We start from the raw sequence: 72,089 nt of genomic DNA, 5'->3' as shown, positions 1-72,089 counted from the left end.
TAAATATCAGACAATGTCGAGTTTAGACGGTGTTGGATATTTTGTTGAGAAATATATTTCTTTGTATAAACACCATGTGCGTGTTTATGTATACGTGTTTGCGGCAATACGTGAAATTGAGAATACGTATCAAGCTATGGTAATTGCTAATGCTTTCAAATACTATCAGGCGTATATAAGCTCGTTGCATGAAATATGACATTTCACTATTGCCTGAGTGTTTATTAAACAATAGAAAGTTTTGTTTTATTAAACCAAAGATTTATCATTTCGCAATATATCATCTATTTTTTTGTTGTTGTTATTCTTCCATTAAAATAATGCATGAAACTACATTGGAGATATAGGTTGACGAAGATGAGGTGAAATGGTTTAATTTGTGTTTTCGTTTAATTTTTGTAGAGAGAAATTTGAAACATAATTTAAATTCGTTTATATAATTCATTTTATTTATAACTGTTTGTTCATCAAAAATATCTATTAGTCGAAAAGCTAAGACATCAATTGATTGAAATTGGATTTTACAGTAGACGTTTCCTATAAAATAAAAAGAATGAACTGAAACTTGAAATCCCATGTTGCTTTAAAAATGAATTTCTTTCAATGCTTTCAACTACTATTTTGTAATTCATCTTTTTTGCAATCGAAATGGATGTAATTAGTATGTTAAAAGCAATATCAATTTCCAAATTTCCTCTTTAAAATTACTGCGAATACACTCCTCCCATTACTTAGTAACTTTATGAGATTGTTGTCTCAAAGATCAAAGATCTGCAATCAACACTTACTTTATAAAGGAAAAACGACATTTAGACAACAAGGTTCTTGACCTGCTAGCGAAACATAAACAGGCTGTTGGTAAAACTAGTTTTTGAGTTCTCTACTCATCGCATTTTTTCGAGATCACATGCATAACAAAATTTACATCGGAGAATATACAACAACATCAATCAAGTAAAAGGATTGAATATAAAAATATGAAGATGTAGTATGACTTCTATAGGTAACAGTACGGCCTTAAACAATGAGCAAACCTAATACCGTATAGTAAGCAACATACTGCCCCGACATAACAAAGTATAAAACAATTCAAAGAAGAAAAAGAAAAACCTGATTGATGTTCACCACAATAAACAAATAAAAAGGCAGCAACCAACAAAAACCACTGAAACACATGCTCCAGATTTGGGACATGCACATACATGTAGCGGGGTTTGATGTACACCACAATAAACAAACAAAAAGGCAGCAACCAACAACAACCACTGAAATATGTGCTCCAGATTTGGGACATGCACATACATGTGGCGGGGTTTAATGTTCACCACAATAAACAAATAAAAAGGCAGCAACCAACGACAACCACTGAAATATGTGCTCTAGATTTGGGACATGCACATACATGTGGAGGGGTTTGATGTTCACCACAATAAACAAATAAAAAGGCAGCAACCAACGACAACAACTGGAATATGTGCTCTAGATTTGGGACATGCATATACATGTGGCGGGGTTTGATGTTCACCACAATAAACAAATAAAAGGCAGCAACCAACGACAACCACTGAAATATGTGCTCCAGATTTGGGACATGCACATACATGTGGCGGGGTTTGATGTTCAGCACAATAAACAAATAAAAAGGCAGAAACCAACAACAACCACTGAAATATGTGCTCCAGATTTGGGACATGCATATACATGTGGCGGGGTTTGATACTCACCACAATAAACAAACAAAAAGACAGCAACCATACATGTGGCGGGGTTTAACCTGTGACAGTGGTGTTGCAGCACAATTCAAAAGAAAAATGCAGTTGTAGAATACTTGATTTATCAAATCGACACAAAGCACAAATAGATAACTATTAAACAAAATGACTAAAGACATAACCGATCTAAGAGTACTTAATGTTACTGACAGCTAGTCCAAAACGAGTTACAAGTGATGAATAAATAATGTTACCCAGACTAAAATATAACCGTTTCCAATCCAAAGAATTTAGTTTATTCTAGACGTCATAAATATACCATGTGATATGCCAAAAATAGAAGTATAGACAGGAACGTAAGTGATGAAAACTGTATATGAATATATGCAGTATTTAGTCACGTTTTAATTTATTGATAACAAAATCAATGTTAGTATCGAAAGAAGATTTTGTTACAGTGTTGGGTGTATAACCTTTTATAATATTTTTATTCAAAGGATCGAAAGCTTTTCAACATCACCGTAAAATTGAGAATGTGATATTCCGTATATAATAAGTTTTCTACAGTCAAACTTAATTTTTGTATCTATGAAAGAATTAAGTAAAAGTTTATAGAATTTTGTGGTAACGAAATCCTTGACTTAGTAACTTACCTGTGCAGTGAACTATTTAAATCATGCGTCTGATTAACCTTCATCAGGAACGCTCAAAGCCGAATATTTCAAAACCAAGAATGTACCTGAACCGAAATATTTGAGGAGATATATGACCAAAATGGACAAAAAAATAATAGATAAATTCATCTAAGGTCAAGTTTGCCTGAGGGAGTTGAAACATTATCTTCTTAATAATTTCTAGATTAGTAAACGGACATTTTCAAACTGCAAATAACCGAAAAAACGGAACTATTTAACAGCAGCAGCACACTTACAACCTTTTTTTAATAAGACGATAACGTCAAAAAGAAAGATTTGAAGTACAATGTGTGTACTTGTTTGCTTAAAATAATTGTTTCCATTCAAAACTTGTTGTTAAATGCCATTTTTTAAAATCAGATTTCCGCTTGAAGAATCTTACTTCTACAATAAATACCTAAACCTCTGATCAAATGTTCGAACAATTTTTATCTATGTATTCCTTTTATTGATGTTTGTGAGGAATGGAAATATAGCTAATCGAAGTGACAATATTAGAGGCATAATTAGAAGCTTTTGAAGTCAAATTTCTAGGTTATATACGGTGGAAAGTTGAGCAATTAGATCTTTCTGCAAAAAATTATTTAATGAACTAAAAAATCATCGTCAATTATCACGCGATTTACGTTGAAGTCTTTGGATGTAATGTAGTAATGACGAAAAATGATGAAAAAGCAGGAATGGAATTTATGTTTATCATTGAATAAAAATTAATAAAATTTGATGATGACTTTTAGTAATACCAAATCGCATAATTATGTTGACAACCACATATCATTCAAAAATTTTTACTGGTAATTTAACAAGTAACATCAACTCAAAAAAAATATAAGTATACGATGACCATTTGGCACAAATACTATCTGAAATTTAACTTACGAACACAAAATCGTGTGGTATTTTCATGATTATATTTTTGTCATTTTTTTATTTATTTGCAGTGGTGAGTTAAAACTAAAATATCAATCGCAGTTTCAAAGTGCTACAAAATATAAAATGCTCTATATTAAGGTTTTCCCAAACAAATGTTGTTTGGTGACTAACAGTGACTTTTGAATAATCATCCTTGTGCTTCGTAGGGTTATCATATACCAGGTATTATATCATAAAGTGTGTTGAATGTTAAAAAAATCAAAAATACTAGTATTTGCTTTATAAGTTCTCTAATCAGTAAAACATAAAGTATTTGCTTTATAAGTTCTCTAATCAGTAAAGCATAAAGTATTTGCTTTATAAGTTCTCTAATCAGTAAAGCATAACGTATTTGCTTTATAAGTTTTCTAATCAGTAAAGCATAAAGTATTTGCTTTATAAGTTCTCTAATCAGTAAAGCATAAAGTATTTGCTTTATAAGTTCTCTAATCAGTAAAGCATAAAGTATTAGTATGGAACGCCATCACTGCCTTATAAGAAGAAACCACAATGACATGATGTCAATGTTGCTTACATTATGTCAAATCACTATTACATGATATGAATACTTCATTACGTGATGTGGTTCCTTCTTTACATGATGTGGTTACTTCTTTACATGATGTGAATTCTTCGTTACGTGATGTGGTTACTTCTTTACATGATATGAAAACTTCATTACGTGATGTGGTTACTTCTTTACGTGATATGAAAACTTCATTACGTGATGTGGTTACTTCTTTACGTGATATGAAAACTTCATTACGTGATGTGGTTACTTCTATACATGATGTGAAAACTTCATTACGCGATGTGGTTACGTCTTTACATGAAATGAACATTTCATTACATGATGCGAAACTTTCCGTACGTGATGTTAAAAAGTCATTATGTCGTATTTCTATAGCATTGGGCAAAAAGATATACATTGTAATGTCAAATGGGTATTACATGTCAAGAAACACACATGACGTTATGTGAAACTTCATTATGACAAAACATCTTTATAAGAACACGGAACCTCTCGGACGTTATTACACATGCATTTTATAGAAAGAAAAGACATAAGGGTATCCGAAAGGAAAAGTAGGCATAAGGGTTTAAATCAAATTCTTGAAAGAATAGGGAAGATCGCCTTGGGGAGCACATTCTGACCACAGGGACTCGGTTAGCAGATTAAAATTTTGTTTATCAATGTTTTTAATTTTGTTCATATTTTCTGTCTGTTAAGTGAATTGTATTACATTATTAACATACTTAACTGAAAATTAAGTCAATTCTTTCCTTAACAATTTTTAGAGTAATTCTTTCCATAACAAATGAGTATAAATTCTTTCCTTAACACATAATTCTTTCAATAAAAAATGCCTGAAGGCGTCATAGCAAAAAATTTTAAAAACTTTCAAGATGTCATAATTATTTGGACAATGAATAGTTGCAATGTCAGATTATATCCTCCTACCCCTCTCCTACTAATATGAAATGATTGTCCCCAAACTATCAGTGTTTTTTTTTTCATGAAGGAATGTGACTTTCTGAAAATTAGGAGATGTAGTATTATTGCCAATGAGACAACTATCCACTAAAGCTCAGATGGAGTGGATATAAGGAATTATAGTATGGTCTATAACAATGAGAAAAATCCATACCGTGTAGTTGTAACAGTAAATTTGGTCCGGTAGTAAAATTTGTCCGCCAGACTTTTTTTCCTAGTTAATCAAGTCCATGACCATTATTTTACTAGGAATGTATGTCCCAGGACAAATTTTCCTAAGACTTGTTTTTTTAGTAATTTTTATTATATTATAAAAATTAATGAAAATAAAAAAAAAACATATTTTCTTAGTTAAGATGGGAAAGTTTTATTTTGTTCCCTACATGGACGTTTTTACCTAGGAATATTAATTACATGGACATGATTTCCTAGGAAAATTAGTCTGGGGACATGAATTTTATTAAGATATTAATGCACAACTCTTTAACAATATTAAAACATAAAAATTGAATTTCCATTGTTTACATATAAATAATTTGTTTCATTAGAATTTTCCTTTTTAATAAAACACATAAACGTTTTTAACTCGGCATATTCATGACTTGGACAAGATTTCCTAGGAAAATTAGTCTGGGGACATAAATTCTATTAAAACAATTGATACACAAATCTAAAACAATATTAAAACATAACATTTATATTTCCCTTTTAAAATAAAGGGCATGGACGTTTTTCCTAGGAATATTTATGACATGGACATGATTTCCTAGGAAAATTAGTCTGGGGACATACATTTTATCAAAACTATAAATACACAACTCTTAAACAATTAAACATAACATTTAAATTTCCATTGTTTAAATGTAAATGATTTGATTCATTAATATTTTTTCCTATAAAAAAAGGACATGGACGTTTTTACCTAGGAATATTAATGACATGGACTTGAATTCCTAGGAAAATTTGTCTGGGGACATAAATTACTAACATCGGACTAAAATTACTAGTAAATTCTGTAACCATGGACTTTTTATACTAGTAATAGATGTCCGCCCGGACATATTTTACCAGGACAAATTTATCTCTTACACAGTCGGCTATTTAAGTCCCTGAAAAGAAAATTATGAAACAATTCAATTGAGAAAACTAATGGCATAATTTATAACAAAATAATTTACGAAAAACAAACATGATAGGCATGAACAGTTCTGACTTGGGACAGGTACATAAAGAATGTGGCGGGGTTAATATGTTTGTGAGCGGTCAACTCTCCCCTACCCTTGTACAGTGGTGTAACACAACATAAAAACAAACTATATATAAAAATCAGTTGAAAAGGGCATAACTCATCAGATCGATACAAAGCGGAAAACATCTAACAAAAACACAGACCGGACGTGGCAGGGTATTTATACATCCCTAACAAAAATAAGACACAAAGTACAGCCCTTAGAAAAATCGCAGTTACCGACAGTTAATTTGAAGCCAATAACAATTAATAAAAAAATCATGTATCTAAGACAAAATAATCAATCATTCAGTACAGATCCAACATCCAATGGATTTAGTGCAACGACGTTATTAACAGTCAGAGATAAACATGACCTTGTGCAATGAGAAAAATATAGGTATCGACAGATAGTATTACCGTGAAAGTGCATATGTGTATAACAATAATATTTAGTATGGTTTTAATAATACTGATAATAAAATCAATATTTCTTACAATAAAAACAATATTCAAAGATCTAATTACAGTGTGTTAAATCGGGTAACATTTTAGAATAAGTCTATTTGAATGATTGATAAGTTAACCCGATCGTATCTAAATTTCCAGACTCGGTAAAACAACATCACCGTTAAATTTAGGATGTGCTTTTCCGTTTGAAATAAGTTTTCTAAATGTATAGCCAAACTTGCAAACCAATTCTTTGTAACTTTAGAAGAATTTAAAGGTTTAAAGTAATTTGTGGAAACGAAATCCCTGACTTATTAATTTACCAGTAGTACATAAATTACGCTCATGGGAATCCAAAACGTCACTACAGACACGGGCATAGCATCGCCGTCCAAAAGAGGGAAAATTAACAATAGGCAGAGAAAAAAATCATCCCTTTTATCGTAATTTTTTGTGTAAAATTTCTGGTTTCTAGATACGTTGCTTTCGCCAAGATTTTTTTTTTTTACCTGAATGAAACGAAAGATGAGTAAGGGTGTCGTTGAACGGAAAATTAATACATGCTTCTGATAAAATAATCATTTAGGAAGGACATCTGTGCCTCTGTAAGGTATATAGTCACATAGAAATATTTTTAATTATTTCTATTTAAAGAAGGGTAGGCTGTTGAAAATGGTGACTTAGATCCCTTTAGATTTTTTAGTATACGGATATGAATTATAGTAAACTGCACATTGCTAGAAAACAATAACATATTGAAGCCAACGTTAAATACGTTACTAATGTAATACAAATAGACCGGAAACACGTAAAACAATTGAGAAAAAAACAACATTGATAAACCAAATTTTAATCTGCAAACCGAGTCCCTGTGGTCGGCATTTGCTCCCAAAGGCGGTCTTCCCTATGCCTATTCTTTCGCGAATTTGATTTACACTCGCCATGCCTACGTTTACATTTTGTAATGTGGTTTTGACATGATGTAAGCAACATTTGCATCATGTCATAGTAGTTTCTTCTTATGAGGCAGTGATGGCGTTCTATACGAATATCTGAAGGCCAATGGTATATAAGAACCAAAACAGTTGAAGAGCTATATGACCCATTTTGGGGTTTGTTTTTTTTTATGTTGCATGCTCTTCGGATGGTACAGAATGCAAGGTTTTACATACTCAAGACAGTCACACATTTCTGGGTTTGCATTAAATTATTTTGACAATTACATCGTAGTTGCATGGAACGGTATAACTTTAAATAAAACATCATGCAAATAAATATTGTGTCGATCAAATTTAGAAATACTTTGTAGATGTTCATTTTGGGGCTTTTTTTATGTTGCATGCTCTTCGGATGGTACAGAATGAAAGGTCTTACATAATTAAGACAGTCACACATTTCTGGGTTTGCATTGAATTATTGTGACACTAACACCGTAGTTGCATGGAACAGTATACCTTTAAATAAAACATCATGCAAATAAAAAATATGAGATGAGCTTTAAAAAGGATAGGTCCAAATTTTAAGGGTCAAAGCTTCATAATTGACATGTTTCATTATATTTAAGTTAAAAATTTGGTCTGCCTTCCAGAGAAATCAGTAATTCACAAGACACGCAAAAATTTGCGTGACGACGATTACTTGGAATAAAACGGAATTTAAGTGTATGTGCTTTATCCATCACTAATTTTTAACCATCATAAGTGAAAAATATGTAGACAGATAACGAACGAACACGACTTTAACCCCGATTTCAACTATCGACTTAAATTGTATTTACTCGTATCATCATTTATAGTAGTCATTGCTGTAAACATATACTAGAACACACCGCGACATCGCGAGTCAGTGACTGAATTAAAGTACCTACGCCTTATTTTTAGCCTGGATTTTTAGTATTCGTATTGTCATTTGATATAGTCATGCTGATTATGAGATGCACAGCTTTTCTGCTTTCAAAATCTTTCTGTTGGACCCATCGACCCGGAACTTGTTAGTTATTGGTAATATTAATTATGTGGAAAACAAAAGGGCCTGGAATGGTGTAATTTTTAATCAACACCGTTGTCCTATATTAGTTATATATAAAGTTGAATTCTTTGCTTCGTCGTTTTTACGTCATGCCGGCTAACAAATTGGACCTCGTTATTTTAGTAGTATAGATATATTTGATACTCCGTTGATACATTTAGAAAATCGTGTTCCATTCCATCAAGCAAAGTTTACCCTTTCTGGGTTTGGCTCTTCATTTAAGGTCACTTTTGAATTATATAGCTACAAATTTTTAATGCACTCCTAGCTTTAAATTTTGAGATTTTATATCGGTCCTATTGAAAGAAGTTCAAGAAAAGCTCCTCGGACGTACCACATTTATTTTTTTCTTTTGAACTTGGTGTTTACTCACTAAAAAAAGGCATTATATGTGATAAAGCATCATACATTCGCAAATTGTTAGATACTTTTCTCTGTATTTAAAATGCTCATGCGAATGCTGCCGAATGTTGATACATAAAATAGAAAGTTGACAATAGGAAAACGAAATCTATATCTTTTGTTCTCAACCAACCGTATCCTTAATATAAAAGTCAATGGGATAGATACGATAAATTTAGTCACCACACTTTGAATTATTCAGTAAAAGGCCATAATCTATAAAGTGGAACTTTAAGATCATCATAATAATACAAGCTTTGTCTCATTAATATTGAGAAGCCTGTGCAAACGTAAAAATTAATGTTACTATAAAAACGGCATTTAGAGCTTTTTCATAGATGGAATGCTTTAACTTTTGATGTAAGCGCATATAACTCTGTGATATTAAATGTGACTCTTTAAAGCTATACAAAATACAAGGGGTTATGTTTCTTTCACCTCAGTTTTATTCTAATAATAGTCCTGGGTTCCACTATTATTTACCAGACTATTTAATGATAATTAGCATTTGCACATTGAGTTTGGTTGTATCCGTTTTATATTTTTTATTTATAAAATTAATTTTTGTCTTTGAAATGTTTCCATCTATTGTGAAAACTTTGTCATTTGTCAATACGCAAATCTTTTTTTAATACTTGATTGATTGTCTGTAAGGGAGCTACCATTTGATTTTTATAGGGGGGGCTAGGATGAAATTTAAAAAAAAAGGCAGGACATGAGTTTTGAGGAAAAAAAAAAGGCAGGATGAGCAACTTGGCAAAAAAAAGGCAGGATGACAATTTATGTAAAGAAAGTCAGGATAAACTATTAAAAAAAAAGGCAGGACCGAATAGAGAAAAAATAAAAAGGCAGGACAGAGATTACAACTAAAAAAATTCAGGACAAAATTTTTCATCCTAGCCCCCAAAAAAATCAAATTGTAGCTCCCTAAGTTTGAAAGTTTACGAAATAGAGAAAGTAGCTCATTTTCTCGATGGCTTATAGTACATGTATATTTTTATCAAAGAATTTGAATAACAAGAAAATATGCTGGTGATATTTTCAAATAAATATGTTACATTTTCCTGGTATTTTGATTTTAATGCTCTTCAACTTTTACCAAATTTGGCTTTCTAACTGTTTTGATTTGAGCGCTACTGATGAGGCTTATATATGTAGACGAAATGCGTGCGTGTCTGGCATGCCAATTTTTAGGCTTGATATTTACATATACTTCAGTTTTAGAAAGAATCGGTTTCTTTAGGATGCAAATTTGATTATATAATATTCATTGTTATATAAACAAATTAAACATGTTTGTTACAAAAACATACGTATATATATTATAATATATAACAACCTACGAGAATAGCGTTGCTTTTTTTTTTTGCTAAGATGGTAAATGGTACATGGTATTTTTTTATGTTATTATTATGAAAGCCCTGTAAAGTAGAGTTGCGTGACTTTAATAATATTAACCAACGCGTTAAATCATAACAGTTTCAAACGGGACATTCTGTTAAAAGAAGGTTAGGAGATATTAAGGATTGCAGTACAAACCCGCGTAAAAAAAAGTAGGCAGACAACAGATTGGTAAATGTATATTGTCCATCCCTTAGACGATACCAAGTTATTATTATTTCTTAATATTAGTATATAAATTATGAAAGTTCAACTTGGGCCAAATGTGCAAGCTTAGACTAAATACAGCATCGTCTGGACAAAGGATAGACAAAAATGAAACACATACATTGAAAAATGAAAGATCACACAAAACAACACAAAAATAAAGCTTACCTAAACTAACGTCCATGAAAAGTCATATACGTTTATAGAGGATTCACAGATGCCACTTGCTTAACCTTAAGACATTACTGATTTTATAAAAAGAATAACGTATGTGGCATATAAATTCTTTTCAGCAAGAGTAACACGACGGATGTTGTTATTAGAATAGGAAATAAGATACTTTCCTGGACACCCTGAGTTCACTCGCAATACTGTAAAGTTTGTCTAGATTGATAGTTATTTTTTGTGCAGCGATTTGTAAACCTTTTGTTTTTGTTGTTGTTTCCCCGACTTCGACTCATCGTTGGATTTTAACTAGCCAAGAGCAACATGACGGGTGACACAACTATACCTGCGTTTAACCTGAGTTTCCGGTTGGATTCTTGTTGTAAAATCGTTAGTTGTCTTATTGGTGCTTTGTGGAATTAAGGTTAATTTTGTTAAGTTTTCTGTTTATCAACTTTTGGGTTATAGTTTGTCATTTGTTTTGTCATTTAGTTATCTGCATTTCGTCGACTTGCTGTTTTTTGGTAAATTCTCCTCTTTATTTTACAGTTGGCTTTTTCTGTCCTTCATCGACTTCTGGTTTTAGTTGCCCCTCTTGTTATTTCTTCCAACTTATTTATTCGGCCTTCCAATGTGTTAAAAAACTATTATATACAGAAACACTAAGGATATTTTGCCTTTATGACTTACTGCAGTTTCATTATTCTATTATCTTCCTCATCCAAAGCCGATTCCTTTACCGAATTTGGCTCTTCTATAGGTCCTCTTTTGATCAGCTCTCTAACGATTGTATTAGATTTTTAGAATTTCAAATATTATGACCTCGAGCATTACTGAATTAATTGTCTAAATGCGCATCTGGTGAAGTAACAATGGTACCGTTTATGTCGTTTTCTACATTCATATTCTGTAAATCAAATTTACATAACATGTATAAATTAAGGCGACTTCAGGTTACCAATTTTCAAATCTCGAAAATCGAATAGGAAGAGACAAACCAAGGTTGCAAGCAAAATCCAAAGGAATCACATGAACTCCAGATAAAGCGAGACCAGATTCGTCAACATAGTAAGCGTCTCTAACCCGGGCATAGATGGCCGTTGTCAGATTTGAAATAATGTTTTAGAACTTTAGATTTTTAATGTTCCTCACTTTGTCATTGATTTGGCTTTACAACTGGTTTGATTCGACCTACAATGATGAGTCTTATGTAGACGAAACACGCGTCTGGCGTACCACAACAGACATGTTTGTTGAGTTTTTACACGAAAAATCATTTGAGTCAGGTGACTTTTCTGTTTACCAATTTGTTTTAAAGACCGCAGTTATATGATTGTTTAAACCAGGAATATGAGTAAACAGGTCACTATCGTTAAGGTCGTTGTCTTTGTATATATTGACATTTTATTCCCTTTCAGGCGTGTTTGTTTGCACTGTGAATAAAAGGAAATGCGTAATAGGACAAACATCACCGAGACAATAACAAAACTACATAGTTTATCGAAAATGAACATTTAATGTCATCATAAAATTTGTCATTATGACTTTATTTTCCACTATAAAGATGATGTTCTCTGACTAAATAATTAAAAATTTGGTGACTATATGTTGAACGCATCTATCCCATCGAACTTGAGATAAAGGATACAACAAATACAGTTAAGTCTGCCTCATATATTGACTTACACCTAGAAATCGTCTTGTATGTCCTATTATGATTTCCTTGATAGAGGGTTGCTGCTCACAAGGAAGCTATTTAACCAAAAGTTCCAAATGGTGAAGTTGAAATCATCCCTTCGTAAATTTTACGGACCCCATCACGAGTTGGTTGACCGTTATATCCGTTTCACAGATGATCGCGGATATGTTCCAAATGTCGTAACTACAATCCCGTCCCTTTTTCCCCGAATGTGACCTACCGAATTAGACTATTTACCGGGTTTTGTACTAACATGAGCAACACGACGGGTGGCACATGTGGAGCAGGATCTGCTTACCCTTCCGGAGCACCTGAGATCACCCTCAGTTTTTGGTTGGGTTCGTGTTGCTTAGTCTTTAGTTTTCTATGTTGTGTTTTGTGTACTGTTGTTTGTCTGTTTGTCTTTTTCTTTTTAGCCATGGCGTTGTCAGTTTATTTTCGACTTATGAGTTTGAATGTCCCTTTGGTATCTTTCGCCTCTCTTTGTAGATAGTTTGTCGGTTTGTCATTTTACTGTTGGCTGTCAACATATGGTATGCAATTCTCCTCTTGGTATTGTCTCTTTTTTTTCTCTTTGTAAGGTCGGAAAGTTTTTTTCTGATATCAAGCTAAACGCCCAAAATAAAAAAATTAAACTTTCTGATGAAGCCTTTCTATTCCTTGTAAAAAATGCTGGAATGTCTGACAAACTGGGATCTGTATAGGGATATTTGTAGTGTTTTCATTTGGATTGCTTAGTGATAGGCTTATGTCCACATTTTTTTTTCATTTAAACATATAAAAAATATCAAACCAACTATGATAAGGGGAAAACAGTAAACAAATTTATATATATAAAACAAACAACGCACGAAACCTATTTGAGCAGTTCAGATGTACGATGTACGGAACATCAAAATCAGACGTATACGATTAACGAACACAATATGAAAGCTTTTAGCAAAAAAGAATTTCCGTTCAAATCGGATGTAATATCATATATTCTGGATACTGCTTCTAATACACTATCCGTTGTATTGCTCAGTTGCAAACTCTGTGTTAGTTCCAGCTCCGACCTTACACTACATTTGAAGGAGGAAAGTGTTTTCGGAACGCTGGTGCTGGTGCTGATATGATATCATTACTTCGGTTTTATTGTGTTTATTAACAGTATAAAGAATGTTTAAACACACCAAAAATATCAGGCTTATGATTCAATAAGACAGAAGCGCGTTTCTTCTATATGGGTTCATCAGTGGTGCCCAAATCAAAATCGTTGCAAAGACTTGAATTATGAAGTTGAAGCGAAATACGGACGGTTGAAATTATCACTTCTAAAGCTATTCAGCTCTTAGCTTGAATTGGTTGCTCGTTGCATCATCTTGATTTCTCAATTTGATATGGACCTATTCATCGAAAATGTCGTTTGCAACCTAAATGACATTATCACCGTTTATTTTCAAATTCCTGGCTGTGACGTTAGTTGTGCGTATCAGAAGATTCCTACCATGTGGTCTGATTTCATCTTGGTCTTTGGAGGGGTTCTTGTTTTCTGTGTTGTGTTTAGTGAACATGTTAGTCCATTTGTCGTTTTTCTTTTTGGCCACAGTGGTGTCGGTTTTTATTGGACTTATAGTTTTTTGATTGCTCCTCAATATCTTCTCTGTTTTTTGTGCGAATTTTATTTCTGGTTAGGCCCTTTTGATTTTTAGACCTTTTTTAGCTCACCTGGTCGAAAGGCCAAGTGAGCTTTTCTAATCACTTGGCGTCCGTCGTCCGTCGTCTGTCGTCCGTTAACTTTTACAAAAACTTCTCCTCTGAAACTACTGGGCCAATTTTTACCAAACTTGGCCACAATCATCATTAGGGTATCTAGTTTAAAATATGACCGATGACCTCGCCAGCCAACCAAGATGGCCGACATGGATAAAAATAGAACATAGGGTAAATGCAAGTTTTGTTTATTATTTTGAAAATCTGACGAGGCAAAAATGTCCAAAATATTAAGCTCTACCTATTGTTTATATACGTCAAAACTGTCAGACGACTTCTAATAGGATTATTGCCCTTAAAAAATGAATTTTACCATTTAAAATTTTGCCTATTATCTCAAAAATGGTAATAGATAAACAGAAACTTTAAATATAAAAAATGATAAGCAAGACAAGATCCACAAATAAACCATAATGACTGAAATCTTCAGTCGACTCGTTACTGGAGTTATTACCCTTTAATGATAGTTTTTTCGACATTTTTTTATTATCTTGAAATCTAAAATAGATAAATAGAAACTTTAAAAAGGAAAATTATCAGCAGGATAAGATCTACAAATACATGTATGTCAATATGACTGAAATTCTCAGTTACCTCTTTAAAATATTCCCCTTTAATGAAGGTTTTTACTAAAAAGTGGCCATTCTTGAAGATGCAGGTGAGCGACACAAGGCTCATTAGAGCCTTTAGTCTTTATTTGCGCCCCTTTTTATTTTTAACCAATCAAACGTTTTACTTTCCAGTAACTGTAATCATTTCACACGTTTTACTAGCATTGAGTCAGTTTGGCTGCTTTTGGACTATCAGTTCCCGAGGTTTCATCCGCCAAGTTGTCAGTTCTTCGGTATTGACGTGATTTAAACGATACATTCCATCTGTAAAGTTTCCTTTCCTATGGTAACCTCTCATTGATTGCGCTCAAGAAGCTTAGGGCAAAAAGTTAAAGATATTAATTCTAGTTGGTCACCCAAAAGGTCATAACGCGGTACAGCTAGAATAGTTTTACGTAGATTTTTTGTTTGCAAACTAAGAACACATAAAAATATATGCCAGTTTCACGACAACTTTACAATTTCTGCGACCTGATCGTAATGAAAAGTTGTTTTCGAACGCAATACTTTAATACGGACAGTTCTGTGGTATATTAAACTGTGGTCGTTTAAAGCTGCATTTTTTCGCGTTCGTTATTATGTGTTTTATTGTATATTTAGCATGTTCGAAAATGGGTCCACTATCAGACTGTTCAAGGCACGAATATCTTGATAGTTTGTATTTGTCTTTTGAATCGATATTTAAGAGATTTATTACCTTTAGCACAGCATTGTGTAATACATGGCGAAAACCTTGGTGTTATTTTCAATTTAGGCGCTTTCAAGTGTTGTACAAATTAGAGAAGAAAAAGATAAGTTTACTCATGACAAATATATCCTCTGAAGAGCTGCTGATTTATTATCATTTCAAGTGTATATAACATAGTTTGTGAAGAAAAATCAAAATGTTATGCTGCAGGTGACAACGCAAATCTTTAGATTCTTCATACCTGTAATATCACTTGATATAAGCATTAAAACACTTGACTTCCTCACCTTCGAGGATTAAATTATTATGCTGTGTTCTTGTTTGAAGTCATAAAAAGAGATTTGGCTTTTTAAAATGGATGACTTTAATCTTTTATACTTTAACAAAATACATTTGTCGCAATTTATGTCGCAAGAAAAGGTCGTACTGCACAAGTGCAATTTAGATTATTTTAATAATAGCACGAAAATACTCGTCTATATTGGAATGGATCGGCGACAAAATGCAAAAAAAAAAACACTTGACTTTAAAATTGATTTAGAAAAAATTCAATGCGTGTATAAAATCGGAACTGAAAGGGAAAAGTTGAGAAGTTGCTATCTTGAAGTACATTTTGAATTGCATTAAAAATACCAGCAGTGTATATCATATGTGTCATCACCGAAAATATTTTACATCAATTCCAGAAAAGATTTGTGATTGATATATCATGGCGTCAGAATTATTGTTTTGATTCCCTTTTGGAACTCCATCATGAGAAAAAATTCAAAAACCTAGGTCTTGGTTCGCTCTATCATCTAATAAAAATTAGTGGAAAGGCTTATGCAGTCCCTTTCTTTGATATTCAATAAATAAATACATATTTGCGTGGGACTTAGAATGATTTACATAATCTTATAATATGAAATAAACGCTTTGTCAAATCACGTTATTTATCATAAGAAAAATTGATTTTCCTATCAAAGTAGAATCAATCATTTCGGATTGTGATTATATCTTTGTCATACGACTAATACATAAATCAATTGACACAAATATTGGGGTGATCCTTTGAAGCTATCAATATCAGGAGAGGCTATAAAGATTTAAATTTGATATATTAAAATTTAGGACATAATAAAAATCTCTCTTTGTAAACACTTCTACCAAATCAAACTTGAAGATCATCCTCCTATATAATCAAGGAGGTTACAAATCAACACCATTAATATAACATGTATAACTCTGAAACTTAAAACCTATCGTTTTGTGGTTTTACAAATTATGGTGGCAGGTCTCAATTTTAATGAATAGAAATAGAAATAAAATATACCCGATCAAATCTCAGACACTGAATCTAGTAAGAATCATGATAATAAAATTAAACTGCACTTTATTACGTAACCTTAAAAAAGTTATATCTTATTTATTTAAAGACACAACACAAAAGACGAACACATGAGAAAAGGATCTGTCGTATTTTCAAAATCTTTACATTGATTTTTATTTCAATATAATAACATAAGCTTCAGGGAAGTATGAAAATAGAGAACATTGCAAATGAAAGAAATATGTATGGCCAACTTTCCTGTATTTATTTCAGTTACAGTGTAAAAATATAAATGTTTCAAAATCTTACTGGAAACGAATAAAATGAGATGTTGGGTATACGTCAATGAGACAGTAACCCAAAGACAAAAATTTCAAAAATACATATAGGTTTTAGCTATAAAACCAGGATTTATCCACCATTTTCTACATAAGGAAATGCCTGTACCAAGTCAGGAACATGACAGTTATTTTCTATTCGTCTTCTATCCCGAAGACAATGTAAAGCCTTACTTATAGCCGTCAAATTTGGGTTTTGCTAAGAATGTTCTTTTTATACATTTTGGGGATAAATAATCAAAGTTTGCAAAATTCTGTCATAAAACAGCAGTTTTTGTCTATCTTAAGAGCCGTTTAAAAATTAATATTGCTTAGAAATAGATCATAATGTAGCAAAGAACCTCAAAGTATAAACATGGAACTCTGATGCTGTGAATTTAAGTAAAGATTGGAATATTTTTTAAAAATTGCTCTCATGTGAAAAAAAAATCAATGGAAAAAAGTAAAATCACAAAAATACTGAACTCCGAGGAAAATTCAAAAAGGAAAGTCCCCAATCAAATGGCAAAATCAAAAAAAGAAACACATCAAACGAATGGATAACAACTGTCATATTCCTGACTTTGTACAGGCATTTTCTTATGTAGAAAATGGTGGATTGAACCTGGTTTTAAAGCTAGCTAAACCTCTCACTTGTATGACAGTCGCATCAAATTCCATTATATTGACAACGATGTGTGAACAAAACAAACAAAAACAATACGTAAAAATCCAACTGGTCCTTACTCCTGTAATTCTCTGTTGATAATTTAGAAGCTATTGACGGTTCCAAATCCATCAGACAAAAGTTTACCTTATAGATGGATTTGGCTTTTCTTTGTATACCTTTTTTGTCCTATTGCTTCTAATGTTATCAGGTACTTTTACGTTCTTGGCTATCCATTTTTGAGTTTAGACGTTCCTGGTTATCCGTAATTCCATGATTGCACTTCGGCCGCATCAAATTTATTTAGTGTTTATTTACATTTCCAAGACCTGTTTCGATACTGCTGCTGATGAACAGCTAGTCCCCGAGGCTGTAGTTTGTGCATCGATACTTATATGATTTATAACATACTTTTTCTTGAATTCTACATTGATAATTAAGAAATTATCAATTAACTAACGTTACAATTCCCTCATGCAAAGTTGACCTTAGATGAATATGGCTATTCTTTTCACATTCCTTTTAGTCATGTATAGCTTGTTAAGTTTTATATCAGTAACCATCATTTTGCTTTGACATGATTACGCAGCAATATTTTTCATATAAGTTCAAGTCTCAATGCAAAGTTTAAATTCTTGGTATAAAAAATTAAATGTTTTGGTGAAAAGCTTTCAAAAATTGTAAATTTCTACTGAAATTTGATAGTTAATTTTAACACGATCAAAAGTATATTTATAAACAAGGACACACATGCGTATTATGATACCATCATGCAAAAGCTAGTTATTGTTAAACTAACTTATATAAAGTACATATGTCAATGATTACATAACTCAGAGGGGGAAAAGGTGATTAAATGTCTCCAATCCTCATTAAGTTTTTCTTCATTCTATAGCGTTTCATTGAAATACTTGACTATCAACATGACACCAGTTATTTATAGTTACATTTCACAAGAATAGTGTAAAAACCTTTTAAACGGAAAACAGTAGCTCTATTATTCAATTTGTTTTCGTTCTGTTCAAAATTTACAATATTAGAACTAAATCCATATTAGATGTGATATACTTCCTTATTCACTTTAAAAGATGGTTCCGATGATCAGACGATTTCTTAAGTTATAAGCCTGGTATCTGTGTTGAGTTTTTACAACCACTTGGTCGATCCCACTAACGGAGGACCTTTTGTCTCCGAATGTATCCAAAGACCGGTAGTATGGGTTCCTGTGCTGACATGAAATGTCAGAGGAATGATCGTTTCCTGTTAATAAAATGTAACAAAAAATCATTCAAAATACTATGGATTTTTACCCCTAGGCATAGATGACCTTAGTCCGATTTGGCATAACTTTTGAAATTTTCGGATTGCAATCAATGTGCGTCCGGTTACAACTGTTTTGATTCGAGCGCCATTGTTGAGTCTTATGCAGACGAAACGCGCGTCTGGTGTATTAGATAACAAGTCTGGTATATTTGATGGTTTTCCTTTTTAATACTTACTTGTCTCTCATAAATCTGATCGTTTTGATTTCTTGAGCGGCAGTATTCAACCACCGGTTGTGAATATCTCAGCTAGCTTCCTGTAGTAGCGAAAACATTTGAAACCTGCTTTCAAAATTATGTGTAATAATTATTTCCTTGTTCAAATGAGTGACCATCTCCATGGTAACTCGACTTTGTGTAGGTTTGTTATTTGTGGGTTCTAGTTTCATGACATATTGTCTTAATAGATTTTTATGTGCAAATAAAACTTGCTTAAGTCCACTTCATTATATACCTGTACTAATTCAGGCTACCTTGACCATGAGTTGTTCGTTGGTGTTTATTTATTTGTACAACTATTTTTGGACGAGTCAGGTGTTGATGGTTGTTTTTGTTAGTTGTACTGTCCAATATTTTGGGGGATTCCTGATATTCTTTTGGTGTAGTAAACAAATATATACTTATATGCCTTCAATACTGAGCTATATGTCATATCTGTGTATTTTTGTCAATATTTTCAAAGCAAGATATAAATTCATTGGTGCTGCCTAATAATCATGAAAACAATTAGGTATAAATTACATTACTTACATTTAATATGCAAACACGACAGTTGTAAGTAAATGTGTCTGTATTGCCTTTATTCGTATCTATATGTCCCCTGTGAGAAACGAATAACTAATAAGAAAAATGGAAAGGGTATGTTTTATACTAGTTATTCATAAAATGATGACGAGTGTGATAACGGGGTATTGTAGAGAAATATGTCACCAGTATTAGCTATTGGTAACTTCATGATTTGCAATTAAAAGAGGTAACTGTTTTCAAATTGTAAGTTTAAATGTGGTATTGTAAAAGAGGGGCAGAAGATACATGGCGAAAAAAGAAAAACAACGAAAAGATTAACAACAGTTTACAAAACACAACATAGGAAAATAAAAACTGAGCAACACGAACCCAACAAATATCGGAAGTAATCTCAGGTGCTCCGGATATTTAAAAAAAGAGACAAATTAAGATAACAAACAAAAACTGAGGGAATCGTATGACCTTCCAAAAGGTGCCAAACCGGGTGCGCATTGACAGGGTAAGTGTCGTCTGCTATGCATGCATCTCCCGCCATGCAAATTAACACTCAGTCAAAATCGGGAATAGGACACAAACGGTTATAGATCTGACGACTTTACTGGCATCTAAAGATCTACAAGTTTGAGCTTTCTAAAAAGCTGTGGACTGCTTCGCTCTATCCTAATTTAAGGTAATATGTATGCATGTGGTTGTTGATTTAGTATTGGAAATGTGGTATTTTTAAACATTTACAAATACACGACTCTGGAGGTGTGCCTCTATGGATGTGTGCCTAGATTGGCAGAAGTTATAAAATACAGATAATGCATTTTTGTAAACATTGTATAGGAACATTGTTCAGTAAAACAAATCGTGCATATTGCAGATTAACAAAACAAATAAACACGTATTAATAATTCATATTTCAATATTGAATTTCAGTGTGCAATATATGCATAATAAAACGAAAATGAATTAATGACAGTTGATCGGAACTGAAATACACATAGTTAATTTTCCGGCATTTGATGTCTTATCCTGAGACGAGAAAAGTCTGTAATTCTTTATCTCATTTAAGCCAATAGCTGTTGCTGTATCTGAGCCGCATCATAACGCAACCAATCAGAATCTATATGTGATAAGTAATTATTTCAAGATTGCGTGTATATCCACTGAAACTAATATCTCTGCACCGTGATGCGAAGCAACAAAAAATCGCGAAAATATGTTGCTAATGAATTCATAAACCGACACATCGTATCGGTCAACCAATTCGTGATTGTAACCAAGCAAGTGTCCGAAATGACAACATCAGTGTTGACTGGCTAGTGATCATTGTAGAATAACTACTTAGACCACTGAGCCTTCGAGGCAACACCATTTTTTTTTGAATCATGGTCATAAAATAACATATTGACTAAAGGTATAGTGGGAGGGTTGGGATCTCACAAATCATGTTTAACCCCGCCGCATTTTTGTGCCTGTCCCAAGTCAGGAGCGTCTGGCCTTTGTTAGTCTTGTATGTTTATTTTTTAATTTTATTTCATTTATATGTTTCGGAGTTTAGTGTGACGTCCATTTTCACTGAACTAGTACACAGTTTTGTTTAGGGGCTAGCTAAGCCCGCCTCCGGGTGCGGCCGGGATTTTTCTCGCTGTGTTGAAGACCCATTGGTGGCCTTGGGCTGTTTTCTGCTCTTTGGTCGGGTTGTTGTCTCTTTGACACATTCCCCATTTCCATTCTCAATTTTAGGGAGCTACCATTTGATTTTTATAGGGGGCTAGGATGAAATTTGAAAAAAAGTCAGGATAAACTAATAAAAAAGGCAGGACCGAATAGAGTGAAAAATAAAAAAGCAGGACAGAGATTACAACTTAAAAAAATGCAGGACAACATTTTCATCCTTGATCTTGATCAATGGCAAAATTGCTAGAAAATTTTTAGTATTATTCATAAACGACGTCATAACCAAACCTTTTTAATCATGTCGTATATCCGGTTTTTACGTCACGTTATCAGGTCTAAGTATGGTGTCATAATTGAATATTGTCCGTTTATTCTTCCGTTGCGGAGGAAATTCAAATTGAATGTCAAACTCGATGTTATAATAACAATATGACATTCAGTTAACCAAATTCATCACGTTTAAAATAAATGTAAATATTTTGATATAATTCTGTTCCTTGGTATATAATTGGATCCCTTGTAGTGCAATGTTTTCATATTTACTTAATTTGTCAATTAAAAGGAACATTATTTACTTTATACGAAGGATCGCCTTTTGTCCAACATTGACTTGTACAACCACTTAACTTTTAAATCGATGGCTAAACAAAAGTGGAGAAAATCTTTTAAGATACGATGACCAAGCGACACAAGTAAGATACGATTGCAGTATTTATTATTGAGAATGTTATCTATGTAAAGAACTATGCAAATAGGAAACCATTCATTAATTGAAGATATCTTCGGTCGTTTAGTTACTCTACGCGTTCTTTGTCACGGAACAAAAGAAAACTGCTCAAAGTTTATCCTCACTTAAAAGAACAGAAGAAAATATATATAAAAGATCAAACATGCAACATAAAAGCGTAGAGAAGGTCGATCTATAAATCTAATTTCAAACACCAGAACTATTCACAATGTAAAAGTTGACGCCAAAATTGTTTTCATATTTTTACATGAGTTAAAATCAATCATTGCACTTACCAATGCATGGCTGGTAACTAAAAGGGAACCATGGAGACATTTTTTTCTTTTTTTTTTCTTTTGATGTCTTCTAGACTTAATAAGTCAAATAAAATGTTAATGTCTTTGCAGGAAAAAAAATCCAATAGCTGATATCTATTGCAATTTTAATAATACTGATTCAATAGAATGTCATTTCAAAAAGCAACATGAAGCATTTAAAGTTATGCCAGCTATTTTAATAGTGCATCAAAGCGAATAGAAATTCTGCAACGAATGACTCCATGCATATGATGTAGAGATTGTTATGCAATAATTTTAATACGTTTTGAATCTATATTCGAGTTTTGAATTTCTATCAGAAATAATGAAAGCGTTGACGGGTCGTAAAGGAAATCGAGAGAGGGGAAGATCGAAGTCAGGCATATTTCCTCAGTTTTTGATTTGTTTATAATCACGTACTTCTTTAACTTATAAAAACTGAACCCCTACCCCTTTTTCTCCATACCTCAGTTCTTTTATTTTGTCTTGATCACGCAAAAAATATAAGTGAATAAAAGCTGATCCTCCCTCTTTCTCCTATTCCCCTTTTCACCCTAAGAATTCACATAATTTCACAAAAAAGTTGTCGGATGCATCCCTGGTGAAAGAGTCTCTGACAGTACAGTCCTTAAAAAGTAAGGAGACAAACAGATTGTTGAAGTCCTCTTTCAAATTCAAGGACCCCCACCCCTTCTAAAACGTTGTCAATTTCGTCACTGAAGAAAAGATCGTTTTGAAAAACTAGCAGTTCATTTGTTGACAATAATACTTGCCAACCTTATTAAAACAAATATTATTAGTCAAGGATTGACCTATAGCTGTCTAAATGTTTGCACTAACATATACTACTATGACCATGATCGCATTGTTTAGCTTTTATACTTTTAATTGCCATATATTTGAAGAACATACAAAGTTAAATACACTTCAAGTTTATCTAAATAAGTTAACCTTCTTTGTCAAGAATGCAATATCATAATGTTTACAAATAATGCTGGTCTAATTTGCATTAAATGATTATAGGTCAACTGCACACGAATGCTTGAAAAGCAGAAATAATGTGCCAGCTTTAGCTCGAATTATTTTGATATTATAAAACGCTAAGTTAAATATCCCCTTTACATCGATCGAAGTTCATATCAATAACATTCGTTTAAACGTGAAAGTGTTATCGCAGGTTGGAGCCCGGCAACTATTATAAGCCAACAAAGGGTGCCTTAAACTCAAAGGTGAAAGCCTCAACATTTCAAAGGTAAGAATACATTTATTTTCTTCAATTTTAATTTTTATTTTCATAAAGATTTATTTTTCTATGATAAATGATTTTTGAAAGGCTTGTAGTTATTAAGTAGTATAAATTTATATTATGGATTTTCTTCTATTTATTCATGCACTGTCATATTATTTTATTTTATTATATATGTAAGAACGCCGGTAAAGGGTATATCTAGCGCACGTGAATTTGATTTTAATGACAAAAATGTACTTTAATGTCATCGCCATTCGTCTTGTTTTCTAAAAAAAGGAATAAGTAATGGTGAAAGAAAAATGTAACCCTAGTCATGAATTAAAATTGTTATCATTAAAACAATTGAAACTACAAGTAGCCATTTATGAATATTAAGTTTCCACAAATTTTGTTACTATTTGGGGTACTGTGATAGACATGATTTCCTAGCGGAATCTCTCTTTATAATGCCAATGATTCTCATATAACAAGTGTTTTATTAACGAAAATAGTATTTAAGCATTCTCTCTAACAATATCTAAACTTACAAGCAATAATATAAATGTACCTGCAGCAACAGCATCTTGCGTGCTTTCCGTAACAGCATTCCTGAGAATACATGAAAACTGATTTTTTTTTAATTTGCTGTTGCCTTTTGTGAGATATCAGTTTATATAAATTAGAGCTTCATTATTTATTTCTCGCGTAAATGAATTCCTGGATCTATCTTTTTTTTCTCATAATAATGCCAAGGATTACCAAAGTCGTCTTGATTGTTGTTGTGGATAGGGAAATAAACAAAATAAAAAAACAATGCACAGATAAAAATAGATTACAAAAAAACTTCAGTTTAAAACTGAATACCAAGACTAGTCTAATATGATAAAGAAAAAACTAAGAGTTGATAGGATATATTCAACATCTCGTTATCTATTTTACTTTATGAGTACACAAAACCCTTGGTTTTAAATGATTAGTCGGTTTTTCAATGTAAAACCATCTAAATTTTATATTTCTTTAAAAAATATATGCGATAAGGAACAGGTAAGAAGAATGAAAAACAAGAACTAAAAAGTTTGTTGACACAGTATATTCTAAATGTTTTCTTACATATTAACGGACCCGAAAACAGCATTAAATTCACTATTAATTCGAATGGGTTTAAGTTGGGTTTAACAGTTATCATATAAAATGTCCTTTGAATTTATTCAGAGAAAATCTTGTTAAAAACTTGAACAATCTTATGATAGCATGAAAACATTTCTTTTTCGAAAAGTTTGAATGAAAAATTCGTTTTATTAAAAATCTCAATTCAAAAGTTGATTCAAATTGCACCACACGTATGTATGTAAATACATCATCAATGCCTACGTCAACTTATTAGAAATAACCAGTTGTATCAATGAGGTTCTTGATGAGATTTACAGAATAGAGAATAATGAGTGAAAAGTCCAGAATAAAGGGACAAAATCATAAAGAATAGAGAAACAAACATAGGCAAAAAATAAATAGAAGAGAATACTGGGGTGCTGGAATATTAAGAATAGATAAAAAGGGTCAAAATAAATATAGAATAGAAAATATGGTCGAAAAGGCTAAAGGACCCCCATCCAGACCCTCATCAATGGTATGTAGTATTAAAAGAAAATTCTGAGCACGTCATATTTGTCAACAGATTTGTAATATGTAATGTAGATCAAAATGATTTATGAAATAATGCATTTCGGGTCTTTTCAAAGTGTTGCATGTAATTTTCGTCTTTTCATCGTTTTTCTTTTCTTTTTTTGACAGTGTTGTCAGTTTATCTTCGACTAACGAGTTTTTGAATGTCTCCTGGTGTCGTCAACCTCTTTCCTAATACGATGGCATTACACTATATACAATTCCAGAAAGATGTTATGTATGAGGGTCTAGATTGGGTTTACAGAATAAAGAATAATGGGCAAAAAGTGCAGAATAAAGTACAAAAAAAATAATAGAGAAAAATAGGAATGAAAACATTAAGAATAAAGAAAAATACGGTATTAAAATATAAAAAATAGAGAAGAATGGACAAAAAAATAAAGAATAAAAGAAAATTGTCTAAAAGCTAAAAAATAAAGAACTGAAGGGCCCCATTCCAGACCTTCATCAATAGTATGAAATATTTATATAAAATTTTGAGCACATCATATTTATCTATTAATCGTACTGAACATTATGAAAAATTTGCCACTGGACAAAGCAACCAACAATCAATCAGTCATATGTCACTAGATTTGTGATAAACAACATACTGCAAAATCATTTATGAAATAATGCATTTCGGGTCTATTTCGGTGTTGCATTTACTTTTCGTCTTTTCGTCGTTTTTCGTTTTTCGTCACGGTGCTGTGCTGTCAGTTTTTCTTTGACTTCAGTTTGAATATCTCCTTCTTATCTTCCATCTCTTTTTACAAAGATGGCAACAAACTATATATATTTGCCTCAGGCAAAGTTGACCTTTGGTGGATTTGGCTAATATTGTATGTATGTCCTTTTAGGTCATATAGCTCTTCATTTATTTCGGTTCTTATATCCTTGGCTTTCAAATTTTCGGCTCGGTGCGTTCCTGATGAAGGTAAACCTAGAAAAGCGCTTTTGACACTTCGGACACATGACATCTATAAGGTATTGTTTTCATTTTTATAGATCGTTCTGATCAGAGAGCTGAATAAGACAGGATGACTACAAAATTTTGAATTATAAACATACACGGAGTTGTTTTTAATAGAAACGATAACTCCATTTGTTTTTACATTCCCCCTTAATTATTGAAAGAAATTTCTCACAACATTGTTCAGCATTCAGCACTGAATAAACTTTTGTCGTTATCAATACATGTAAAATTATTGAAATATCCTGCGTCTATTATTCAAATTTAAGTTAAAAAAAAGCTGAAGTGGAGAGAAATCATGACATTCCTATGTACCTGCAATAATGTGAATACAAAGATTTGGGGTAATGCTAGTATTACATTTATAGGTAGCATGGGTCCAATGTGAGGTGGATGTCCAGACAGATGTGACTTTTTATGTTTTTGTTGACTTAGATTTGATGTGGATATTCGCCTCTTCAGTTGTTCTTGTTCAATGGTAATTTGACCTGGGATTTTTAGATAAATGGAAACAGGATGGAAAGTATAAACAATAAGTTGAAAAAAGACAGAAAACGTGACGATCGAATGTATAAAGACGAACTAAAACCGTTCCTTGATACACTGCACTGAAAATTAAAAATTGACCAACACGAACCCTACGTAAAATTTAGTGTACTTAGGTGTTCCGGGAGGGTCAGCAGTTCCTGCGCCACTATTGATACCATTTGACATTCGTGTTAGAAAACTGACCATATAACTTGTGTGTTTGTCCTTCTTTGAAGACCATTAGATATTTCCTTGTTGCATAGGAAAGCTGTTGTACTGTTATTGTCTCGTGGATATGTTTACTCGATGATTCTTTTATTCATATAATGATTGCCTTGACGGGGTCGGTGCTTGTAATGAAGCTATTGAACCAAATGTTTCTTTTGGTAAAGTTGAAGTCATTCCTTCGATAGTTTTACGGACGCCATCATGATTTGTTGACCGTTATGGAATATCTACTTCACAGATGATCACGAATATGCTCCAATTGTCATAGCAACAGTCGCATTCTCTTTTCTTCGGTTATGACATCACCGAACGAGACTTATCACCGAATGTGTACTTACATTTTTTAACACGACGTGTGTCACTTTTGGAGCAGGCTTTGCTCACCCTTCTGGATAACCTGAGATTTCTCATTTTTGGAGGCTTTGTGTTGTTCTGTCGTTAGACTTGTTTGTCATTTCTTCGTTTTCCGTTTTTTGCCATGGTTGTATTGGTTTATCTTCGATTTATGAATTTTGATTGTCACAGATGTTGTGCTTTTAAAATTGCTGTTTCAAAATTTTAGAAATTATTTTAAATTAAGGAAATATATCTGCCTAGTACAAAGCTTTAATTCCTGGTCTGGCTCTTGCTATACTTTTTGTCCTTTTTAGTTTACAAGCTCTTCATTTTTTTGATATTTTTTTGAATTTTAAAATATTTTGGCCTCGAGCACCCTGAAGAAGGGGGTGGACAGGGGGTATCCTTCTCTCACCTCCCGCCCCCTCTCCTCCCACCTCCAGCTCCTATCTCCCACCTCCCACTTTTAGAATTTTTTTTCTTTCTTACCTCCCCCCCCCCCCCCCCAACCTCCCACCTCCCTCAAAAGCTGTCCACCCCCTCCTGAAGAGACCTTAATTGTCGAAATGCGGATTTGCTGCAAAACAAAAATGGTACTGTTAATGCTATATATTGATATCTTCCGTTTCTTTTTTATTCGGATTGTTTATAATACTACACCATCAAACTCTAATTTATCAAAAATTGCGACAAATAATTCCTTTTAACATTAACAGACATACCGTTTAATTTCCTGATTTTCATATGAGGTAGACATAGATTTTCAACTGCAATAATTTTTAAAACTGACTGAATAGATTCCACTTACAAAATTAGATGTCTGCTCCAATATTTCAATTAAATTTAAACTAGGCTCTGTACTTGAATTTGATTAAATTTTAATTAATACAAGTCCATGTTATTAAGATGCTTCAATTTTAACATGCTATCAAAACGTTTTAATGGATTTAAAAGAGATATTTACTTAATGCGTTTTTAACCATTTCTTTAGATCATGTTCTATAAATTTGGTGTTTGCATAGAAACAATGGCATCGCAGATTATTCTGTGTTATTTGCATTTCCATAATAAGGAAAATGTAGTTGCCGATAATATTTATATCTAATAATTGAAAAAAATTGAAAGAAATTGAAAGGTGCCAATTTTTCTCAAGTACATCTAAATGTGCAACACTCGAAGGCAATTAAACTATTTTTTGCCAATTCCAGAAAAGTAATTCATGATGGATAAAATAACATGCCATGTTAAGAGTACTTGATAATCGACTTTTTTTTTATTTTTTGGGATACTGTGTATTGAATTATATCCTTTTTTGTGTTGTTTGGCATAAGTGTAACCCTTTTAGGGATGTTGCTAATATGTACTTTAGAAAATGCATGTAGAGGCACGACAGTTGAGAATGCGGATTTTTATAAAAGAAAACTGTCCGTTTGCAAGCCGGTAATGGAACATGAATTTAAACAACTTCTCCCTTAACAGCAAAATTAAAATAACACCGTTTAAAGTTGATTTGCATGAACTATATATATATATTAACATGTCTGTTAAAGTAAGAAATAAATACAATACAAATATGACTACGCATCTTTTTCCAGAACTATGTTGCTACTGGTATTTCATGGGTTATTAAAAAATGGAGGCATCACTCCTTAGTTCATATCAATAGCTATTTTTTATTGCTTTTATTGCTGTTCTTCATCTTATAGTCACAGTAGGCATTCAACACCGAGCAAACAAAAACTCTCACCTCACTGCAAGTTTAAGACGGCCCCTAGCACCAGTTTGAGCGGAAACATACTTATTTTTGCGAAGGTACATCACTTGGAGGTAAAGCGTCAGATCTTTTTTTTTTTCACTTTATAAACTGATGACAACAACAAAACAATCTAGCAACAATAACGAAAACAACAACACAGATCGAATTCGAATGAACATACATGTTTTTGCGTATATATGTAACTTAGACGTTATGCGTTTTTCTAGTTCATTGTTTCAACAAGTTTGATTGTGTATTTGAAATTCCATTTTGCCTGGGAAATAGTAATAATTTGTAAATTAGTCATTGTTTTTAAGTTTCGACATTAAAGCAATTCCTCGCCAGGTGATTGTGGAAAGATGCGGGACATCTTTATTTGCATAACTAAAACCATTGTCGTTGGCATATTTTTATTTGTTATTATCAACTACATAACAATTATTCAGAAAAAAATGTTTTTAAAATGCAAATTGGACGTAATATTATCACGTCTTTAGTACTTTATTTGTTATGAATCAAAACTTTTATTAAAATGGGAACTCCCTCAAGAGCAAACTTTATGTCAGGTCAAATTCTCAGAAAAAATATAAGGCAGACATTTAAGAAACAGTTGCAATACTTAATATTCTTTGTCCTTGAAACGAACGATAATAGTGTCAGAATTAATTTTAAATGAAATGTTTAACTGAACTGGTACAAAGAAATAAAGATCAGATTTCGTGAGTAAGTGTTGTAGATATACAATTAATGCATGTACATTGTAGGAAATACAAAATATATAATTATGTACGAGCTTTAGAAACAGAATGGAAAGCTTTTTATCTGTTTCTTAGCGAGTACAAATTATGATATTTTGTTAATATTTTCCAACAATGCACGTATATTGTTTTTTCCTAGAATTTAAGGTGGACTCTTTATTCACGTTAAGTTTTTTTTCAGCAGTTATCTTTGAATTTTATAGAATTCGACAATGCTTTTAAACGTGTATGTCGCAAAAGAGGAACCAACAATGAACAATTACGTATATATCATAATTTAACATTACAGTTTGCTCAACATAGAAGAAGGAAACCAGTAGTCCGAGTTTGATCTGACGTCAAACGGCTGTTTTGCCAGACAAGCTGGGGCCGCGCAGCTTGTCTGGCAAAACAGCCGTTAGATGTCAGAGCAAACTCGGACTAGATACCAGAAGATTCAAATAAAACAAAAATGTATTTGAATGCATGTTATTTGTACAAAAGATTTACCTTCATCAGGAACGCCCAAAGACAAATGTTTGAAAGCCAAGGATTTATAAGAACCGAAACAATTGAAGAGCTATATGACGTAAATTAACCTAATAAAATAGCCAAATCCATCTAAGGTCAACTTTGCCTGAGTGAGTTGAAACCTTAGTTTCTTTATAATTTCAAAATTTATAAACGGACAATTTTAGAAAGGATTGTTATAAATCATGTCAGTACCGAAGTACTGACTACTGAGCTGATGATACCCTCGGGGACTGATAGTCCACCAGCAGAGGTATCGACACAGTGATGTAAAAAATGAAAACAACATGTTATATAAATTTCATGCGTCACAGTTGTTTTCCATTCGTTTTATGTGTTTGAACTTCTGATTTTGCCAATTGATAAGGGACTTTCTATTTTGAATTTTCCTTGGAGTTCGGTAATTTTGTAATTTTAATTTTTGAAGGAGCAAATTAGAGGTTCTTATCATATCTCATCATTTTCCTATTCTCATACAGACAAAGAATTGAAAAAAAAATGAATTTAAAACACGGTATTTTAAAAGAGTTTGATTATTAACATTTAAGTGCTCCAAAAATGCATATTTATGCATTAAACTTCAAACGCTTTGTCAAGAAAAACTTCCTCAAAATAGAATATTAAAGGGATGAATAATATATTTTTGATGGAATCATTAACTGACAATCAATTTTTCTGCATTTGAAATGATAAATAATCTATATGATATAACATTATATGTGTGAAATTTAAGCATAATTTGCTTTATACAATACTTTTTGAAAATTCTCTACAGAAAGTAAAATGATATAATAGATGGAAATGATAGAATTTTTTTCCTTGGCAATCATATCATAATACCTTCATAAAAAGTATATTATATTGCTCATATTTCGAATAAATGACAGCAAAATGGAAAATCCTGCCACAGTTTCATTTAGAAGATAACAGTATTGTATTTTGAAAATTTGTTGACATCAATTGTAGATTTGATGATCGCAAATTTAGTCCAACGGCGACGCGTAAGCGAAGCCAGTAGTTACAATCAAATAAAAAAATTATACCCTTCAAATGCAATATTGATTCTTATGCAACTGATAAAAGCTATCGTTAACAGATGTGAGTTTCCCCCCCCCCCCCCCCCCCCCCCCCCCCCAAAGAAACAAGTTTTAAATGGACAAATTCAGAATTGTGATGGAGATAGTTTTAAAAAAGGCCGGGGATGGGTTTGAGGTTTGAGATATAAAAATACTCGTTAAACATCGCCACATTTTCATGTATCTGTCATCAGTCAAGAACCTCGTCAATAGTTTCGTTTGTCTAACCTTAATGTTTTCTTGTTATTTTGAAAATGATTGTTTTGTTAAATGTATTCAAATGTCGAATTTTCAGTACACCTATGCTAAAATTTTAATTTTCAAAAGGAAATGCAGTTGTAAGTGTTTAAATGAAAGTTTGTGGGATTTATAATTCGGAACATCAATGATAAACACGATTTAGATCTATTTTGATAAGATTAAAATATAGTTAAGTCTGATTTTTGCGTAATTTATGTGCGTACAGTGACAGGGTAACACATTTCAAATGATTTTTTTTCTATTTTCTGATTGCCTTGCTATCTGCAAATGGAATTATTTTAGAATGTTGATAATAACTATAAATAAAAATCACAGCTTCTTTATTATTCTATGTAACATTTTTTCTACAAACTAAATTCAATCGGCGTGCATGAAGTCTCAGTGACAATGAAGTGCATATCTATCCTGTTACTGCTACTAAATCAAACGTTAAGTTGTTTCCCCTATGAATATTGAACTATTCAGTGATGATTTCAAAAGCACAAAACATCCAAAAAAGTTAACGCAGCACGTTTCTTGCATAACAGTCTAGAGAAAAGAAAATTGAAGACATTTAGTTAAAAAAATTAGTGGGTACCCTTTTGTCATGTCTATGCTGTTACCAACATATTTATTAATTACATCAATATTATACTTGTAAAAAGTGCAATTACGTGTTGGAAACCAAAATCACAACTGAAAAACATTATCACTTCATCAAAGGGAGTAGTTATTTCGCGACAGAATTCATAAATGAAGAAATTTGTCTATCCAGTTATGTCTATCCTGTTACTATGGTTACTATGGTTACAGTAACAGGATAGACAATATTTGACAGAAACGTCTTTAAAAAGTTTATATTTACATATAGTTTTACACATAATGAAATGTTTGGTTGTTTGAACTCATTTAAAGGTTATAAAGTCTTAACAAATGCAATACTGCTATCGGTAACAGGATAGACAAAAAGGGTAACAGGATAAAACTTAATATGGTGATATATCGTTAACGTACGTTCCTGTTACCAACAAAAGAAAGACAAAAGTAAACCAACATGCGAGGAAATTACTAGATGTTGGGTTTGATATTGTTAAACATTATGAATTACTAACTTAGACTTGCGTTGCTGGTGGTTATTTTTATTACCTTTGAAAACCAATTTTTATATGTATTTTTCAGTTCAACATGAAAAATTGACAAATAATCTATCATTACACAGAATGAAAAATATAGAAGTTTTTTTTCTCTTGAAAACCATCTCATTGGCTATTAAAAATAAGCTTTAAATTTTATTGAAACCTTTTCTAAATAACCCGAAATTTCTTTTCAACATGGTAACAGGAGAGACAAAATATTGCACCACCTATCAAAAAATGTTTTCAATATATTCTTGTATGACGTTATCAAGATTGCTTCTTTTTATATGTTGTTTCATAAGTACTGTTTGTTTTGATTTGTTTATGAAGAGGGTTACTTGAATTAGTAACTTTGATTCAATTTTGTTATTTCAAAATTCGACATTTTTTTGAAAATGACCCATCTATGAGATATTATTTTACCGTGTTTTTTTACCCTTAAAATGGTTGTATTCTTTAAATTTCAGTTTGAATTGAATCATACTTCTTTACATGTTATCACTTTTTTTTTTACATATGTATAAAGAAACAAGGAAATGTTCCATTGACAAATTCAGAAACCAGTGTCGCTGTGGGGTTAATTAAGGTTAGACATACGAAACTACTGACGACGTTCCTGACTGATGACAGATACATGAAAATGTGGCGATGCTTAACTAGTATTTTTATATCTCAAACCTCAACTCATCCCCGGCCTTTTTAACTATCTCCATCACAATTCTGAATTTGTCCATTTAAAACTTGTTTCTTTGGGGGAAAACTCGTATCTGTTAACGGTAGCTTTTATCAGTTGCATAAAAATCAATATTGTATTTCTTCAATTTTTTTTTATTTGATTGTAACTACTAGCTTCGCTTACGCGTAGCCATGGAACTAAATTTGTGATCATCAAACCTACAATTGATGTCAACAAATCTTCAAAATACAATGCTGTTATCTTCTAAATGAAGCTGTTGCAGGATTTTCCAATTTGTCGAAATATGAGCAATATAATATACTATTTATGAAGGTATAATGATATGATTACCAATGAGACAAATATCCATCAAAGGACGAGAAATATATATAAAAAACAAATTCTATCATTTCCATCAAATATATCATTTTACTTTCTGTAGAGAATTTTCAAAAGTATTGTGTAACGCAAATTGTGCTTAAATTTCACACATATAATGTTATATCATATAGATTATTTATCATTTCAAATCCAGAAATATTTATTGTCAGTTAATGATTCCATCAAAAATATATTATTCATCACTTTAATATTCTATTTTGAGGAAGTTTTTTTGGCGCGTTTGAAGTTTAATGCATAAATATGCATTTTTTGAGCACTAAAATGTTAATTATCAAACTATTTTAAAATACCGTGTTTTAAATTCATTTTTTTTAAGTTCTTTGTCTGTATTAGAATAGGAAAATGATGAGATATGATGAGAACCTTTAATTTGCCCCTTCAAAAATTAAAATAACAATATTACCGAACTCCAAGGAAAATTCAAAACGGAAAGTCCCTTAACAAATGGCAAAATCAAAGCTCAAACACACCAAACGAATGGAAAACAACAGTCATATTTCTGACTTTGTACAGGCATGTCCTTATGTAGAAAATGGTGGATTAAACCAGGTTTTATAGCTAGCCAAACCTCTCACTGGTATGACAGTCTCATATAATTCCATTATATTGACAACAATGTGTGATCGAGCAAAACAAACAAACACTATAGGTAAAAATGTCAAAACTGATATTCAAAAATTCTGCAGAGAACACTGTAAATATTTTAAGTCAGATCTACAAATTTAAACAAATTCATATTGATACTAAACTGTGATCTTACAGTAAAAAGTAAAATAACAAAAATACCGAACTCCAAGGAAAATTCAAAACGGAAAGTCCTTTATCAAATGGCGAAATCAAAAGCTCAAACACATCAAACGAATGGAAAACAACTGTAATATTCCTGACTTGGTACAGACATTCCCTTATGTAGAAAATGAATAAAACTTTTTTTATATACTTGAAAATGGACATATGATACTGTTTTCGGCATTAAACAGCACACGAATTTTGGAATGTAAAATGGCATAAAAAATGGCGTTTATCTTAATGCAGGCTTTTGTTCGAAATCGGTTGAAGGAAGCTTGTAAAGCAAATATAATTTGAAGTTCATGTTTATTTAATGATAACAGTTCAGATTAGTTTTAAATGTGTAAAAATAAGCACGAAAACAAAATCAAGAAATTATAATTAAATTGATAATACTCTCTTTCTGGAGAAATTGAAGATTTGAATTTTAACAGCACATATAAGAAAGAAGTGCATTTGAAAGTTATAATTTACATCCATCTTTGTAATTAAACCAACAGGTTATATGTTACCTTGATCTTTATGTCATTATGTTATCTTGCTTTTATGACATATGCCCGCTTGAGCAAAATGAATAGGGCCTGGGACACGGTAAATCATTCGGAAACTCATTCTGAGCTCAACAGTTTCGTGTGAGGTTTCATAATGTTATGCTTAGTTTTGTCGAAGACGTGCTTGTAAGACCATGATAATTTTGTCATAGATGGCCAAATTTTTTTTATGATTTTGATGATGGTATACTAAAAGCCTAAATGTCAGCTTGTATCGTGTATATATGCTGTAATTTCAATCGTTTAAGGAACCTTTATTTCCTTGAGAATAAGCTTCTCATCGAATAACTTAACTTTTGAATCTAAATTTCGACTCTCATGGTAAGGCAGCGCACAAATGACAACTTCTGTGATTGTTTCAGAATTCGCATATCTAATATACGAACAATGGAAACTAAGACCAAAATTCAAAATGACAACAATGAATGGGATTGAACGCGGGATAATGGAAAAACATACACGATTTGTTCTTTCAGACCTTCCACCCGAAGCTGATCAACTAAAAGTCCTCGAGGTACCATCCATAAGTAGCAAATTGTTTCGTTGCCGGTATACTGGAAATGATGGTTAATTTTAGTTTTATAATTTTTTTTAACTAAAACTTAAAGTTTGAAACTTGCTACTGGAAAATTGACTTTTATGGGACGATTCAGTGTTTGAATCTGCATTTTTTTGTGTTACGAGGAGTTTGTTTGTTAATTAATTTTTTTTTGGGGGGTGGGGGTCAAGAACTTTCGGTCTCAAAACATGTCTGGATCCTATCAGTAATAAAAATATGTAATAGAATTGGAGCGCAAAAATATGCCATAGAAATTATACCGACCAAGACGGATGCAACCAAAAACTAAGGAAACCAAATGCATAAAACCAAATACAAAGAGAAAACATAAAGCCGTAATATTAGTACAGTTACAAGATTGATGAAATGAAAATGTAGTCAAAACACAAATTTTATTTTTTTTGTCTTTCAGAAAACAATTAATTCATTTTCATTAAAGATGTATTTTGATGCCAAATTTTGGCAAATTATAAAAAATGAAATACTTATCAAAATTGTCTTCAACAACAATAGATGGTGCGCATTGAAATGTTAAACTAATTAAAAAATTAAGTTTTTAGTGTTTGATATATACTCTTTGATATTCATTTATATACATCTATTTATGTAAATTTCAATGACTTTCCGATTTTTACACTAGGAGAAAATCAATTACAGGGGAATTGAATATCTGAACACGTTGAATGTTTATTTGAAACGTTCATGTCATACGAAAACTGCATTAAAATACAAGAATACATTCGACATTCAAAACATTTTGTGTCAAAGTGTTGCTTTAAAATAACTTTTAAAAAGTAACTTCTGAAATGTTACTTGTACATTACAAGGCTTCGTAGAATATGATAAAGGAGGATTTGGATGGGGCGTCCCTAATTTATGTATTCTTTAAAATTTCATGAAATTGATATTACTAATATTTTTCCTGTAATTATATTATTCCTTTATTCTGTACATCCTTCATTTCTGTAATCAGTATTTCATTACTTTATTCTTTTATTTAAACAGTTTTTATTTACACTTTTGCACCCCATTATTCTCTATTTTTTCATTTTTTTGGCTTATTTTTCTCTAATCATTATATTTTTAGGCCATTATTCTGTATTCTGTAAACAGCACACAGACCCTCATAAAGTGACTTCCTTTTTCTATTATTTTTTTAGAACTGCATCATGAGAAAGTTCTACGTACGGTTAATTCCAAGAAATGTCATAGCTTCATATTTTATGCCAGCATCAATTCGTTAAATTCTAAATAGTATACAACAGATTAAACAGCGGAATGTATACCAAAAAATTTTGTATTTAGATTAAATTTGTCTTTACTCATGTGTTTTAATTTACTCAAAGTTTTTAAGTGTCGTCTTACTGCCGAAATTGTAATGAGCATAAAATTACTATCATTTTGACATTATATTTAAATTAAAATGAGTTCAAGGTAAAAAAAGTTAGGTTTTAATTACCTCTAATGGTCCCATAGATCAAAGCAACAGTTACTATTAAACCACACTTATACAAAACTATTAACATTTCTAATAACCAAACTATAGCCTTGCAACTGTTAAAAACTCCTATTTTGCATAATTTTTACATTGTGAATTTTTGTTTGGTCTAACGAAGTGAGACTTTATTTTTATACTAAAAGTATGCATTTGATGGGCGAACCCAGCGGGAAAATATTTGTTACTTAAGGTAAAGTAAACATTTCTTGATTTATGGTTGGAATCAATATAACGTTTTCAGATGAACAGTTATAATAATTTGGTTTTTATTTACGATTTTATTTAGGAGACTGAATTCTGATTGAGTTACAATCAGCTGAAATAAGTTGTCTGTTCGATTGAACATTTTATCTTTCATTTTGTTAAGGACACTAAATCCTAATTGGAGTTTGATCTTACTATATTGAATGTTAGAGCTGTCAAGATTCTGCTTGTTTCCCTAGAGATACCAAACAATGCCTTAAACATAATGAATATTTAATTCTTGGGATCAAAATAGGATACAATATCAAAATTATTAAGTTGTTATATCTTTATTTGTCCGTATTATTAAATCTTATATTTTATAAAAATCGATATATATTGAGGAAATTACTATAAACAAACACATGCAAATTTCATGTGTTTTAAAAAGACTCGTTTAAAAAATATTGGTAATGCTGGCTGATGAAAAAAAAACCAGATGATGAATTTTCTTGACGACGCAAAAAGACTTGAATACACAATTTAGAATATGACCGTTGTTTTCTAGTCTTTTCGTTGATAGATAAAGTCGAACGTTCGGTTTGTCAGTTATTGTGGAGTTCCCCTTTTTGAATTTACATTTGAGTTCGGTATTTTGTTTTCTTGCATAATTTATAATAAATAGATTTCAAATTAGAACAGAGCATCTAATAATCCAAAGAAGGAAATTCTAGAATACTGTAAATATCATTAAAAAGAAAGTTGGCTACCACAAGAGAGTAGTATAATTTAGAAACGATTTAATTATTTTATTACTGAAATCATTTTAAAAACATGACTTTAAATTTGACTACGGTAAAAACTGTCGTAGAATTTGTACTTTACGTTTAGCTTGAATTTATCTCTTTACAAATATGGCTATAAATCAGAGACAGTTTTGTTGAGCACCGACTGACGGGTATTTATTGACTACAAGCGAATGACGTTTTCAAAATTTTCTCTTCTTAATTTTCGTTATGAAAATTCCAAGAGTTCCAATTTCTTAAAATTGGAAAGGCAGGTAACTGGACATCTGTCGACAAAAGAAAATGATTGATTTTTAGTTTGTTTAGCGTCCAGTGGCAAATACTACATCAATATTCATGACGAGAACACATTATCAATAAATCTTCTTAGTAGACTACCCAAAGTGAATAGAGCTGGATGAAGGACGTAAATGTTGGACCTCCACTATAAAATGAGGGACATGGATAGGGGTAGAAATTTTGCTTTGCAACAGGCCACTTAAAATACCCTTAAAGAGTTGTTACAAGGATTATTTAATGTGCAGAGATCGTAGCACTTTCTTAAAGAGGTATCATATTGGACATCTCCATTTCGAACGGACGTGGCTGAGTATTTATACATCCCGTACAGCAAAAAAAAACATATTGTACACTGAGGATAATAAAACTTTGAATCTGAATCAAAAAGAAGTCCCTCGTTGACATTGGTTTTGCTGCCAGATGGAAGAAGTCTAGACACTATTAGGTTTACTGAGAAGGTGCACATAACGAAAATGAAAAGGCGAGAGAAAAGTAATCAAAATATAATTAAAATGTCATAAATCATATTATGCAATGTAAATGAAAGTTTCTTTTAATAATTTCCAAATATATTCCAGGAGGAGTTTCTCCTAATTGAACTTCTAAATCGCTCTATGTTGTATCCGGTTTTTACTGTCTGTTGACAGTGACGAAAACTAATATCACACACCTGGCGGATATAGCAAAACTCCCCTTTATTTATTTCATTCATTGGACATTTTTCAACTCAAATTAGTTTGCAATGTAGAAGGATTTAATCTGTTTGCATAAAAATATATTTTGTTGGTAAAAATTGTCGATTTTTTCCTACAGCTCGAGGGTAAATTCAAAAACGTCACGTTTCAATTCTAAGTAAATAAAAGAAGATTATAGCATTATCGAATACTAGAATTTCATACACGTTAGTACACATTCAACATTCAAGACATATATCTGAAAAAAAATTAACCCATAAAAAAATCCAACTCAAATATCGACCTTTGTATCAAAAATAACAATGCATAGTAGATTTAATGAAGGGTTAGATATTTAGACTGTCACCAGAAAAGTGGCATGTTGGACAGAGACCGAAATGTATCCTTGCAACAGGTCACATAAAGACTACTAAAAGAGTTGTTTTAAATATGTGTATTTAATGTTCAAGGAGATTGGCACTCTCTCCATACACGAATCATACTAGGATTTAACGTCCTTATTCAGACCTGTCGTGACAGCGTATCCATACATCCCACACATCCAAACGGACTCTTGAGAATGCATTTTTCTTCTTGATAAAAACAAAATGCAGGTGCTCGTATTTCTATACCCCAGTCGACCTTTGCCGTCTTACATCCGACGTGCGTCTGACAATTTTGATAGATAAACTAAAAAGGTAAATCAGAACGATTGGGATGTTCAAATATTTTCACTCTAAGAAAACGGATGTTCCCTTTAACACAGAACTCAAATTAAACATACATATGCCCTATTTCTACTGTATTTACAAAAAATTTGGTTGAAATTGATTTTGGTTCTAATTTGTTCTCGTTGATCTTCTATAACTTTTGATTTTATTTTTACTTTAAGACAAAGCTGCGTCCTAGCTCTTGTTCAAATTCTTCATAAACTTTAACACTCGGGTCGAAAGTTTGGAGCTAAAGATGTGTATGTACATGAACCATTCATGAACCATGTAACATTGATCAATTATCTATATAATTATATAATTATTATTGATGCGCAAAGATCAGAAACACAGTTTGGCAGTATTTGGCCACAGCTTTATTACAAACTACACAATTATAAATCCATAACTATAATTTACAAAGTACAAACTCATTAATTGACACATACATTGAAATATAAACAAAGACCACTAATGGCGAGGTCCCTAGCTTAGGACAGAAGCCTCCTTATTTTTTTGTATTTGTGTTCATGGGTTGTTGTCTCAATAACGCACCACATTCCTTTTTTAGATGCCAGTTATTTTCCATTCGTTCCATTGGTTGTTACAGTCTAACGTTTGATTTTGTCATGCAGGTTTATTGACTTCACTCCTTTTTGAATTTACCTTCGAGTTCGGTATTGCTGTTAATACTGTTTTATTCATTTTTACTTTAATACATTGAGGGTCAAGGGTTAAACTAGTATTTAGTAATAACCCCCCCTCCCTTTTTGCCAAGAATTATTGTGGGTAATTGTTTAATTATCATTTTTACTTGACGAAATGTGCAAAAAATAGTCAACCTCGACTACTGGACACTGCACCAAAATAGGTATATGTATTACTGAAAAATTATTACACCAGGGTTTTCGATATCATAAACTAGTCAAAACATTTACTAAATTTTATCATCGGTATAAGGACATCATTCGTAAATATAACTCAACATGCAGACATCTTATACGTTCGGGTATTTCACATCCAATCTTTTATGGTAATATTCTTTACAAAGCACAAAAATGTCAGTATTCACCTCAAAAGCTAACAAAACCTTTAAACAGACTTATTAAGAAGGGATATAGTTACGATACTGTTGTCAGGTCATTAAAGATTGCATATTTTGGCTTTAATATTGATTCACTTATAGGGTCTTTGCATCGGAATTAAACACATTTATTTAAAAAAAAACAGTTGTTGGCATGATACCGCTTATGTTCTTCTCATATATTTTATGATGGTATGATACTAAACCCCTAACGGGAGGGATTGTACTTGATTTTCATATGATGAAGACATAATCTTTCAATCAGTTTAATTGAGGTCTGGAGCTGGCATGTCAGTAACTGCTAGTAGTCCTTTGTTCATTTATGTATTATTGTCATTTTGTTTTTTTTCTTTTGTTTCCTATTCTGACATCGGACTCGGACTTCTCTTGAACTGAGTTTTACTATGCGTACTGTTGTACGTTTGTTTTTTCTACATTGGCTAGAGGTATAGGGGGAGGGTTGAGATCTCAAAAAACATGTTTAACCCCGCCGCATTATTGCGCCTGTCCCAAGTCAGGAGCCTCTGGCCTTTTTTAGTCTTGTATCATTTTTAATTTTAGTTTCTTGTGTATAATTTGGAGTTTAGTATGACGTCCATTATCACTGAACTAGTATACATATTTGTTTAGGGGCCAGCTGAAGGACGCCTCCGGGTGCGGTGGTTTCTCGCTGCATTGAAGACCCATTGGTGGCCTTCGGCTGTTGTCTGCTCTATGGTCGGGTTGTTGTCTCTTTGACACATTCCCCATTTCCATTCTCAATTTTATATCTATATGTAGACCTACATGTATTTAACCCTCCGTCTTTTTCATATAAATATGCATGACATATATATGTTAACACCCATAGAAACATCTTATGCTGATAGAATAAAGATTCAATCTATAAATAATCGCTTGTATGATTTTTCAGCGACGTATTAAAATATCAATACAATTACATATATCATATTGGTTTCAAGCAATTTTATTTCTTTCAGATGAATGAATAAATTGCTTTCACTTCAGCTATAAAAGTACAGTGTTAATTCAACATAAATGATCCCTTGCAAGATGTGTGTAAGTCGTGATAAAAGGTTTAAATTATATCTTATATTTATTTTTTGATATATAAAATTGTTATTAATAATATTTAAATGCATCTCAAATTATATTTACATCATCTTTTTCAGAGGATAATGTCGATATAGCTTGTGTTGGATATTTCACATATAGATGGAAAGGATGAGGGGTGATAGACCAAAAAGATCTAAATCTCCTATTTCACGGAAAAATCAACGTAAAAATATACCATCAAGAAGACCTGATCCTGGCACAGAAGATTTTATACGATTCGTTCGCGATTTTCAAGTAAATCGTCAACCAACTTTCACTGGAATTCAGCGAAGGGCTCCGCTTCCCGAAATAGGACAACCTTTGAACGCCGGGCTCAATGATTCCGGATTTTTAGATAGACTAAATGATGAATATGACGAAACTGCTTTAGAAGATGAAATTATTTATTCAAATAAAGTTTCTGTTCCAAGAAACGATCGAATAGTTAAGGAAGTGTTAACGATAACACGACAACAAACTAGAGACAATTTATATTCAACTTGTAAATCTAAGATAAACAATGATAGTTTTATACTTTCGAGACAAAAGAGTAATTTACATAGAACGTGGTCACTGCCTCAATCGAAACAACACAAATGTGCCAAGTCTTTGAAAAACAGACAGTCTCTAAAACAGTTACCTCCCCTTTTCAACGACGAATTGCCAGCTAGACCAACAGCGCCATCACCGTCGATGACGCCACCGCTGGATGATTCCGATGGAAGTGTTGAAGATCAAGTGGAGTTCCTTGATCTTTCTTGAAATCTCGTGAAATCTCGTAGTTCTTAAGTGCCAGGTCTAGTCAGTTAGAAAATATGGATACTTTAGTGTAGAAGTCACATAGTGTTCGATATGTAGAATCATGAGCATGATATTTTCTTTTAAAATGTATCAATATGTAACTATTTGACGAGTCACCTTTTTGTATATGTACGCAACAGTAAAGAAAGCAAAGTTACATGGAGTGCCATTGTACATTTATTGTAAAAATGTTGTCAGTGTAAAAGATAATTTTTAAAATTATATAATTTTAAAGGTGACATAATTATACTGACGGATGTCAGCTGCTGAAATTTAAGAAATATAAAATAAGATAACATAATCGAAAGGAAGTGAATTTTAACAGTGAAAGGAAAATATTAATAGAGTTTATGGCAAGACATGATTTTTTTTCGTACCGGAAATGTATGGAAAAAATACCAAACTGTATGAAAATGAGCTTGAAATAACAATATGTTGAACATTTTTTGTAAAAGTTACTTATAATTATTTTTATGCATTGCTTAGGAAAATGTTAGAGGGTGTACGAAATGACACATACGAACAGCAGAACGAAAATTCGTTAGAAACGTAAATTATGTATATAACAGATACATGCAATTTCTGTCAGATTTATTTAACGTATATTAAGAGTATGATACTCATCTGTATGCAAATGAAACTTGGAATATGTGTATGTATATATAGACATCAAAGTACGCTACAAATAATGCCTTGTCTTATTCGTTGTTCTCAGGGAGTGATATTTTGTTGTTAATTTTCATAATGATCTTGTACCAAAGTAAATATTAAGATTTGTAATGAAATTGTCTTTTAATTTTTTGGCCTTTATCTGTAGGTTGAAATTCATTGCAATTCCAAACTGGATACAAATTTACGCGATCGATAATCTAAGGGACTGGGTAATTAAATTGTTCCGATCTTCCATAACGAAAAATACGTCACGCCATTGGTTGCATGATACTGTTTCGGAGGTTTTTAACCAATCACAACGTTTGGTCTACGCTTTTGAAAATATTACCCACAATGTACATTCTATTCTGAAACGGTGAATTGCAAACTTGTATTAATCTAAACAAGTTGGAAAAGGATATATGATGGATGCAACTGAAAAAAAATGAAATCTCTTGAATTACATGAAAATAACCAATATATTACAGAAACGTAACTTTTATTCGACTGTTCTTCATTATGATATTTCCTAGAAAATGTCTCTCGATGACTAGGAAAATTCACCTCACAGCTAGATCAAAACGGTCCAGAGCGTCGAATTAACCGGTACTGTTTGGTTTAGTATTTGAGTTGCATATCTAAAACTGTCGAAATCTTCCTACAATTTCTATCGTTCATTGTCCGACAAAAGACTTTGATTATAGTTACTAAAATTAAGAGACAACCACAGTAAATTATCAAGACATGAGGAAGTAAAACATAAACTAATTTCCTCATACAATCCCTATCAACCGTTACCCGAAAAAGACTATGAGTGTATCAACTTAAAACAAATCAACAATCACATTACATTATCAAGACATGTGGAAGCATTCAATAAAATGTATGTAAAACTGGCGAACTCTTTCTACAATATCTATCATTCATAGTCCAGAACTTAATAGACTATGATTATATCACCTGAAAACAAAACGACACTTACATGACGTCACACCTTTGGAGGAAAATTTAGGCATTCAAATCGATAAAGTGCATAAATGTCTTAAATGAAATATGACTGAAGTTAAGTAACTTATAAATTGAATTACCTTATGTTTGGAAATATGAAATACAAGAAATATGGGAAATATTAAAGGAATAAGATAAATGTATTTAAATAGTTGCAACTGTCAAATGCACAATTGACGATGCTAACTATTCAAAAACAGAACTGTCATGAAATACTCGTAAAATGTCTAAACACAAAACATTTGAAATCTGCCGAAAACGTTGACGCTGATTGCGCAGCGATGTTGCTAATGATTCCAATCACCAACCGTGGAATTGACAATTCTAAGACATCATCCACTCAAAAGTGGCGTTACATATTGTATCACAGTAGAACATGCTTCGTCAGGCTTGTTGTTACTTTCCAATATTTCAAAAATATAACAGACGAAAAACAAAAAGAAGAGATTAGAAATGGTAAATTTTATGCAGGAAACAAATTCAACCAGATTTTTTTTAATGAGAAAAGGTGCATTTTTGCAGAAAATAAATTTAAATGTAAAACGTTAGGTTTCCAATGTGTTCCAAACAGCAGAAAAAGTAAATGCACGAACTGAGTTATGGCGTAGTTTCGCAAAAAAAAAAAAAACACATTTAAATAAACCATAACGTTCTAATTGCTTGAAACAATATTACACTGAAATTCGCTTTAAGTATCATACTCTTAAAAAAAACTTCACAGCGGGTCATTCCACGATGATTTAAATTAAAGTCTATTAATCTTAGAATGACATTCAGGAAGTAGTTAAATTGATTCATATTCAACTAAGCGTTGAGTGTACTCGATTTGAAATAGGTAACAAACCAACAAAAAAAAATGGTTGGAAATATGCGGAAAACATGAATAGAGGTACGGAACATACTGCTCACAATGAAACAATGTCTTAGTACATGCAAATTTATTCTAACAAAAACATGTAACATCTTAAAGAAATACTAATAAAAATATCTGTAACAGAGAAAAAACCTGGTCCCTTTCCCAAACATTTTTTTTCGCGCTTTTTTCACATGTCATAAAAAACTGTAGTAACGGAAGGCTATTAAGTTCACAATTTGGCAATAAATGTCATGAAAATTCGAAAATGGAATTATAGCACACATTTTAAAGGAAAAAATAGCCACAAACTTCAATTGTTCTTGTTTAGTTTCAAGATCAAGATGTCATTATGAATCCCTAACTATGTTTTTTGACTCAGAAAAAAAAATCGTATTATTTTACTATTTTTCATACAATACAATATTCAAATGGATAAATACCACTTGTTCTGACCAAAATATTCATGATTCTGTGTATCTTACTTTTCTACATAACATATTTTTTAGTAAGACAGTGCGACCAACTTTTCCTAAAAGGGCATAAATGTGGACTTACATAACTACAAACAATAATCTATATAAGTTTGGTGGTTTGGAGGGGGGATTTGAAATTGAAGCATAAAAATAGTTACCCAAAAAATTGAAAACATCTTTTGGTTTTTAGAATTTTCCTATTTCTACATAAAAAGACAAATATCTAAAATTACAAAATTGTTTTCATTGTGACATGAACCGAATTCATCATCAAAATTAGAAAGTGATTTGAACGTTTTGTCTTGCAATGCGTACGCAAACTGTGCTTGCTAAAACACATTGAATTAAAATATTTTTTTAAATGGCCGCCATATACATATTCGATTTTTACAGATCGAGGTTGAACGAGACTAAAAGAGGTACAAAGTCATAAATAAATTTATACTGAAGAGATTTTTGCGTCTCAAGTTATTTGGTCTACAGAAATATGCCTAATGGTTCGTTAGGTTATATTTAAATGAATCGCAAGAAATCTAGGTAAATCGGAAATAAGCCAAATGTACTGAATAATTGTTCTTTTTGCACTTATTGATAAGAAAAGAACGATCGTTTTATGCAAATTAAAAGGACAATTGTAGTTCAAATCATACAAAAGATAGCGTTTTAATAGAACACAAGTCGTCTAAAATTTTATTGTTCTTTCTTTTTATTTGATAACATCAAAGATTTGTCTTACTACACCGTGAAATCCTTGGTAAAATAAAACTGGAATTCAATAATTCAACTTGTTTGTGCTGAGAGCGTCAGTATTTAATAAATCTGTATCGAATTTGCCGGGTTTCAGGGTGTTTTAAGTATTGAACGAAAAAGTAAAGGCACTTCGAACAAAGAAGACAGAAGAAGAAGACACTGTAACATCTACATTTATTTCAACATACGTTCTATCAAATAAAATTGTTGGTTTTTTTTACCTTATCCTACCTAAATTATCTGTGATTCAGCAATTGGTGATTGAATTTAACCATACCAAGTATTTATATTCTTCAAACCGGCAGTGATAAGGTATGACCGGAAACGACATTGTATAATCGATTAAACAATAAAATAGGCACGGGAAAAAAACTAAATTGGAACCTTGACATTAAGGGAAGACATGCCTAACATATTCATTGCACATATTTGGTCGTAGGTAAATACACATTACAAATATCATATAAAAATATTCTTAAAATGTATAGTGGTTATCGATGAAAACCGATGATGATGCAATGACGATAGATTGATGTTTACCGTCAAGTGAAAACTAGTACATGCCTACCACGATGAAACATGTTGATTGCATATGAATATGAACCCCGCTTAGTATAAGTCAGACATGCTGAGTGGATTTTTTTCGCATCCTAGTTCACAATACGTCTCTGCACCGACTAGTTTTGTTCCTACTTCTAAAGGTTACGTGCTTAACGGAGAAGAAGCAAATACCAATTTTCAAATCTTTGATTTGATCCGCGGCTTCTTCACTCGAAGAATGAATATCGAAGACCATCGCTATATAGACACTAGTAGCCGTCTAATCCTTTTTGTATGTGTGATAATTAGTTCACCATTGAGGAATATGCAGCAGCTCTCAAGATGAGGAACATTAAAACACTACTGACCTTTGACAATTTGGTTATTTTAAAGTGTTTGTGTTTTGTTTTGTTTTGTTTGTTTTTTGTTTGTTTGTTTTTTGTTTTTTTTTTTATCTCATGCATATGCATGCAAAAAAAAATCGCGAATCCTAAGGATGACCACTTAAGGGAGCTACCATTTGATTTTTATGGGGGGGCTAGGATGAAAAATTTTGTCCTGCCTATTTATTTTTCCCTCTATTCGGTCCTGCCTTTTTATTTTTCACTCTATTTGGTCCTGCCTTTTTTTTTTTAGTTTATCCTGACTTTTTTTTTACATAAATTGTCATCCTGCCTTTTTTTTTCAAATAATCTCATCCTGCCTTTTTTTTTACTCAAAACTCCTGTCCTGCCTATTTTTTTCAAATTTCATCCTAGCCTCCCCCCCATAAAAATCAAATGGTAGCTCCCTAAATGAATGTTAACGTATGCATTCCATGAGAACAGTCTGCTTTGGCAGTTTCATTATGTATAAAGTTCAGTTTACGGAATGCATATGCAATTAATTGAATTAAATTCCTAGTAGCAATGACATAATTTGGACTACTTGTGTGGGAGTATTCCATTGAATTTAACGTCCTCATTCCGACATGACGTGGCTGCGTACTTAGACATCCTGCAAGACCAAACGGACTACTCCTCAACTGTTTGGTTCACTTCAGTACTGGAAAAACAAAGATGAGCAATAAGAACTTATACAGTTATAGAGCACATTAGTGTCAATCAAGGACACCAGTAAACCAACGCCTGTACATATTTTCATTTTGCTTGCTGTAGGTCCTGCCCTTTCCGACTTTGTTTTGAACGGAACTGTTTAGAATTACATCATTTTAAAGAAATTTGACAAAGTGACATAAATGTTTAAAAGGAACAAAAGCAATCGTGACCGTTATAAAGTAATTATATATTGTATACAGTTCTTTTGATGACGGTTATTATCTTGTAAAGAGGTGTAATGAAGATTTTATTAACCGTTATAAACAACGCCTTTGTGAATATTGATACATAAAGGCGTCTTTCAAAATCATTTTGGAATAATTTTCCAACAAATTTTGCAAGTTTAATGTGATTTTTTTCGGAACATTAGATAAATTAAAGCAAACTAGATCTGAATGCATTAGACAAATTAACCTGAAGAGGAACTTGCGATTGTATATCTATTTCTAAACGTCATTATCATAATGTTCAGCATAAGAGTATCTTCTTTCTCCTGTAATTCATCATTATGTTGTATAATATAACATTTTTTGAAATTAACATATAGTTTATTAACATCAGGTCAATTTCGGTCAGACATAATTTTAGAATTAGCACGTTTTTCTAACAAATAAATCTACAAGTATTATCTTTGATACGATCAATTTGGTAACTACATGGATTGGTTATAAAATATAATGGTATCTTTCGTATCTCAAAAGATTACGAGTGTATTAAATATTCATACGGGTAATTTGCTTTCAAGGAGAAATTCAATAGCACATTTAGTGGTTTTGTTTGTTTCTAAAATACGCATTTCGACTGAAGTTTTGGTAACGTGTGTACATATTAAATATACAACAAATAGGATGGATACAACACGATTTCTTTTAGTTATATTAATTATATGCACATCGAACTAAATAATTGTTCCTCAGACTTTTTATGCTAACAGTACAACATGAAGAGTAATGAATTTGTTTCCTTCATTTCTTCTCGAATTCATAAATCATTGAATTACCCGTCAATATTATGCAAAGGAAACAGGACAGAAGCTTTTTCTGTAATTTTTTTCACTTTTTTTTCTTTTGAAATGGATTCGGTCTCGACACATTACGGAAGCAAGTGTTATTTTCGCCAAAATTAGTTACATATAGATATCAAAATATATATAAGGATGTGGTATGACCTCCAATGATGCAATTATCAATCAACTGAAAAGGATGTAAACATCTACATGTTACCACATGGTCTTAAATAATGAATTTATTTTAACGTCCCCATTCCGATACGACTTTGTTGCGTACTTATACATCCTGCAAGACCAAACTGACTACTCCTCAACTGTTTGGTTTCACTTCAGTACTGGAAAAACAAAGATGAGCAAATTTCTATACCCCATTCAACCCTTGGGGTTCATCTAGTGGAATAAGTAAATTCCCATATCGAATATTAAGCTATAGCCAGGTAACAAAATGTGAAACAATTTCGAAAAGAAAACCAAAGGCCATATTAAAGCTTATAACATTAAAAAAAAGGGAGACAGACAGCAACTGTTAACAAATACCACTCGATTACAAGCTCATGGCTAGGGATTACAATAACAACAAATAAGACAGACAGCAACCGTTAACGAATACCACTCGATTACAAGCTCCTACGTAGGGATAACAAAAAACAACAAATAAGACAGACAGCAACAGTTAACGAATATCACTTTTGACTACAAGCCCCTCTCTAGGGATTAGGAACAAAGAAAGTTTGGGGGGGGGGGGGGGGGGGGGCATGCGTGCAAGCGCTCAATCCTACCTTTACATGGGTCATTGGTGAACCAGTACAAAAGTTATAACAGCTGTAAAATTCAGTTGATTAATCAGATCGGTGCCGACCTGGTTGTACCATTATCATTGTTGGAGATTATGGTCTTTGCAGAAGTTATACCTATTCGATTTATTGCTTAGCAACTTAGCTTAGGTAACTATATGTTGGCAATATACTGGCAAAGTTATCTTATGTAACTATATATATCTGCTGTTAAGAAATGGCAAGCTAGCTCAGATATAACTATCTGTTTGCAAGTTAACTAAAGGTAAACTATTTGTTTGCAATATAATGTCAAAATAGTTCAGGTAACTATCTGTTGGCAATATAATGACAACTTAGATCGGCTAACTAAATGTTGGAAATTTACTCTCCGTCTGATGGTAAGATATGGTCATGCCTTTAACACAATTCAAATAAAACAGTAAACAGAATAACACGTTTAGATGTGTTTGTTAAATAATTAATAGCAAACAATTTAATGATGCATTGCAGATTTCCACATCATATATTTCTGCAGTTTATATAATAAATAATTTACATCAGATCTTCATATTTCTAAACAAAACGATAATAATAAACACTAGAGAGACATTAGCCTAATATTTTTTACAATTATGTCTGCAGACTCAATGCATAATTTATGACTTCAATATGACAAGTGTAAAAAATTTTGAAAAATTATATCTTTGAACTTATTCATTTGTACAATGATTTAAAATATCGACAAATTTTTATAAAGTTATGCCTTTGAACGCATCATTAAGATAAACTTTTGAAATTTAAATGTTTTGATTGCGTTTTTACATAATTTTTACTATCAATTTCATCGGAAATTCTTAATGTGTATGCTCTTTTTTTTTAAAGACTACGCCTATTGATCAACATGTATCCATACACATTACGGTGTTCATAGCCCGTTACTTGTTATAGCAACTTTAAAGTGAAAACAATTTTAAAATGCATAACAAACCAATTGAAATGGCAATAAAATTGATGACTCCAATTAGGTGGTTCCACTTACAGCATCGTTGAATTACAGAAAAATCCCCAATGGCTATATGTACTTTGGAATGATACAGCATAATCTATACTGTAAATTCAGAAATTATTGCGGCGTTTGTATTATTGCGAATAATGTGACTGGAAGAGTATCGCAATAATAAGAACTCGCATTCTGATATCTGATACAAATATCTGTATGCATATTTTGCTGAAATCGTAATTATTAATCTCGAATTTGAGTTTATTCTTCCAAAATCTCAATGATAAATGCACGCAATAATTTCCGAATTTACAGATTCTTAATTTTCTTTTTATATTTTAATTTTGCTGCTGGTGGCAACAGATTTTGATGCTTCCAGTGTTTTTTTATTAATATGTTTTCAACTCAGTGACTTAAATATATGGTTCTATAATGATTACGCCACAAGTAACGTTTCAAGAGATTTCTTTCTTAAATAGATCAATAAAATTTAAGTAACAGACAAGCCGTGAAGAAGAACAAGTCCTCATTAACCCCATATATAAGCATTTTTATGAGAAAGGGTCATTTAAAGTTGAAGGAAATGTAAAGGTTTTCAAGTATGTATATATATCTTAAATTTCATAATAGATACGAATCGGGAAATCTAGCTTCAGTTAACGATTTGAATAAGTTCACTCAAATTTCAAAAAAATAAAGGTAAAACGCCCATTTCGTGTGTTTCTCGTTACCATTCAATCATTTTATTTGTAGAATCTCTTTTATAAAATATTTGATTAAAAGACAACAGAGTTGTATTCAATCAAAATTAACATAATTGTCAGCCATTTATGTCAGAAAGAAACCCTAGTATGCTGTTGCAGGCAACTCCAAAAGCATGATCGTTGGGTCTCCGAACATTCCCGAAGTTCTGCGTATTGCGAGTTTACGAGCTTCGATCCGCTTGCTTGGAAGTTTTTGTTGCAGGATGTTCTTCCTATTTACTCTTAACCTTAATATCTCACAGGGTTGATGGACTGATTCATTGCTGATTGCTTAACGCCCAGTAGGAAATAGTTCATGCATATTCATGACGAGAACAAATCTAAAAATAAATCCAATAAGCATAATTTGCAAAACGAGTAGACCTGGATGTTTGGGTGTTATTTATTTTCGACTTATGAATTTGAATATCCCTTTGGTATCTTTCGCCTCTCTTTTAAAATTCGTTTGAAATAGATGGTATGATCAATGGATGAGGACATGATTATGCTGGCAACATGCCCGAGAGCACCTACAGACCTCTCAAAGAGTTCTTACAAGGGATCTGAAACGTGTAGAGAGCATAAAACGAGGCATCGGTTTTCATTTCGACGAACGTGGTTGCGTATTTATACATCTCGCACATCTTATTGTCATTAGGTTTACTGTCACGATTATTTAGTTCAGTTATTTTTGCAAAGAATTCCGCTCATTCCGCTCAAGCCAGTGCTAGGGGCCGTCTTAAACTTGCAGTGAGGTGAGAGTTTTTTTTGCTCCGTGATGAAAGCCTCGCTGTGACTTTGAGATGAAGAACAGCAATAAAAGCGCTGTTCCTTTGCTTTTCGTTTTTTTTATTTTTTTTTTTTTTTTTTTTTTGCTGTGCCTGTACTGATTTTGTGTCATGGATGGATACCCCATATCCTTTGTTTTTCTTTTAAATAATAAACATCTGAACTTAAGTTTCGAAGACTACTGAAACTTCAGTTCAGATGTTTATTATTTTATGTCAGCTATAACCTTCCCCCCCCCCTTCAGCTCTATCTCCTGTAAGTTTAGTGAAATTGTTCAATTCTATCTTCTGCAAGACGTGTTGAATTTAATTTAAAGTTGGTGGCAGCGATCGAAATTATAATAGAGGCATGACTTTTGACCAATTTGCTATTAACCCTTGTTCAAAAATATATATAAACCAATAAATCTCTGCATGAGGATTTCAGAGATAGGGTTACAATGACAAACGGTTTTACTCCATGAATTTTAAAGATACGCATCTTAACAAAGGGCTTACAAAAATAGTATTTTATCATGATGTACTAGGTATCACATTGAATAAAATTACTTTGATTATCGATGAAAAATCATAAATAGTGGATGGCATGTCCCTCGCAATCAAGGATTTATTTGATGTCGATGTTATAAACGTAATGGTGGTTTACATCACAAGTTTTAATAAAAATCTCCTTGTTTACATGTCAGATCGACGGGAGATTTGCCAAATAAATGTTAAAATCTTGTATTAAATCGTTTAAGGTATGTCCATTTTAATCTTGTGATTTTGACATTAAAGTCTTCTATTTTCAGCATGTTAAATCCATAATAAGACCTTTTTTTCGCATATGCAAAACAAAGGAGGTAACATTGCTAGATAAGTGTTATACAAACAAAATTTGAATGTAATCTTGAGATAAAAAAAAATGATATAAAAAAAACTAAGTATATAATTTTTTCTCTTTTTGTTCCAAAACAATGATGCTCTAGAAACGAGATTAATGAATCTAAAAAAAAAGCCAAACTACTTAAAAACCGCTGATGAATATGCTTAGAATAGCTGGCGAAATTCGAATATTATTAATAAATGAAATAGCAACCAAACGACAAAAAAATCAAAAGACTTCTATATGTTCAGTTTGACTGAAGAAAAGAGAAAAGGGCGGAGACCGGCAAACAGAAGTTAGAAGAAAAGACCAAAAGTACAGAGAGGCAAACAGAAGATAGAGAGAGACATTGAAGATATAATACCCATATTCGTCGCTCATATGCCGTAGTATTTATTTTGAAAAAAAGCAAACAAATTCAGCACAAACAGGAAAGTGGAAAACACGAAACACAAAGTAAACACTGCATTTAAATATTCATTAGATTATTTAAGGATTAAATTACTTTTACGAGGCCTTCAACTTGTTTTTTTTTGTTGTAATTGTAGTTATTGAATGTACAATGAACTATCGAATATTGTCAATCTTTTGTTTTTTTAACTGACACGACTTTGAACTCATGAATACTGCTTTTTACAAGCATTATTCAAAACCAAATTCCAAAAAAAAATCATAATGGCATCCTTGTTCCACGGGGAATCAACTTTCATGGACATGATATGACTAATATACAACTTTAAACGAAGTAGAAAAACAATATTTTGGACTTATGAGGGTGTGTATGGGGGTTTACAGAATAGAGAATAATGGGCAAAAAATATAAAGAATAGAGAAAAATGGACCAAAAAAATAAATATATTTCATTTCGTTTGAAAATGGGTTTTCCCGTTTGGTATTTGTATTAATTATATATAGATGGGAACTAGTGTAACTAGTTCTGAAACTAGTTCTGCAAGAGTATGTACTATTTATAAAGTTTGATGGTACGTGCACAAGGCACGAGAAAAGTTTTGGCGGTTTCTACGGGTGAGGTTTTATGGTACTATATAAAGTTTGGCATTTAAATGTATTAGTATCGAAGGTGCTCGCAGTTACGTCGAATCGTCACGAAGTTAGTCACATTAGTATACGTTTATGATGTCCGATACTGGTTCCGACCATGATGATTTGAGACAGTCCAAAAGTAAGGAGAGTACATCCAATACCGAGTTGTCTACTGATGGTGCTGTATCGTTGTTTTCAACAGTTTTAACAAACGCTCTAGAACAGCAGAAAGTTAATTTAATCAAACATTTTGAAAACCAATTTGTACAACCAGTGAAGTCAACCGGTGTTTCGACTCGATTTCGTTTTCAAGAGAGAGGGACATCGCATCCAGTACTTATTCAATACAGAAAGGTCCGACACGATTTCAAGAATAGAGAAACTGATTAAGTCCAAATCGTACGTACAGGCGTTGGAGGTGTTAGCAGAGGAAAAAGAAACGCTGCGGAAGAGGAACAAAATTCTGAAAATCGGCGACAAACATGGATGGGACACCGTTAATGAATACCTTGATAGTCCTTTGGCTGACGATAAGGACGATGCAGCTAATTTGCGTTCCGCGATTGCCAGTGCTTCTAGAAAAAGGAAAAGTTCAAAACCGTATGATCGGCCCAGCAATAAACCTACAGAAAGTGGAAATAAATTCAACGCAAAGAATTTTTTTCGTGGGATTAGTCAAAGCAGTGGATTCGGAGAAAGTACAGGGCAGTCACAGAACAGATCCGGGAAATGCTTTTATTGCAATCAACAAGGACATTTCGCCAGATTCTGTCCATTCAAGGCAAGTCCGTCAGCAACAGTCAGCACGGCCCCAAAGGAACAAGAAAAGTCACAGTAAAGAACAGACGTTAGATGAAAATACAACGAATGGAGTTGAGTATAATTTTGACTTTATTAACAATTATGAAATTAAGTCTGGAGATCAAATTATTAACGTTAAAGGGAATTTGAAAAATAATGTGTTATTTTGGAAATCTGTTTTACAGGCAAATGATTTTATCTTAAATACGATAGAATTTGGCTATCGAATTCCATTTAATACTGAACCATGTTGTATTCATTTACCTAATAACAAATCAGCTCTTAAGCATGCTACTTTTGTTGAAAAGTCAATAGATGAACTTCTTACTACTAATTGTATCAATGAAGTAGAGTGTCCACCTTTTGTAGTAAATCCGTTAACTGTTTCAGTACAAAGTTCAGATAAAGAAAGACTTGTACTAGATTTGAGACATGTAAACAAATACGTTGAAAAACAAAAGGTTAAATTTGAAGGTGTTAATGAAGCATTATCTTTCGCACATAATTCAAAATACATGTATAAATTTGATTTAAGGCATGGTTATCATCACATAGATGTGCATTGTGATCATCAAAAATTTTTAGGTTTTTCATGGAAATTTGGCAATAAAATCAGATTTTTTACTTTCACAGTTTTGCCTTTCGGTTTATCATCAGCAGGTCACATTTTTATTAAAACGATCAGAGTTTTAGTAAAATATTGGAGAGCTATGAGTATTCCTATTGTGGTTTATTTAGATGACGGGTGGGGAACTGCAGAAAATTCAGAAATTTGTGAAAATATGGCTTTACAGGTTAAAAGTGACTTAGACAAATCTGGTTTTGTTGTAAATAATAATAAGAGCGTATGGACACCAGTTCAAATTATGGAATGGCTAGGTTTTAATTGGAATTTAGAAGAAGGAACTTTAGAAATACCTGTGAAAAAATTCGAGAATTTAAAAAACATTATATCTGCTTTATTTGAACGTAATATACATATCACTTGTAGAAATTTAGCTAAATTGTGTGGAAAAATAATTTCTATGTTACCAGCATTAGGCAGTATTTGTCAAATTATGACAAGGCATTTACATATGACTATCTCTTGTAGAGCTTATTGGGATTCTTTTGTATATTTGAATGACAATGTTATTCAAGAACTTAGATTTTGGTATTTTTACTGTGACAAAGTTAGTTTTAGGCATATTTCATATTTTCATAGAATGCCTGAGAGAATTATTTTTTCTGATGCCAGCGAATATGCAGGTGCTGGTTATATTGTAGTTTCAAATAATGTATCTCATTTTATGTGGGATAAATCAGACAGAACTAAGAGTTCAACTTGGAGGGAATTAAAAGCAGTAAGCAATATTTTACAGTCTTTACATAATCAATTGAGTGGAAAACTTGTCAAAATTTACACTGATAATCAGAATGTAACTAAGATAATTAGAAAAGGTAGTATGAAGGCAGAGCTTCAGGACATAGATTTAGATGTTTTTAATATATGCTTAGATAATAACATTGTATTAGAAATTGAATGGATCCCAAGAGATAAAAATATTCAAGCTGACGAATTGAGTAAAATTTTCGATTTTGATGATTGGGGTGTTTCAGATATTATTTTCAAATATTTTGATCGGTTATGGGGTCCATTCAATTGTGATCTATTTGCCGACAGTAGAAATAAGAAAGTATCTAGGTTTTTCTCAAAGTTTTTTACACCTGGTACCTCCGGTGTTGATGCGTTTGCATATGACTGGTCAGCATTTAATAACTGGATAGTTCCTCCTATTGTTTTGATTAATAGGGTTATTAATTATATGCATATATGTAAAGCAAAAGGTGCATTAGTAGTACCTAAGTGGAAATCAGCTGTGTATTGGCCTAAGATTGTGAATCGTTTAACATATCAATATAAAGGCTATATAAAAGATTTCCGTGAGTATAGATATCCGAAATCGTTTTTTATACAAGGATCGGACGAAAACAGTATTTTTGCTAAGCAACCATTTAACAGTAATGTGTTAGTGTTGTTAGTTGATTTTACTACTTAGTAATTTAGATAATTATCTATTTAGATACAATTATATGTGTGTATGTCACACAGTGTGAAATGTTTACTTGTGAACAATATAGTTGTTCTGTGGCATAATATACAGTATTATGATGGACTATGTATGAACTTTTATGAGCTATGTTGCACAGTGTAACATAAAGAATCACACAGTGTGGTTAGAAGTTGATGTATATAGATATACGATGTATATATTTATAGAAGTTTAATGTTTATCTAATTAAGATACATGTATGTATGAAGATTTTAATTGGGTTTTTTCTATTTACAGACTCAATGGAAACAGTTCGAGAAATTAGCCAATGATTCTAGATTTGCCAAAATTGTCAGTGCATTACCATCAATTGTGGAAGCGTCTAGTTCAAAATCTACTGTTAAAAAATATAAATTTTATTTTGGAAAATTTCGTCTTTGGTGTTCCGATTGTCAACTTGAATTTTCTCCGGCTACTGCAACTACAGTATGTTTATATATCGGTTCACTGATACAGCAAGGTGTTAGCGTGTCCGTTTTAGAATCTAACTTTTATTCCATTAAATGGTATCATGACATTAACTTTAAATACAATCCTTGCTCTGATAAGTTGTTATCTAATATTTTAGAAGGCGGTCGTAGAATTTTGAGTATACCCATCAACAAAAAAGAGCCTATTACTACAGACATTTTAAAGTTAATTGTTTCTAGATATGGCTCTGAACATGATTTGTCTAAGTTAAGAGTGTGTTTACTATGTCTTCTTGGATTTTCCGGTTTCTTGCGCTACAGTGAGTTAGCAAATATAAAAAGAAATAACATTGTTTTCTACGATACTCATGTTGAGATTGCTATCAATAAGAGTAAGACAGACATTTATAGAAGAGGAAACAAGGTTATAATCGCTAGGACCGGCAATGAAATGTGTCCTGTTAAGTGGTTAAAGATTTATTTGAAATTAGCTGGTTTAGAATCTGATTCAGATTATTTTATTTTTCGTTCTTTGTCATTTTTGAAATCACAAGGTATATACAAGCTAAGCAAAAACAATACATCCTTATCGTACACTAGAGCTCGTGAGATATTACTTAAGGCATTGGAAGATATTGGTTTGGATAAATCTAAGTTCGGGTTACATAGTCTAAGAAGTGGAGGTGCTACCTCAGCAGCTAATAACGGGGTTTCTGATAGATTATTGAAGGCGCACGGTAGATGGTCATCAGATCAGTCAAAAGATGGTTATATTAAGGACAATTTACATCGTCAGTTGGTAGTATCTTTGAATCTTGGCATCTAATTCTGAACTGTTTCATTTCCTTTGTTTCGATGTTACTGCGAGCAACTAAATAAATCCTATTTCTGTGTTTGTTTTGTTTAAAGCCTATTGAATTTAGAGTAGAAATACTTTAAATTCGGACGAGCAGGGCGAGGGAGAATTTAAATATATTTCATTTCGTTTGAAAATGGGTTTTCCCGTTTGGTATTTGTATTAATTATATATAGATGGGAACTAGTGTAACTAGTTCTGAAACTAGTTCTGCAAGAGTATGTACTATTTATAAAGTTTGATGGTACGTGCACAAGGCACGAGAAAAGTTTTGGCGGTTTCTACGGGTGAGGTTTTATGGTACTATATAAAGTTTGGCATTTAAATGTATTAGTATCGAAGGTGCTCGCAGTTACGTCGAATCGTCACGAAGTTAGTCACATTAGTATATATACAGTGGCTGCTATGTTTATTACATGTATTTATATATGTTGGTTGTATAAAAGAAACCTGTATTATAAAGTTTAATAAAATAATGTATCGCAAGAGAAGATAATATGTTACTGCGAGCAACTAAATAAATCCTATTTCTGTGTTTGTTTTGTTTAAAGCCTATTGAATTTAGAGTAGAAATACTTTAAATTCGGACGAGCAGGGCGAGGGAGAATTTAAAGAATAGAGAATAATGAGGTGCTAAAATATAAAGAATAGAGAATAATGAGCAAACATTATAAAGAATAGAGAAAAATGGCCTAAAAAATTAAAGAATACAGAAATGAAGGACCCCATCCAGACCCACACTTACGGTCCTTTGATGGATATTTGTGACCGGTAAAATGAATAATAAGTCGAACAAACTTAACGCATGCATGAGATAGTATTTAACCGAGGTATATTGTAGTTTTTTGTAACGGCAATCAATTTAACATAATATGATATTATTATCTGTGAGAGATAAAAATTGATATTTTTATACGACAGTGAACTCAAGATGACCGCACTTTTGGTGCTTTACTGTGTGCTTCACGGTGTCTTATCTTTGTATGATTGATGAATTTCGATTGATTTTCCCATCAAATTAATCTAGTCTTCATTAAATCGATTCCGTATGACGTCCTTCTCTCCTAAAGATATATTAAGTTAGAGTTCAAGTTATCTGGACTTATGCTTTAATCATCATTGTATAAAAACATTGATACATTATCTATTTATTTGAATATCGAATTAATTTAAATAAATTCATATATCCGTATAGACTTTTATTGAACGTTAATCATTTTCAAACTGTAACATGCCTTTTGTACATTGAATCAACTCTTTTAGAGGATATTTTCACGAGGAAACCGTGTAATGACTAAATTTTAACCCTTATTCAATATAACGTCATTTCCACTGAGTTAATATCGAGACCTAGTCCTTTTTCTGAAACTGTTGTTACTCCGTGTTATGCTTGTAAAACGTAAGAAAATATTAAGAAATAATCACATATAAGAATTAGAAGGTGTGGTATAATTGCCAATGAGACAACTCTTTACCAGAGACCAAATGAATTAATATAAAGGAATATGTAAACAGCTCTCTCACAAGCAAAAACACATAACTGTAAAATATAAGGGCATAGGGGACACATTCTATTCCATCCACACAGATGTGTTAGTCAGTCTGTTATTCAAAAAGTAGAAAAGACCAAGAAATGTCTACAATACTCTCCACGGGAAACCAAAGATTTGGAAACAACCACACGAACCCAGGTGCTCCGGAAGAAACTCCAGTTCCGGTTCCGCTATCGACATCCGCGTTAGTGACAACGGGCTTTTATTCGTGTTGAAATCGGCTAAAAGGTGATGCCCGTAGATACGGAATAATATAACAGCGGTTTGAATATTGTTTCTTGTCTTACCATTTGACATACTAAATTTATAAACCGTCGTTACATGTGTCCCTTGTATCCGAGAGTACCAAAACAAGACACTAAAACAAAAATCAAAAGCCTGTAATCCAGTGGTTGTCGTGGTTTGCTGCCTGTCATGTTTGTTTTTCTTTTACTGTTTTATCATATAGGCTAAATGAGGTCATTCGATTTCTCGTTTTACATTTTGTAATTCTGTTCAATTGAGAAAAAAAGTGGTTGTTTTCCAATTTGTCATGTCGGGGTCTTTTACAGCTTACTACACGATAATGGTTTGAACATTGTTGAAGGCCGTACGGTGACCTATGGTTATACTGAAATATTCACGTCATTGGGTCTCTGATGGACAGTTGACAATCATACCACCCACATCACCTTATTTACATAAAAGAAAAAAACAACACAAATCCGAAAAAAACAGTACCTGCTCAACTAGCGTTACCCGTTGTAAAGTTTTAGTCATAACATAAGGTTCCATCCCTCAGCTCTCTGAAATTACTTATTCCAAACACAGAATAATATAAGGTGGGAAATTTTCGTTAGTTTTTTAATGTAGTCAAAATTAAGAAATTAACCCCTGGTATAAATGTATCCACTAAGCAAAATCCGGTTCAAAGAGAAGAAAAACGTGAAAATACAACTTCGCAAACAGATATAATAGTACAAACTGCGAAAACAACTCTCTGAAAATAAACCAATTTACATTATACATGTTATAAAACATGTTTAGTTAAGTTTTAAAGAATACAAAACACGTTATTTATTTTTTCACTTGGAATATTCATGTTTAAGAGAGGGCGTAACAAGGGTGTATTCATTTCCAAAAAGAAATCCATAGTACAGGTCCCCGTTAAGATTGTCATAATATTCATTTCTTCCTCAAAACTCACTGATTATAGTTCCCCCTCCATTCTGTGTGATTTTAGTCTTTTCTTGGTCTCACAGATTAGTGTTGACTGGATGAGACCATTTCGCGTTTCTGTTGCCTTTTCGCATTAGATATTGCATAAGGCGGAACGCGAAAACGCGTAGCCAAGTCAATTTCTCATTGATGCATTTTCACTTTCGTATTTTTGATTTTTTCGAATTTTAAATCTATCAAAGACGAAAATGCTATATGCCGCATCCGGCACCATATAGATACGTATCAAACAACAAAATCTACAATTAACCACGATAAAGTGAGAGAAACTGGGTCTGCGAAAGCCAGTCAACATATCCACGTTGTCTTAAATTAACATAAATGAAAATAACGAAGTAACAACTCATATGATTAAGCTGTAAGCAATGCATGACTATAATTAATACTTGATCATAAAAAAGTAGAGTTGATTCAAAGAGCGCATTGAAAAATCGTAAGTCGCGAGGAGCTGACAACACAAGGACGAAGAACGAAAACGTCCACAAACCATTACATAGAGTAATAAAGACCGAGCAACACGAACACCACCAACAATCTTTTTGAGGGTGTCAGATGCTCTGGAAGGGTGATCAAATGTCAAAATGTTGTATTTAATGACAATTTGGATATTTTCAAGCGGACGTGTGTCAGCCTGAATTCATTATTGTAAGTTACAAAATATATGTTTTGGCTCTACTAGTATATATCTTTACTAGTTTTAATACAAATTCCGCACACTATTCCACAAATGAATTTACTAGAAGAATAGTCGATCTCTTTCAAGTATCTGTAATGTAACGTTTGATGGCGAATGTATATACACATATAAGGTGTGTATATTTTTTCTTGAATTGTGTGTTTTATGGACGAGCCATGCAACTGACATCATTTTTCTCCGGAGATGGTATAGTAGCCTTCAAAAATGTAAACTAATTACTCCATGTAACATTCTTTTCTTGCTTGTTTTTTATTGTAACATACTAAGACCCTTTAACAACGTAGTTCTGACTGTGGTATGTAAGAGAAAAAAATAGGTTCAATAACAATGGCAGAATATTATACGTTGATAGGAAATATTTATTGAACTATTTTACATAGCTAATATCTGAACCTTTTTATCTCAATTTTTGGATATGTTCCAATCGATTTGTTTATTTTAGACATCAATACTTTACATACTTCCCCGTATTTTGTCCGGTTCTTTGTGGTACTTGATCTAGATGTTGATAGCTCTTGTGTACTGGTTCAATATTAACTGAAATATTATTACGACGAGTTTTTCTCATATTAATTAAATTAACAATCAATGACGACTAAACAATGATGAGAAAAACAAAACAAAATTGGGTTCAATGCAAACAATGATACTGCAAAATAAATTTTAAATAGCTTTAATAAGTAGAAAAACTTTGCAGTATTTAAAATCGTCGATGTTGCTGACAGTTGCAAATTAAAATTGAAGTCAAAACCTTCGCTGTATTCTTTTTCTTTATGTTGTCAAAACATAACAACAACATAATTTTAGAACATGTATCTGAATCAATTTTGTATTCACAAAAATTCAAATTTTATGTGATTTATTGCATAAATTTGAATATTATATGAAGCATTTAATGATCAATGTTATTCACATGGAACTAAAATTACAAATTTATTTTAGAACGGACAGGGACCTAATTAAATGGCACAGCAGTACACTCAGCAGTCAGCGGACACGTTTTGGTCATGTTGTAACCGGCCATGTCACAAATATCAGCTTTTTATACTCTTTCTGAGTTACTGTTACAATATTATAATGTTCGATATAGGATACGACCCAATGAAAACTTTGAGATGTGAACTTTTGATTTATAACACATAGTAACAAATACCTGTTATATTCAGTTATAATCTTTCGTGCGATAACAAAATTTTAAAACTGTCAACTTGATTTAAATTTGTACAAACAACAAATTTTTTTAATTTTCAGTATCCGTTGAAATAAAATAATAGCTGTACGCATGCTCATTCACAAGTCAGTAGTTGTTTACTGGTCTTCAAAACAGCTCTTGTCCAAACTGACAGCACAATGGCGTAAATAAGTCAGTCTACAAAATTCTAGAGACATGACCATAAAGTCAAGTTTTCTAGTTTAGAGACCTGTTGGTGGGCAATTATTAGTGATTGATACTAAGAGAAATTTTCGTCTGTTTTCTATACCTTTTCGCGGAACTTTTATGTCGAATGGTTAGGATAGTTCTTTGTGTGTGTGTGTGTGTGTGTGTGTGTGTGTGTAATTTATCGTTTGATTGTTAATTGGGCGCTCTGAGCGGTCCTCCTTGAGGTAAATCCAGGTATATACATGTTCAAATTTATTGATATAGTGATTCAAGTAAACTTGCAAACCGTGAGCAAAATATTTACATGTGTATATCTACACCTGATGAATCTGATTGACTTATGTTTGCTTAACGCTTAGTGGAAAATATTTCATTCATATTTTGGTCGATGATTAATTTGAGCATACCCCAAATATAATATATACACTTATAAAATACTTTATTTTATGATTTTTATTAACATTTCAATTTGCACATACAATTTATTTATTGCATGTGCATTTTTCTCAATTACTTACGTCATAATAAGGAATTTATAAAATTCCTTGTTACATTAGGCACAAAATTGTAGCATAAATGGCAACGTAAAATGCACAAAAGTAAACATAACAACTATGTAGTTACATTACACACACGTTTCACGTGCATTCGTTAAAGCAAGTGTCCTCTCAGTACGTTTACTAACAGAGGAATCAAGAGGCGGTAGTTTCATAAGACTTAATGGAGGTCTATTTGCAATTACCCCTGGAGGCCGATTTGCTACTTCCTGAGACGATCTTCCACGTCGAGACATAGGTCGTGTGGATGATTTATAGTCCAATGTTGTATTTTGTGACGACTGAACACTATTTTTCTGGTAACCTAATGTCGTACTATTGACTGGATTATGGTCAATTGACAGTATAGGCTTAGGTCCATTTGAAGTCATAATGACTCTATCTGACTTCGGTCTATTGTTCATATTTGAAGTAGAATTTCCGTTTTTTAGTAACCTTGCTTCCGTTCTTTGACGAACAAGATACACATTTTCAGAAGTAGGTCGACTAGCTCGAACATTACCATATTGCTGCCTGCGATGTCGTTGTCTGGTAGAAATTTCAGACATTGTATCTTCTCTTTGACGATTCCTTGTATGCTTTTCATATTGTGCTTTACTGAAGCTTGTGTTTGTTGTATTGGCATTTTCAGAGTTTTTATTTACGCTACGTATATCAGTTCGTTCACGTCTTATACCAGTTCGTTCACGTCTTATACCCGTTTCAACACTTGGTACTGGTGTCTTAATGTGAGCATACCTATCGTATCCTACAGGGTCAACAATTTCATTAGTAGGCGTGGCTGGTGGAGCCTGGACATTGAATGATGTCTCTGTTAGCACCATTTTTCTATTTTCGCCTTCATGTCGACTAGGACACTCACGATATGTACCTTCAACATCTCGTTTTCCTAGTCTAGAAGTTGGTCTTGTAGACCGACAGCGTCTTTGTGCAGTAGAGTCAACGTGACTATCATCTTCATCATCCGCCGGTAGATGGCGGCGTCGGACGTAGCTAGATTTTGGACGATTAATCCTGGTATTAATCATTCGTTCTTCGTCAGCCATTTTTGATTCTTCTTCGTCTGATGATGAATTATTAATTATATTTTTGTCATTATGAAATCCCATAGAAGTTTTAGATCTACCACCTTTTTGTTTGTGCACAGAAAGACGTTGTGATAGCCTCTTTTCGGTTTCTTTAAACGAGCTATCACTTAAGCTATTGTCACCGTCCGCACAGTTATCTTCTTGGCGATGTAAGGCGCGTTCGGAAAACTTTTTATTTAATTCCTCTTGGTCCTTAACAAGTCTTAGTATCTGATCTGCTTTTGATTCGTGAAAACTTAAATTGATTCGAGACAATACTATATCTGAAGAATTTCTGGGTGGTTCTGGCTCGCTGTCGTTACTAACAATGGTAGCATTCGATGAGGCCATGATCTACATGGTTGAAACCTGTAAATAGACCAATGAACTGTTTACTTTATGATATACACTGTAATTCCGTGTCAAGACTTAATTAAAATGCCAAACAAAAGACAAAAATAAAGAATTGGAATTTTAAAGATCATGCGTTTCAAATTACCAAACACAATCCATCTTTTCATAAATATATAACAATGAAAAAGAAAATCTTACATTTTGTTTAAACTTTCGATTTTTTTTTCTTGTTGAGTTATATAATTGTAGCAATTACTGAATTATTTGTATATACAAACTAATTTGCACGTGACAAGGCTGTATTGAAAACTGATGTACCATGCATGTTTTTTATATCATTTTCGTCAATTTTCAAAAAGACGTATTATGTTTAATTTAAAAGTGCATTGAATGGAACATAGCGCATGGTAAATGAATTTAAATAATGAATAATAAATTCTTATGTCATTTTTGAATATATATATATATAAGTATAAAAGCCATATGAATTGTTTAAATATCCATATAAAATTGTGCGTGTATAAAATGTAAAACAGCTATGAAAATAACGAAGTATTTGAAAGCTTCACAATGAATACGTTTTGCAGAATGTGTAATTACTTAATGGAACTCCTTGTAAATGTTCTTGCTTTGCTTCTAAAGGGTCACATTAAACGTTTAAATATATTGTAAAAAACTCACCTCGTGCAAAATTTTGAAAACAACAGTCATGAAAAATTGTTATTTTAATATATCAGAAGTTTAGAACAAACTACACTTAACACAACAACGTGTGATTCCATACTTTAATTCCATGTTAAAGGCCACGCTAGGTATTGTATAAATAACTCTTTAAATCGTCTTTGTCAAACCCCGGTTGTCATGGTACAATGTACACATTGATCGATCATGTTCTATATGAACATTTAAAAGGATAAACTATCGTATCATAAACATTAATTCAATTCCAATTTGAAGATAGAGATGCAATTCTTCTTGTAAGATGAAACTTTTTACTCATGAAATATTTAAGACGTAACGAAATAGATTTATCCATTATACGTCTAAACGTTCCGATACCCAATAGTTTTATCACAATTATGGATAGCTCACAAATTTAAGAATCTGTTTTTGATTCTGAATCTGACTTTCGTGTCATTCAATAAAGGTGTGATCGCACAATGAAACTAATTTGCACCTGTAAATAGAAGTTCAGTCTAAAACGGGCTATTGATCTTCAGTATAACGTAGCTAAAACACCATGGAGGCATGATATGGAAAAATGATTGGGAAAGTAATATAAAAAATAGATTTGAATCAACCATCCGTCAACTTTTACGTCATTCCATCGCCAATTTTCATTTCACTGTCCAAAGAAAGCTTTAAGTTTACTACACGTAGAGACAAGACCTTGAACAAAAATATGCTGGTAATGCTAATTATTTTAGTTTACAAATTAATGTATCAATAACATATGCCATTTATGTAATTACGATTTGAACTTTATAGCCTTAATTTTTTCTCAGTACATCGAAGAATCTGGACGAGTATAGAACAACTGTATTACATGGCGAATAAATTTGTTCAAAAACAAAAGGGACGACAGACTTAATCTTTGTTGAATATATATACAGAATCCAATTAAGCATTGGCAATGTTAAACTTTTTTTATTACATAGTATATCAAATGTAAAAAAAAACTCCAAATTTGAGTTCAACCTAGACTATATGCTTATCCTGATTAATCCAAGGTCTAGCGTGTCCTTTTTCATAAAATGATTTACCATTGGCTTGCACATTTGCCACGTAGTGTCGTTACAAACTTTCATATTGTATGAAAGCAGGTTACTATTTTGAGTAAAGTATCACCATTAAAACACTTGGATAGGTTTAAATAGAATTATCACTTTTCAGAATAACGGTAAATATAAAACTAAATGCAGATTTTGCATGTTTTAAGTGATAAAAATAGAAAAATAACGTGAAGTAGCACATGTGTAAAAAAAACAAAATAAGACAGTGTTGGTGCATCGCATTTAAATGGTATACTCGATTGAACCTTGTATACATGTATCAGCTTATATGTAACAGCACTTCAAAAGTATTAACATTTTCTAGCTTGTTACATACTAAGCTAATATTTACCATAATCGTGATATTGAGCTAAGTGGACATTGTTGCCATGAGTCAGTGGTGTTCAAATTATTTAATATTTCCCCAAGTACTTCATTTAACCATACCTTTATGGGTAGAAAGTTAAAATCAATACATTGAAAAACTGATATCTGCAAAGTCAACAAAAACACCGATACTAGTGTACGTAAAACTACGACTTAACAATGCTTCTATTTAATTTCGGTCAAACTCACGATCATGGATCGTTTCATCAATAGATTTTATCAGGATTTGGAAGAGTTTAATGAACGCTTCAAACGGCTTTATCCGCAAAAACAAAATTAGTTTTGGAAACTGTTCAAAGTTTACGTATTTATGTGACGTCATATATCATATTTATCTGCTGTGTATTAGTAAATTGTAGGTATATGTACTTTCAAATTTAAAACTTAAAAATAACAAATCCATGTTTTGATTTAATATCACGAAAGGCCACATGTTGATTTGAAAATAGCTAAGTTATTGTAGATGTTTAGAATAGGGCATAAGACATCATGGCGAACTTAAAGGTATATCCAATCAATGTCCATACAAAAAATAAAAAGATGTGGAATGATTATTTCCAATGAGACAACTATTCACCAGAGACCAAAGGAAGAAGCTGTAAATAATTGTAGGTCATCGTACGGCCTTGCAACGATGAGCAAAATCCATACCGTATAGTCAACTATAAGGCCTCGACATAACAAAATGTAAAACAATTCAAACAAGTAAATCAAATATGACAGACAGCAACCATCGACAACCATTGAATTACAAACTCTTGGCTTGGGACAGGCACATAAAGAATACATCATGTTTAGAAAGGGGGACATATCTTCAAAAGATTCTCGTGGGAACAACAGGTGATTTACTGTCACAGTCATGATTTGGTACAGGCATTTTCAAAAGAAAACTGGAGGTTGAATCCGTTTTTACGGCGGACCGAATTCTCTCGCTTGCTTCCGCTTCAATCAAGTATGCCTATTGTAGTCAACGTCATGAAATGGCTGTCCATTTAGGCACGACAAACAACCGAACGGATGTAGCTTTAAAGCAGCACATTCTGCACAACCATACGAACAACCCAAAGCAAGAATATGTGGAAGCGTTCTGGCGCGTCTAGAGAACCAGGGATAATCAAATACGGTTCTTATATTTAGAAAATGTCAATGCGTACTTATACCTCCCTCACACCAAAACAGCATCGGTCCCCTAAATTGGTAAATATAGTTCTTTTAAGTCAACTTCATCAACGAAGATTGAAAACTATTAATTACTTACTCTAACATATACATTATTGATGCTGAATTGCATTAATAAAAACTGTACAAACAAAAATAAACTAATAAAAATAATATCAAACCAAACCCAAATAAATCAAAAGTGCCAAAATAAATATAAATAAATAGAGAACAACGTGTCTTTGTAGAAAAAAATCATAACAGGGAGCACGAGAAAACAACAAATCTTTGTACGAGTAAAATATTCAAACTATTCCCTTTCATTTTCAATAGCTTCCTGGTATGAACAAGGTCCACATTTAAAACAAGATAATGTGCGTCATGAACTCGTTGTAATTTCGTTACATATGCAAATTTCTGTACAGTGTAATCATTAAATCATTGATCATCTTGTATTATTGTTTATAATTAGATTAGTATCAAATCTTATCAATATATACTTGGGTATAAATTTTCCCGATGATTACCATCTCGTACATTGGCCGGTTTATCGACTTAATGAATTTTATTGGATTTTTTAGATTCTCAGTTAAAGTCCATATTCGTGACATACAGGAATAAACTATGAATTTACATTTAGATTGTGAAGTAGTTTTCTGATATATCAAAATAAATTAGAGTTCCAATCTGCCTTCTGATCAAACAAGCACTAATGTATTCATCTCATTAGGCTGCACTGCACATGAATAATTACTGCAATGTTAACATTTAAAATGGTTTGGTGCTATTTGTTCAGTGTTTTTTTATTCCTTTCTTTTAAACACAAAGAAACTATATCCTACTTCAGTAGAATCAAATTGAAAATTCCTGCCACTGCGCGATTGTGCGACCATTATTCATTAATGTTTGCTGAAATCAGGTAACGTTGTTATAACTTCGCTTGAAAATAACAACACCGTGATCTGCATTGATACGTCAAGTTCTTATTTTTTCATTGTATGGTTTAGAGATGATTAATTTAATCGTCATGGAGTTAGCTGTTGCAGGCTTTAACAATTTGATTGAATTTCAATTACGCAAATTTTACATTCTTTGTTATTAAAATTAAACGCAAGCTTGTCGTTAAATTTTCTGTACGGGTACCACGAAAAAGTTTGTATACAAAGTTAACAATTAAAGAACTATTTCTCTTTATTGTTTGTTTCTCATTCAAATTTGTTTTGAATTTCAAATAGATTGTTTCTTTCCCCGTTACAATATAGCGATAACGTTAGAACGTAAATATAGAGCCAGCTGCGCTTATATACTATTTAAATCATTTAATTAGAGTATACGGTAATTTTTTGTATCAAAGTAAAACCTTTTTTTATAATTTTTGTCTTCCTGTTTTTTTTTTTGTAAGGATTAATTTGTTTTAATTTCAAAATCAGAAAAACATCTCTTACCTGGTGGTCCCATGATTACAGAGAGAGATAGGCTATCCAGGTAATCATAGGTAACTGTGCCAATATCTTATATATATACTTTATAATCCTATGATGGTGACGATCAAATTCTGACCATACAATGGCCATGTCAATGAGATTTAATAAAACTGAACTGCGATTTTAGAATTGATTAAATAAATACATAAATATTTTGAAACGAGCTTTAAAATTCCAGGTTTCAACCTATTTAAGGACTGTAACTTACTTAAGGAAGATTATTTTAATACCCTTGTGTTTATTAACTTTTAATTGATCGTTTGACCTTGCTGAATGGTTTTAAACTTTTAATTTTACAAGATTTAAAATTGTCAATTACACTCTTAAATGAAGTTGCCAAACTCATGTCAGTCCATTAAAGATAGTATCAATACCTCAAGGGTACTATAAATCTAATATACTAGTAGGTTTTATATTCAAATATTGATACCCGGCGTCTTTTAGAATCAAATCTGAAAAACCCTGCTTATTACAGCGTCAATGTGTTCGACGAAAACAAATAGGCAATTTACATATTATTGGTTACTTCACCAGAAAATAACAGGCAAATGACTATGAAATAGCTGGTTAAAAAAAACCTTTCTCTGTATTAAATATGGTCTCTTACTATACCAAAACATTTGAATAGGAATAAAAGGAAGAAGCGGAATATATATCAAAATATAAAGCAACATAACGACACGAAAAAAAACCACGAAGAGGTTAACATGCAAGTTTAAACTAAAGGCAGGTATCCATAAAATTGGCCAATATTTAAATCAACTGAGTCTCCAAAGTTGTGAATAAAGTAACAAAGTCTGTGTTTGCTCTGCAATTACTTGCGTTGTATAAGCTTTAAAGATTATTGTTAACAAAAGTGAGGAAGAAGATATCAAATGGACATTCAAATTCATAAGTCGAAGACAAACTGACGACGCCATGGCAAAACATGAAAATCGACAACAACAACAAAAAAAAATAAAAAAAACCTCGCAGTCTACATAACACTACATAAAAAAACCAAAGACTGAGCAATTAACACGAAACCCACCAAAACCCGTCCGCGGATGATATCAGGTGCTCCGAAAGCGTAGGCAGATCATACTCCAAATGTAAATTCCATCTTGTTACTTAATATGTTATAGTGCGAATTCGGAGCTAAGTCTCATCTTGTGATGTCACATTCGTTAATAACCTCTCCCTGTCTCGTTCTTATATACTGTAAATATATGGAAATCCAATTTCTGAAACAATCTTTAAAATAAAAAGCCGCATTACATTAATTATTTATTTTATTATTATATTTTGATTCAAAGCTTTAATTTTCTAAAGGAATTCGTCACCCTTTGTTAAGCTCACCTGGCCCTTTGAGGGCCAAATGAGCTTATGCCATCACTTGGCGTCCGTCGTCATTCGTCGTCTGTCGTCGTCGTCGTAAACTATTTCAAGAATCTTCTCCTCCTACTGGGCCAAATACCTTCAAACTTTAACTGAATGTTCCTTAGGGTATCTTGTTTATAAATTGTATCCGAAGTTTTGATCCATCAACAAACATGACCGCCATGGCTAAAAATAGAACATAGGGGGCAAATGCAGTTTTTGGCTTATATCTCAAAAACTAAAGCATTTAGAGCAAATCTGACAAGAGGTAAAAATGTTCATTAGGTC

The 72,089-nt window shown here is 32.2% G+C and overlaps 3 protein-coding genes across 7 annotated transcripts; 2 read left to right on the top strand and 1 right to left on the bottom strand.

Moving 5' to 3' along the window:
* Nucleotides 1–23,602: 23,602 nt before the first annotated feature.
* Nucleotides 23,603–43,839, top strand: LOC127738896 (uncharacterized). 3 transcript variants are annotated; one of them, XM_052250378.1, is made up of 2 exons: nt 23,603–23,768; nt 42,331–43,839. In XM_052250378.1, the coding sequence occupies exon 2, from the start codon at nt 42,374–42,376 to the stop codon at nt 43,013–43,015; it is 642 nt and encodes a 213-aa protein (XP_052106338.1). In that variant the 5' UTR covers nt 23,603–23,768; nt 42,331–42,373; the 3' UTR covers nt 43,016–43,839. The 3 variants fall into 3 exon arrangements, with proteins under 3 accessions (XP_052106338.1, XP_052106339.1, XP_052106340.1); XM_052250379.1 differs by lacking the exon at nt 23,603–23,768 and adding an exon at nt 37,532–37,612; XM_052250380.1 differs by lacking the exon at nt 23,603–23,768 and adding an exon at nt 42,120–42,217.
* A 10,621-nt stretch (nt 43,840–54,460) lies between these two features.
* On the top strand, nt 54,461–58,827 carry LOC127738887 (uncharacterized). Its single transcript, XM_052250359.1, has 2 exons — nt 54,461–55,526; nt 57,786–58,827. Exons 1-2 carry the CDS (start codon nt 55,137–55,139, stop codon nt 58,782–58,784), a joined length of 1,389 nt encoding a protein of 462 aa, XP_052106319.1. The 5' UTR covers nt 54,461–55,136; the 3' UTR covers nt 58,785–58,827.
* Nucleotides 58,828–64,085: 5,258 nt separating this feature from the next.
* LOC127738888 (RNA polymerase-associated protein LEO1-like) lies at nt 64,086–70,549 on the bottom strand. Of its 3 annotated transcripts, none has more exons than XM_052250361.1 (2): nt 70,404–70,549; nt 64,086–65,656 (listed from the first exon to the last, which is right to left on the bottom strand). In XM_052250361.1, exon 2 carries the CDS (start codon nt 65,636–65,638, stop codon nt 64,289–64,291), a length of 1,350 nt encoding a protein of 449 aa, XP_052106321.1. In that variant the 5' UTR covers nt 65,639–65,656; nt 70,404–70,549; the 3' UTR covers nt 64,086–64,288. The 3 variants fall into 3 exon arrangements, with proteins under 3 accessions (XP_052106321.1, XP_052106320.1, XP_052106322.1); XM_052250360.1 differs by lacking the exon at nt 70,404–70,549 and adding an exon at nt 66,323–66,901; XM_052250362.1 differs by lacking the exon at nt 70,404–70,549 and adding an exon at nt 65,840–65,863.
* Between the last annotated feature and the right edge of the window lie 1,540 nt (nt 70,550–72,089).

The sequence above is a fragment of the Mytilus californianus genome, unplaced genomic scaffold (assembly GCF_021869535.1).
Source record: "Mytilus californianus isolate M0D057914Y unplaced genomic scaffold, xbMytCali1.0.p SCAF_4, whole genome shotgun sequence".
Lineage (NCBI taxonomy): Eukaryota > Metazoa > Mollusca > Bivalvia > Mytilida > Mytilidae > Mytilus > Mytilus californianus.
This window is presented reverse-complemented; position numbering and strand designations above follow the sequence as displayed.

Bases quoted from the DNA above. Each gene is read 5' to 3' on its own strand.
- LOC127738888 (XM_052250361.1), bottom strand. From the start codon at position 65,638: ATGGCCTCATCGAATGCTACCATTGTTAGTAACGACAGCGAGCCAGAA.
- LOC127738896 (XM_052250378.1), top strand. From the start codon at position 42,374: ATGGAAAGGATGAGGGGTGATAGACCAAAAAGATCTAAATCTCCTATT.
- LOC127738887 (XM_052250359.1), top strand. From the start codon at position 55,137: ATGGATGGGACACCGTTAATGAATACCTTGATAGTCCTTTGGCTGACG. The intron at 55,527-57,785 runs GTTGAGTATAAT...TTCTATTTACAG, and splicing joins ATGAAAATACAACGAATGGA to ACTCAATGGAAACAGTTCGA.